The 55015-nt window shown below is 42.0% G+C and overlaps 2 protein-coding genes across 3 annotated transcripts; one reads left to right on the top strand and one right to left on the bottom strand.

The window, feature by feature from the left end:
* Positions 1-338: 338 nt before the first annotated feature.
* Positions 339-54429, bottom strand: RTF2 (replication termination factor 2). Its single transcript, XM_090064343.1, has 9 exons — positions 54299-54429; positions 52610-52704; positions 52417-52507; positions 50235-50374; positions 46594-46672; positions 10756-10869; positions 6107-6161; positions 5923-6015; positions 339-3532 (listed from the first exon to the last, which is right to left on the bottom strand). The coding sequence occupies exons 1-9, from the start codon at positions 54365-54367 to the stop codon at positions 3348-3350; spliced, it is 921 nt and encodes a 306-aa protein (XP_089920469.1). The 5' UTR covers positions 54368-54429; the 3' UTR covers positions 339-3347.
* Positions 24364-39394, top strand: LOC149856720 (putative beta-1,3-galactosyl-O-glycosyl-glycoprotein beta-1,6-N-acetylglucosaminyltransferase 7). 2 transcript variants are annotated; one of them, XM_090020413.1, is made up of 5 exons: positions 24364-24719; positions 27642-27765; positions 29219-30234; positions 31998-32093; positions 33440-39394. In XM_090020413.1, exons 3-5 carry the CDS (start codon positions 29268-29270, stop codon positions 33664-33666), a joined length of 1290 nt encoding a protein of 429 aa, XP_089876539.1. In that variant the 5' UTR covers positions 24364-24719; positions 27642-27765; positions 29219-29267; the 3' UTR covers positions 33667-39394. The 2 variants fall into 2 exon arrangements, with proteins under 2 accessions (XP_089876539.1, XP_089876538.1); XM_090020412.1 differs by lacking the exon at positions 27642-27765.
* Positions 54430-55015: the final 586 nt, after the last annotated feature.

Genomic DNA, 55015 nt, shown 5'->3' with positions numbered 1-55015 from the left:
ACCAAACAAAATCCTCTGAGAAAGAATATTAAAATAAACTGCCACGTTCTAAAAACAAACATAACTTGCAAGAAGAGCACAACATAAATTGCCTAGTATATAATGAAAATCAGAATGTACTCAAAATTATTCTGGAAGTCATGAGCATATTGTGAAATACATGATCCAGGAGAAAAAACCCAAAAAGGAGATCACTAAAATGCCTCAAATGAGCAGGGAATGACATAGCAGGCTGGATCCTATTTAAAAACCTTAGGTTTAAACCCATGCAAGAAAGCCAGGGTATTAATGCTAACATCCAGAAACAACGGTCAAGGAAAGAAAACAATTTTGCTCACTCCAAGTTCTAAAATATTTATTCTCATATCCTTATACATGGTAGCAAAGCAATATGTAATAACCAAATAAAATAACTAAACTTTAATCCCTATAATCTAATCTGCTATATTAAAAAAAAAAGAAAAAAAGCAATGCAGCCCAATAAAATAAAGAGTAGGAGTTAAATGCATGCTCTTAAAATAGAATTAGACTGCAAAAGAAGAGAAGTGATTGTCATTGTGTATCTTTTCCTGCACTGAGCTTATTGTTTGCCCTTACCAAATAATAAAGGAAATGATGAAGAGAAAAAAAAATAGGAAAAATAAAGCTCATGCTAGCACATATAAAAATGTAGCAAAGTGATTCATTGAAGCTCAACTAAAATGCAAACTGTTTTGATGTGAAAAAATATGAGACTGTATCCTATATTTGGAAAACAAAAATGCTTACCATGTAAATTCCATGACAAACCAACTGTGGAAACAATTGCTTAATTATGCTTATCAAAATAATAAGAAAGTATCAGCAGTTGCATTCAACACACATGAATCAGAAAGACTACCTGTGCAAACATAAACAAATCATCTGAATTTCCAATTAACTATTACAGATTACAAATGGGGACACTTTTCAAAATAAATTACAAGACTAATTAATCATTTTAACACACAAAAGTAACTATGTTACATTGGGCAGTAGCTTTAAATATCTTCCTACTTATTGTAATTCTATCCTGGTTAGTTTGAACAAAGGCTAGTGAAAATGTGTAGGGAAGAGAGAGGGAGGGGGAAAAGGGGAAGTTTCCAGACTTTACTTTGATCACTTTATGTAGATAATTACTGTCTACATTTAGAATCATAACATAACAGAATTATTGACTAAGGAAAGCTCACAATAAACTACAAATTGTTCGATTCAAACATCATAAGCATTGAGATAGTATCCTCCAGGCATGCTAACACGAATATCTGTGGTCATATGACACGATCAACCACTTTTCTTCAAACAAAATTACACAGAGAAACTTGATGAAAATAAGAGCAAGACACTATTTCTTGCTCTGCATAGTAGCAGTCTCATCTCCAAGGGTGTTTCAGAAAGTAATGACAAAATGGTTGCCCACACTGTATGGAATGGCAAAGTGGGAAAAGGCTACACAACAGGGGGAAACACAGGTGGCGGCACTGTTGAATGCGCCAATTGTTTGCAACTACGTAGAGAAGTAATGTGCTCCAGTAAACCATCACTGCACACAAAACGGGTTTTATTTCAAAATTACTGTTACTTTCTGAAACACCCTTATATATAAGTTTTGAGACTTACCTCAATTTAAACCCCCCCAAAATGTTCATTGTGTTTTAATAGCCTGAGGTTAGGAATCTAGCATCATGGGTTATGGAGCTGTTTTGAAGGCAGCACATTTCGCTTACTACGAACCAGTGTGCATAAGGAAAGAGAATCATTCCATGGACAGAAATATGGGGCCCAAGTTTAAAATGATCTTTATCAAAGCACACTAGAGTATGTGGGCACAACTGTCTGTGCACACAAAAGCCTGCCTATGAATAGCATTTGCACATATAACACTACAATACAAAGGAAATATCTGCCTTCACAAATATAAGGTTTTTGGAAACTCTCCAAAAATTTAGCCCACAGCTTTTTATCCCCCTCCCCACCCTTCCATGGATAAGTTCTGAGATTCTTCCTATGATAGAAAAATCCTCCAACCACTCCTGCATGCACTTCCAAGGAAGGACCAGAATATGCATTGAAACGCATAGCCTGCTCTTCCACAGTTTAACTACCCTCAATTAAACTGCACTGAAAGAATGAAATTACCACTGTCAGAAAAACAGCTGGGAAGAGACCTTGTAGTTTTCAGAGCCAATTATTCTGGCTGCAATTCAGCACAGAAAACATTTAAAATACATAAAAGCAAACTCATTAATTTTGCTTAAGTCTTAGATTTTGATACGGAAATCGTAGCAAATGGGCCAAACTGCAGAATCTACTTTTCACACAAATAAATTTTCAAAAACTGATTGTGTTAGCAATTGGCCCAAGGAGTGCTCTGCGATTGTCTGCACTTCCATCTAAACCCTTGTGCCAGAATCACTGTTCTTTCAACGTGTGTATGGATCCATGATCTGCATTTTCATGTGCTAGAATCATAAATGGGCTTTAACCAGATGGTGCTAGCCACGATACCCATCTTTTACAGATTTTTCCATCAGTAGATGCTAAAGCATTTTTAGAAAAGGAGGTCTTAATCCCATTTTACAAATACACAGACATAGTGATTTGCCCCACCTGCTTTGGTGGGTCAGGACTTCCAAACTATGACCAGTTCTGTGTCTGCTAATCCATGCATCTGCAGGCATTTTGCTAAGATCTTTATATTTTTCAGATAAATGGAATACATAATTCTTGTGGAAAAAAAAAAAAAATCTCCCTTTACTTCTAAGACTGCCGTATGACTCCAGGACAGACACTGAAAGTGCTCTACAGAACCTATGAAAAGGGAAAAACATGCTGGTTATGAGGAGGGTTAAATTAGCTAATGTATGAAAAGCAGTCTCATTGTTCTTTTATTGGTTGTAAGCAATGTTAGGTAGTTACAAAAAAAGTTCAGCCTTCTTACTGAATCCAAACAAAAGTGCAATGACAGTTTCAGCTAAAATTGATAGCACAGAAAAGTGTATTTTTAACTGTGCCCTTCACTTGCACTGGAACCAAGAGTAAGACACTAGTCATTGTGACTGAGGATGACAGAATGAGCCCGAATAATTTTGAATTTAGAAAGACTTCCTGATTTTATTAGGACATGGATGACTTCTGTCTTCTCATCTAACAGTATCTATAGGTAAGCAAAGTGTATTGGCTATTCAGAAAGTTATAAACAACTTGCAAATTGAGTAATTCCAAATAACATCAGATTATAAATGAATACACTGTATCAGTTTTCCAGAAAAAAAGCCTAAGGAAGGCAAGCAGAACTGCCTGTTACAATCATGCAGAGTATTGTTTCAGAAATAGTACGCTGTGTGAGTAATCCAATTGGAAGATTCTTCCTTGGAGCGTTTTGCTGAGCTGTGTGATGTAAAAATAGATTTGTATGCCTCCGATTTATCCTCCCTCTCCGTGATGCATCTCTTGGTGGTACTAGATGAAGCAGCTTTTCCTGGCACAGTTGATGGACTTCCAATAGCCTCTATTGGGGAGGGAGGGAAAAAAGGAAGGAACAGAAACACAAGACATTTTAGTTTTTTTGCAACTGCATATTAGTTTTGTTTTGTTTTTTAAATTCATTTCTACAGCTCCAAAAGACTGACCTGCCAGGAACATCTCTGGCAGACTAGGGAAAAAGTATGTTTAAATCAAGTAATTCATATTCCTTTCCAAACTCATTAAAATGTCTGTTCAATGTACAGCTTGGGAAGTAGATTTCTCTCCTATGAATGCACATACCCTAACATAGTACTAGAAGCATCGGTTGCAGCAAGCCAAAGAGAAAGCTCTAAGCTCCAGTCTTCACACATAAAGGTGGGAGGATTTCTCCCATTGTTTGAAAAATAGCTGTCAAATGCCAAAGGCAACACTTGTGACATTTATCACCTGGGAATCTATCTACTCCCTTTATCCTTTATGAAGTCCCTTATAGACAACAACAATGGCCTGAAAGTCATTTAATCATTTCTCATTGAAGCCAGGAAAAATGCCTGCCCCATTATTTGTGACACCATTTCCATGCACTTCACCTGCTGCTACCACCATGTTCTCAAAGGACACAGGAGTATTTCTGAAAAGCTGCAGTTGTGGCTCACAAGTAAAGAGAAAAAACAGCACAAAAGTCTTCCCTAAACTGCCTACAATGAGTACATTTTAGGCACAAAAACAGTTAGTTAGAAGCCTGTCTGCATGTTCACTAATTGATCTATACAGGCAATTATGAACCCTACATGCACAGTGTTAAGTAATGCAGTACTGTAGCCTTCTCATTTTGGAAAATGTCACCATTAACATCACTCATTCAACAGGAAAAGATAAGCAAAGGTTTGACCTAGACAGAGCTGCTTTCTCTTCTCTCAGCTCCACTGTCATCCCCCAAACTTAACACTGGGAAGAAAACAGCACCAACACATGTGAAAAAAATGCAAAAATGCATCTTGTAATAAATGCATGCAAACCTCAAGGGACAGCATCTAGCAAAGTTCATGTCTTTCCTGCCCACAGCCTACCTCATGTTTCCTCCTTAGCTTTATTTTTCATTTTTTTCCCCTAGTTCATTAAAGCAACTAGGTCTCCAGATAGAAACCAATGACCTGTCATTTCAAAAGGGGCTCAGTGATTTTTTTCCCTTTGCGTTATGTTCTGTGAGAAATTAATTTCAAGTGTTATTCAAGACAGCACAGACACCCATTAGCAATTAGAAGAAACTGGGATGAAACAGTTTAAACACGATCCATTATAGACTGAAGAAATCTGCAGTTCTGTATGGAGGAGAAGATAGGACATTTATAATGTTAATACTCTAGGCTCACCACAGAGAAACACTAAAGCTCATTATTTAATATCAGATTCTGCAGATTATTTTCCCTTCAGAAAATGACTCATTTCTAAACAATAATTGATTTTAAAACATATGAGGGTTGTTTTTCCCCACCAATCTCTGGAAAAAAAAAATTTGTAAGAATTAAAGCAACTGAGCAAATGAACTGTGCAATATATATACACATGTGACCTAAACTGGTGCTGCCTCCTTGGGATTAAAAGACAGCCAAATTCAATCTCAGTTTCACGCTGAATGTCCTTAATGATGGATAGCAGAGAAGTAGCTAACTGGAGGACTAGCAAGTTATTAAAATATGCGAAGAGGATTTGTTTCCTTTGAAAGAAACGCCCACAAAATCATGCTTCTTGAATCTTAAAAAGCAAGAATCGGTAAGATTTAGGGTTTGGATGTGAAGATATAGAGAGGGCTGAGTGAAAGATGATGCCTATGCTGTGGGAATGAACAACAGGCAGACTGGTGATGCTGTCCACATTATTTGGAGAAAGGGTGACCGGTGAGAGTGGAGGGGATTAAGAGATCAGTTAGCAATGCAGAGTAAGAGCAAATGACTAGATGGCCAGTCATCCACAAAGGGATGTCAGAGATGCACACAAGATTTTAGTTTGCACAGAAGACGACAGGTCTGGAATAGAGGGGTAGATCTGAGAGCTGTCGACTAAGAAATGTTGAATTTGTATCTGCGGATGAGATTATGCAGAATAATGTGTAGAGTGGGGAGAGAAAGGGTCTAAGGCAGAACTTTGTAGGACCCCCTGCAGCCTTTTGGAATATATACAAACAAATTTAAGTATTACCTCTTAATGGGCTTTATATAGCCAGGTTTTGACATCTTATGAACAGTTTAAAAATTAATACATGTATATGCAAAGTGTTTGCAAGGTCACTGCACAAATGTACGGGGAGGCTGTATAGAAATTCAACTGCAAATGTGGCATGAAGTAATTCAAAATAGTTCCTTTAAAATTATTTTAACAGCGTGGAGCAATTTACAAAATTGTTCAGTTACACTAGGACACATGCACACTAACCTGTGCCTTTGGTGAATATAATCTGTTTCTTTTCTCCAGAACTAGAGTTCAGGTCATCATTTACATTCTTTACTTTGGACGGTCCAGGAGAACCTACAAAAGAAAGAAACCCCCCCGCAACTGAATCGTTAACTTGTTTCATAACTCCAATGGTAAAGCCAACCTGAAGTTGTAAGAACATTACCTTCAGGGGCGTCCTGTTGAGAAACTGATTCTGCTGCCTTGCATTTCTTTGATTTCTGGAACAATATAAGCAGAAAGTTGAGAACCTACTTTAAAAAGCTGTATGTGTTACTTAATGTCAATTTTGTGTTTTAGAGACTTAATTCTATTTGTTACGCTTGTACATTTTATAAAACAACTTTGTGCTTTCCATACAGTTGCTTTAAGTGTTACATACACTTTCAATCTGGAAAAAATAATGTTGACCTCACAGACGCCTTGGCAAAACAATGTACAGGCTGAAACTAAGCTGCCTAAAACCAATTTTTGGCTTGCTTGGTTTCTTCTTTAAATGAACCAAGTTAACAAAAAGCACACAACATGCAAAAAGTTAAAAGTCTACTTGTGTGTGTACCTCCTGCCCCCAGACCAATCCTATATTAAACCCCGCCCTGCAAACTATAGCAGTATTTGTTGTATAAATGTTATACAAAACACTGACTTAGTAACGTCTCAGAAGAATTTTACAATTCTGACTAACCAAATCCAAAGGAGGAAACACTGAACATACATTTAGAATACACTGTGCAGTCTACAAGATAGGAGACAATGTTAGGGGAAGCAAGTAACACAGTAGATGCTGCTCTAGATCTCATCCAGAAGGTGGTGGTAAAAGGCCACCATAATAAAACCAGGCAGATTTCTAGTGATCGTTTGCTGTGTACATCCCTGTACGTTTCTATGGTTTGTCTCCTTTCAAAACAGAGAGGATATGCAAGGAAGCACGCAAAACACATTCATTCTGATGCTCTGTGCACCAGATCTGACAACTGGTCACTTAACAGCAACCAAGACTTTACAACTTTTTTTTTTTTTTTTAAGGAGCTAACGTGACCAGAAACTTCTTGTTCCTGAAACTAGGTAAGGAAACAATTTTGTATGGATGCCAGATTTATACAAGAGTTCTGATCATTCGAGTTGGGAGGGGAGGGGAGATATAATCCAGTTGCTATAGGGCAATTATCAATTCCTAGCTTTTTGGACTGAGAACAGCTTTCAGCATAGTATACTTTATTTATATCAGGCACTTCTAGCATAAAATGCTACAATAACTCTGGCTACAATAATTTTGGCTGACAATAACAAGGACAACATAAACTTTACCCTCAGAAAATAAATACAGTAAACACAGGTTGTAACAAATTGCTACTCACGAGGAGGTAAAAACAGGTTAAATCTAACGGCCCATCAAAATGGGTAAAATAGTAAAATATTAGTTACTGAAAGGTTAATAAATTATTATTTTTGCTAGAACATGAAGCTTGGTTCATTTAGTCAGGGGAAGGGGGAAACACCATTAAGTCTTCCAGTACATAGAGGTTGTTATACAAAGGATGGTGACCAACTGTTCATAGTGCCTGGGGAGAGAACAAGGGGAACCGAACAAAACACCAAGGCTGCATACATGTTCAAATAATCTAGGTTTGTTCTCGTGATAGAAAAGCTTTACCCAGAACCAGGTGCTTCGGGGCAGGCAATTATTTTGGGTGGAGGACGGCTTAAAGAGGTTTGGTGAGCGATCAAGGGCTGCATGGGTGGCCCCGCCCCTTGACAGATGCCCTGCACCCAGGTTGCCATTTTGGGACCAGAAATCCCATCTCTAACCCCTGACCTTTGCCAACAGAAGTCCTTCCTTTTGCCCCCCCGGAAATACTCCTTTTGGGAGGGGGAAGATGCCATCTCAGAACCAGAAAAAAAAGGAATAATACACTAAAAGTCAAAACACCTACTGTAACATATTTTAAGTTTATTACAAAAAATATTTTTGTCATGATTTGTATAGTTTATATAGAGGTGATTGCATAACAACTCAAAAATAAATTTTTAGTCTTTTATATAGCGTGTGTACATGAGGAGTTGCTGGAAGCTGGGGGAGCACAACAGCTGTCCCTGCTGCAGCGCTCTGGGCAGGAAGGGAGGGGAAGCTGCAGCGTTGATGGAGCGGGGTGGGCTCTGCCTGCAGCTCACTCTGGTCCTGCTCGTGTGGGGCAGGGGAGCATGTGTGGATGGAGTGGGAAGCAGGGGGGTGAAGGAGCTTGACTGCTCACAAAGTCCCGCAGGCATGGACAGATGGGGGGGGGGCAACAGCAGCAGAAGCTAGCATGGACTTGGTGCAACCCCACCATGCAGGCAGGTGATAGAGGAGCAACAGCAGCAGAAGGTATGGGACAGAGACTAAGAGAGCTGGTGATGCCAGGCTCAGCTGTCTGCTCCTCTCCCGTCTCACACGGGTTTCTGTTGCTGCCAGTGGCGGCAGCTGCTTTCCTGCCCTTTGCAGTGTGCTGCGAGCCAGGCAGGCAGCACCAAGTCCCTTCCCCTTCCCCCTGCCCACGGAGGGCTAGGCTCAGCCACATCGCAAAGAGCAGGCAGGGGGAAAGCCCCCACATGCGCACAGCCAACCCACCCACACCCCACACATGCACCCACACCCCAACGCCCCCAAACACCCTCCATACCCACACACGCAACACTGTCCGATGCACTCCAGCCACACACCCCACAAATACGCATCCCACATGTAAACCCACACCCCGACCCTCACTATACCCACCCCACATACATACACCCACACACCCCACCCCCCCACAATACTCCCATACCCTTCTCCGTACACCCCTCCTATGCCCCCACACTGTCTCTTCACCATACCCACCCCCCCCACACACCCCCAACCACACCCCCTGCACCCCTAGACACACAATATACAAGCAAACTGCCCTCCACCCCAAAAGGAGTACTTCCTGGGCAAGGGGAGAGACTCCCAAATGCAAAGCTCGGCGGTCAGGACTTCTGGTTACAAGATGGTGACAAGGGGGTGGGGCACCTGCCAAGGGGCGGGGCTACCCTTGTGGCCCTCAGCACCTCACCAAAACTTGTTAAGCGGTCCTCCACCCAAAATAATTAGTTGCCCCAGTGTAGAACCTTACTTGGCAATAGCCTGAATTAAATGTTTATTATAAAGGAACCCTAAAGCACAAACCCAGTACATTTCTCATTCATCTCTAAGTGGTCACTTAAGACAGGTTTCACACGTAAACAGCTGCAAGTGATTGGAAACCAGTTCAAACCTTTAAACACAACAGAAATTCAGTGCACATAAACCACTTTTAAAATGGTGCACATAAACCACTTTTAGAATTGGTTTAAGATAAACCTGGATGAAGGTAGTATCAGACTCAACTGATTTAGATTAATTGTTTTATTGAATTTCTGTCCCAGATCCCCTCGAGATTCAAGCTAACTCTCAGTCCCCCAGCAGCCCAGGATGCTTTCTACCTCCTTCACAAAACCCCTTTTGCAGGGTGGGCAGGCTAGCCTTGGCCCCAGCCATCTGCTCCAGCTGAGCAGGGAGGCATGCTCTAGCACCCGCCCTGGCTACTGGCCTGGGCCACTGCAGGCACGTGGCTGCATTTCTGGAAACAAAAATGAATGTCTGCTCACTTGCTTATTGGTTGAATCTTAGATTAACCTGCGAAGATTGAACCAATTCAGCTGTGGGCTTTTTGACTTCCTGTACTTAGCTCAGCAGAACAGCATTGGGGAAACATTTCTGTTACCTAGTTTTGGTGAATAAATTCCTTATTCAGACAGATGTACGATTTTAGTTTGGGTTTTGAACAGGAAACAAGGCTCAAAACAGAAATGAACAACAGGAAGCTTATTTTTAAGATGTTTATTATTTTTAAGTAAACAGCTTAAAAATAAATAATTGCCAGGGAATGCAGAAGTAGATATGAAAGGGAAACAAGAATTTAGACTTGTTATACACATTATAAAACTCAAAGTTCCTGTTTCATGGAACAGAATGAGGGAGTTGGATTTGGCAGGAGAACAGAGGTAATTTATGGGAGATGCTGGCAGTTCCATCGCTGAAAGATCTTCCTATTTTGGGACTTGTATTTTACCAAATGGAAGTCTCTTGAACTGTGCTGGATTTATATATACATTGAAGCCCAACAGGGCTAGTCACATTCTAACTAGAGAGTACCTATTATAATAGCATCTATTTCCAAATGCTGAACAGGCTAAGTACAGGATGGCTTATTACGGTTCCTTTCTATCACCTAGTGATCCAGGTAAGGAGACAATGACTTTTTCTTTCTTAAGTGTGCTGCCTCAGCTACTAATACTTTTATGAATACCAGTGTTAGGCTTCTCAAAGAAATGAAGAGGGGGCTTTATCAGTTCTCAAAGCCTGCTTTCAAAAAAAGTCAAGCATACATAAACCTAAATGAACTCTACCACCAAAAATGGAAAGGGTTTGCTATTTCCTATCACTTGCCACTCCCCCACCCAAACTTTTGACATTTTTGTAATTTGGACCCAAAAGTCCAAGTTCCATTTAGGTTTACAGTTGTATGAAGTAAAAACTAACACTTACAAATATCTTGTCATGGTTAAGACCAAAACATTTTTATCTATGTGTCCTAGACAAACTACACGGATTGGTCAACAAATACTAAATCAGAGTAGTTCAACACAGAGACTCTGAAGAATCCCATAATTAGGAGTTGAACTCATAGCCACAAAATAAATTCACAGAAGGTTTCATTACAGTTAACATCCTTTTATAATATTCTGGCATTTTTTAAGTGTACATAGAAACATTACCTTTCCCAATTTGTTTTTAAGTCTTCTATCCTCCATTCTCTTCTTCAGTTTTTCCATGTCATCTTTATTGCCATTAAGTAGAATCACATCATCTTCTTGAAAGGGAACACCACACTTTAATGACAAAGAGAAATGAACACGATATAACTCTGCAAGATCTTAATCACATTTTAGATACAGAAAAATCCCCCCGTTGTCATTTACCTTTTTCTATTGCCCTGTATAAAATTCTCTTTTCATTAGTCAGAAGCTGCAGCTTCTACAGCAGAAATGGAATTATACTGTGTTCATACATTGAAGTGTTTCAATTCCTGAGGATGACTAATATGTGAAAATATAGAAAGCACCTCAGGTAGACTGCTTGTGTTGGCTCTTAGTACTATTTTATTTCTACGGCTGCCAGTGCAAGTAGCCATATATCTGTCAGTTAGGTAAATCATGATGCTTCATTGCCATGACCATGAGGATTTCCTTGGCTAGGCTGAATTTCTAATGGAGGGATGAATCCGAAGTGTCAATTCCACTTTCTGTGTTATCACGAAATAAAAAAAAGGTGGGGGAGGGGGCTGAACGTTTTAAACAAATCACAGATCATCTTTTAACAAAAAAACAAAAAAAAGGAAGAATGAACATAGTTTTAGGAGATGAGCCATCATAGACTCCTAGTCCTTTATGTAAGCAAACCATACCATAAGGAAGAAAGCTAAAAACAAGTGAATATCCCAGTTCCATAAATGCACTACACACTGTCCATTTGAAACCATTTGTAAGCCTACAGAAGAGTCACTGAACTAATTTAACCGAACCATGATTTAATTTACATTGATCCAACCTCCTTGTGCAGATGCACTTAATTGTGCTTAAGCCTCTCTGTTCAGCATCACAAGCTTAAACTGTGCAATGGGCTGATGGCATATAAGGTGCACAAAACACATCTCAAAGTGAATTTTGTTTTGATGCTTTTGCTCAGTCAAAGCTTTGCTGCTGCATACACAGTTTAGTTAGCTAGTTTCTGACCACAAGAAAAATCAGACCTTTCCAAAACTAAAAGGCAATGCCATAACAGAAGAGCAGTTTATAAGAGGTGATACTCAACCTCTGGCCTGCAGAGCCATGTCATCCAGCCCCCGGGGCTCCCCACGGACCTGGTAATTTGCCAGAGAAGAACTGGCAACATTAACTGCCATTCCCCTGCTGCCAAATTGTGACCCTGTGCACTGGATCACTGGTCTGCAGCTAGATGCAGCACACAGGATCAGGCCAGCATATGGGCTCCAGCCCACCAGCCAGCCCTCTGCTTCTCATCCAACACCTGATGCTGGAAGGTTGAGCACCACTGACTTATAAAAAGGCAGGAATCACTTCCCGATTCCTTTTCTTAAAACCAGAGTGGAAATGTCAGAGACAGTTATGACGGATAATCTTCTTTTCAATTATGGCAAGAGGAAGATGTTTTTATTTTGAACTTAAACAACAAATTACCTGAATATTTGAAAACACCGAAAAGTAAAGAAAAAGTGTAATATGCCCAATATGTAAAATTAATCACCTTCCTATACAACATATTAGCAAATAAGTCCCTACAGTTTGCGTAGGAAGTAATCTTGTCCACAACCAACAGGCAAGCAAGTGGCAATGCTGGCAACTGCCTATGCGCTGATGCATGTTAAACTAAAGCTGAACTGGTTTTCAGCACTTTCATGGCTCAGTCAATGTCCCAATTGCACTTGCTTGCAGGGGTTACTTTGAATAGTCACATTTTCATTTAGCACAGAGATCCTCAAACAGGGTGCCATGGTTCAGCAATACTAGGTGTGCACCCACACAATTCACAAGATAAATCCAGAAATTTCAAGTAAGAATCCAGTGTCAAAGGCATTTCTGACCTTTTGTGCTTTTCTCGAGTTTGTTGCAACAGAAAAAATTGCCATTATTTTTCCATAAACAAAAAGTGCAAGTTAACAGCTGGCATTTTCCCAGGGCTGCCTTAAGCATATAAAGGTTGAGAACCACTGCTCTAGCAGCTTTCCAAAGAAGTCACCTACTGCTAGACAACATCTTATTTGCCACACACTGATTTAGGTGTTTAGATAAAGTTTACAGAGAATTTTTTAACCCAGGTTAGTAAAGTCTCCAGCCCAAAGAATGATAATGGAAACACTGACGACACAAGACCTAGAGTGGAAGAAATGTGCTCTAAGAGCAATAACAGTAATTTCTCTTAACAAGATAATGCCATTATTTTAATGAATGTTTTATGATCTCTAAGCTTCTATCACTTACCATAATCCTAATGTAACGGAAACTAAACCAGAAAGTAAAGTTGGCAGCATTCCTTTTTTCCATTACATACATCTGGGAAGTAATAGCTGACTTTCCCTCCTTTTTCAAGTGCCAATTAAGGGAAGAAAGTTGGTTTCAACGAAGAGGATAGAAAACGTTCCCTAAATGCAAAACAAAATGGCCACTGAACTGCAGCAATAAACGTTCTGTATTGCAAGCCTGTTCTTACTTTTGCTTTAAGTCATTTATTAAGCTAATCACTTCAAATTATTTATACTTGCATACTGTCACTGCCAAAGGATGAACTTAAGTGTTTTGCTCTATTGCAGAAACGGTTTCCCCCTATAGCATCTTCCCTCATCAAGAGAGAACAAGTATTTGTGATCTCAATAGTGAACCATGAACTCGAGAACTATATTTACAATAAAGCTCACATACGTGAACCAAGCTGCACTCATTTATCCCACTGAACATAAAGGTTTTGATCCTGTTCCACATAAAAAAAAAAAAGGGATGGAAACTGCATATTTATTTCACTACCACTCTTATCAATAGGGTTTGTACAACATGTTTCGAGGGGGGGGACCTCTCTAAGTTCGGTCCCAGAAGCTCTCTTGCCTTTTGCTTTAAAACAGCGTTGAGACCAAATACAACAGCCCTAACTGGAATTGATCTAGATTTCCACAATTAATGACTTTTTCTAAACAGGCCTAGATTACAATTTCCTTATAACAGGAAGCTAAAGAGAAACACAATCTCATTTTTTTATACAAATAATAATAATGTAAGTCTTGACAATCCCTCACAGTCCAGCGCGATTACCTTTCATGATCATCTTATCTGTGTTGAAAGATGGCTGATGATCCATGGACTCTGCTGCAGCTCGGACATGTATTTCCGTGTGGGGTGGGGGGCGCTGCATGCTGTTTCTGCCACTCCCGCTTTTCCATCTCCTGTTATCGTCGTGAAGTTTCAAAGCACTGAGTTCCCTGCAACAGATTCTTCCTCCATTGGGGGCAGTCCTGGGTGATAGTCTCCCATGAGATGACATCAATGTTGCATTTTTTTAAGTTGGCCTTGAGGACATCCCTGAAGTGCTTTCTCTGGCCTCCTCTTAAGTGCAAGCCTTGGCTGAGCTGGGAAAATAAAACTTGCTTTGGGAGTCTGGAGTCAGACATCTAGATGACACAGTCAGACCAACAAAGTTGGTGTCGGATGATCACAGTGCTTGCTTGTAGGAGGATGCTAATGTTGGTGAATTGGTCTTCTCACTGGATTCAGAGGATCTTGTGCAGGCAGCGTTGATAGTATTTCTCCAGCAACTTTAGATGTTTCCTGTATGTTGTCCATGTCTCAGGTCCATACAGCAGGGTAGGGATCATGACTGTTTGATTAACCATGACCCTGTTTTTGGATCCAATGTCATGATCTTTGATCACCCATTTCTGCAGGTGTCCAAAGGCTACACATGCACACTTGAAGCTATGCTGGATTTCTCTGACAATGTCAGCTTTCCACGAGACATGGTTTCTAGGGTATAGGAAATACTCAGTGTTCTCTAGCGTCTCACCATGGATCTGGATTACCGGAGCTGGGGACTGTTCATTAGGAGCCTATTGGTGGAGGATCTTAGTCTTCTGAACATTAAGCATCAATCACGTTTTCTTGTATGCCTCGGAAACGATACTGACGACTGCCGGAAGGTCTGTTTCCAAGTGACCACACGCTACAGCATCATCAGCATACTGGAGCTCAACGATTGCTCAGAAAGAAGTTGTTCCTTAAGGAGAAGAACATCCAAGCCCAAAGGGATCTATCCAGGAACGTTCCTAGCTAAAAAGGAGGCGTACACCCAGTCGCCTGGAAGGGAGGGGTCATCACCAGGGAGGACTATACCTCAGTTGCTCGGGGCTGCAGGGGGGCGGATAGGAAGGCCAAGGACTAGCTACCCAGATGAAGGACAACAAGAAGACCTTTTTTAAATACATAGGGGGCAAAAAGAAGGTACCAGGCAATGTGGGGTCTCTGCAGGACACGCTAGGAAATCTGGCTGTCACACCAGACAGGAAAGCTAACCTATTTAACAATTTCTTTGCCTTCATTTTTCTGAGCAGGGACTGGTTCATCCCCCCCCCCCCCCCCACTGGGAACCCCATAGGCCCCAGGGTCAGAGGGGAACTAGTCAGGGAACTTCTGGAGGGACTAGACGTATTTAAAACCAGCAGGTCCTGACGATCTCCACCCCAGAGTGCTGAAGGAATTAGCAGAAGTCATTGTGGGACCCCTGGCATGGCTTTACAAGCACTCATGGTGCTCTGGCATTGTGCCAGAGGACTGGAAAAGGGCCAATGTGGTTCCCATCTTCAAAAAAGGGAGGAAGGAGGACCCGGGAAACTATAGACTAGTTAGTCTTACCCCGGTCCTGGGTAAGCTTTGAGAGAATTATTTTAGCACATGTCCACGAGGGGCCAGCAGGCGAGATTATTCTTAGCGGCAACCAACATGGGTTCATTAGAGGCAGGTCCTGTCAGACCATCTGGTGGTCTTCTACGACCAGGTCACCAAATCCTTGGACGCAGGCGTTGCGGTGGACATAGTCTTCTGAACTTTAGGAAGGCCTTTGACACCGTCTCTCACCCCATTCTCATTAAAAAAACTAGGGGACTATGGCATTGCCACCTACACAGTCAGATGGGTCACTAATTGGCTGGAGGGCTGCACCCAGAGAGTGGTGGTAGATGGGTCATTTTTGACCAAGGGATGAGGGCAGTGGGGTCCCTTCAAGGTGCGGTCCTCAGGCCCACTCTGTTCAACATCTCCATCAGCGACTTGGATGAGGGGGTAAAAAGCACCCTGTTCAAATCTGCAGATGACACTAAGATGTGGGGAGAAGCTGTGATGTGAGCTCCTCTCCTCCATTTGAAGATTTTAGCGGGGATTCCATCTGCTTCAGATGCCTTGTTCAGCTGTTTGATGACTTTTCTCACTTTGTCAAGGGTTGCACAGATTCCAAGATCATCTCTGAGCAGGTGTTGTAGAACAGAGCTGAGAGCTGAGAACACTCTCATCAACAGCAGAGTCTTGACTGAGGTAGTCTTCAAAATGCTCCTTCCAATGGGCACTGATGGCTGCCCTTCCCGTGATCAGGTCTCCTCCATCCTTATGACTCAAGGGTATTGGGGTTCCTGAGTGCTCGGTCAGAGATGGCTTTGGTGGCACTGAAGAAAACATGAATACTGTGGATGTCAGCGAGATGTTGAATCTCCTTAGCCTCATCTTCCCACCATTTGCTCTTCATATTGCAGGTCCTCTTTTGGACCTCTTCCTTGACTGGTTGAAGATTCAATTTCTTATGCTTCAAGTTAATGTCATTTTGCAATTCATAAAAGGCCTTGCACTTGTTATCGATCAACTCTTGGATCTCCCGGTTGTTCTCAAACTAGTCTTGATGTTTCTTGGTAGCGAATCCAAGCGTCTCTTCACAGGCACTTGGCAATCAGGTGCCAATTCTTAGATCGTGGGTGTTGCCAAGATATCTTGTGCCCCTTTTTCTGGTGGAACAGGATGTTAGTGATGAGAAGTCCATGTTTCATGCATTTGGTCAAGAAGAGGATGCCACTGGAGTTGACCTTTGCTACTCCTTCCTTGCCGATGGTTCCATTCCAAAGGTTAGAGCCCCTTCTGACTCTGGCACTGAAATCACCAAGAAGAATAAGTCTGTCTTCCTCCAGAGCATCGGAAAGAACTTTGTCAAGGTTGGTGTAGACTTCTTCCTTCATTTCATCGGCAGTGTCAAGAGTCAGGGCATACATGCTGATGACAGTGGCATATTGGTTCTCTGCCAGTTTAAAATGGAGAGTCATAAGGTTCTCGTTAATTTTAATAGGGAACTCATTAGCAAGTTGGTTTATGAGATCATTCTTAATGGCAAAACCAACTCTGTGAAGTTGGTGTTCTCCTTCCTGTTTACCCTTCCAGAAGAAGGTATAGCTGCCTTCATGTTCTTGGAGCTGACAATCTCCTGCTTACCACATCTTGCTCAGTGCAACTACACTGATGCTGTGTCACCCAAGTTCTCCAGCCATGACAGCAGTGCAGCACTCTGGACATTCACTATTATGGTTGTCCATCAGGGTCCTGACGTTCCAGGTCCCAAAAATGATGGTGTGCCACTGATGATATTATCGACCACGGTAAAGGTAATCCCACTGGACATAGTTATCTAGTCAGGAAGAAATACAAAATACTACATTAGGCTATTTTTAGGGCACCTTTTCTAGCCCCTTCCACATATGGGATGAGTACAGCAGATCCTGAAGAGGGCTGCTCAGTCACAGTTCAGCTACCAAATCACACTCCTGTGTCATCCAAGTGCTAGACGACCTCCTTGTAATTGCCACCTTTGTGCCAGTTCATGACTAGGAGCTTCTGGACCTCACAATCCTACTCCTATTGCCATTAGCTGGCTGCCAAAGGGCTTGAGGAATGTGCTGGAAAAGGTGTTTTCATAAAAGACACCTGTGCATGACTTCTTTTACAATGGAGAAGCTGCTGCACATGAGCTTCCACATGGCTTCTGGAAGAACAAGACACTGATCCAGTGGCAAGGAGGCCAGGACAGCTGGTAATCTTGTTCCGCTGCAGCCTTCATCCAACTTTGCAGCCATCTTCTCGGTACCAGCTCCACCACTGAGGACTTGTAGACCTATGGCTGGGCAGGGTTATTTATAGAGGCGACCTGTTCTTGCCATGTCCCAGTACTGTCAAAGGATGTAAGTGGCTTTTCAGGAGGGAAACCATTGCCACCTGCTGTTTTCACCACAGCCTAGTGGTGCTGCCACTGCTTGGTCCATGACTGCTTATTTGTCAGAGTTCCCACTGCTTATTTGCTGCTAACCTTTCCTGAAGGTCATTCCACTATCTGCCACCTGTGGACGCTCTGGGTAGCAGTGCAGCTCTGTCCCACAAACCAGTTTAAGTAACAAAATAATAAACTAAGTGTCTTCCCAGTAATTGTGAATCTTTAAACTAGGATTGATCAACAACACCTTTTCTAGAATTTGTATTACAAATGGAACAACACTTGAAAGCAGCATCTCTTTTGTATAACTGGAAATCAAGTATAAAATTTTACTTGTCAGAGTTTTTTCCTGAACACAGTACTGTGAAACCATCTTTATAAGGATATAAAATGATAACAAAGGTGATATTAATCAATGGGCTTGCACAGGATAAAACAGCTCAGATGCCTATCCTCCAGTTTTGGTACTTTATCTGATACATTTAATGTAAGCATTTGATGGAACTTTTTAGTAAAGTGAATTTACTAATAAATGTAGATGATTTAGAGTTTTCTTCGCTGTAATTTCAAAGTCATATTTAAGTGAATCCTCAGAACAGATTTTTAACTGTGCATGTTGCCTATCATTTTGTACACGTTTTCTAAAAAATGAGAAATGATGAAAGCACCTTTAAAGCTAAATTAAGTAATCTTCCCTTTTGGTAGTACAGAGAATTTTACTCTTTAGCTAAAGCACTCTGCAAGGGTCATATCAGATAGCAACTAAGCAAACATCACTGCCCCACAGAAAATAGAAGCAATTTGTTGTTGATGCCTCTAAAGCAAAAATACAGTAATTTCCTGCCCAGAAATTACTACAACCCAGGCGTCAGGCACCACAACTCTGACCCTCGTCTTCCGTGACATCAAATTATTGAGAAGTATCTTTACAAACAGTCCTCCAATATCTTTTCTGAACCTTTTAATTACCACATGGGCTTTTAGCTTTGCAGTTACACATGCTGAATTGGCTGACTGGCACAATGAGAAAAATCTGATAGAGACAGAGCTCTGGTTATGTTTGAGTGACCAAACCCTTCCAAGGTATTGTAAAATGAGCATCGTTTGAGGGGCAGTACTTCAAATAGCACATCATGAAAAGAAAAAAAAATGCAAAGAAAAGACGTGGCACCATCAGCAGTTTGTTTCATAGTTTCATAGTTAGTAGGGTTGGAAGGGACTTGAACAGATCATCGAGTCCAACCCCCTGCCATGGCAGGAAAGTGTACTGGGATCAAACAACCCCAGCAAGGTGTTCATCCAGCCTCCTCTTAAAGACCCCCAAGGCAGGAGCCTGCACCACTTCGCTTGGAAGTTGGTTCTTTGCAGGAAGGCTGAACTACCATTTAGAAAAGTCGTCACCATCACTGAAACCATATCCTTAAGGCTTTTAGCTGATGAGTAAAAAAAAAAAAAAAAAAATTCATCTTAACAGCTGACGTAGTAAACTGGGAAAGGCCAAGATAAAAAACAGGAAGACTTCTGAACGATCAAGCTGCCACTTCCTCCAGCTTTCTTCCTGTTTCATGAGTGAGCAAGTCAACAGAGGGTTTGGCTTCCTGTAACTGCTCTATCAGGAACTGGAAGTCTGTACAAAATTGAATGCACTTGATGGCTGCTTTTGCTTCCTCCTCCTCTTTGTAACAGTGAAGACATCACTAATCCAAGAAAATTTGAAGTTCCCAAGGGACAAAAAGCAGCACAGCGACTCTGTTCACATGACTGCAGCTGTAACCAGAGAAAGGTATGGCACTGATAGCAAATGAAAGCAAGTCTTAGAATGAAGCACGTGTGTTGTTCCTGTGCAAATGCTCTGCCAATTTTTTATTGAATTCAGTATTTGTGAAGTTGTTCGTTTCAGATGTTTATATTAAAACAATTGTTTAAACTGTTTAAGCTCCAGAAGCCTTCATAATAATTCTACCTGATCTTTGCTTTTTTTTTCCACAAATAAGTAACTTACAAAAATATATCCTGAAGGCCTACCACCACCAGGGTTCAGATGATTGTTTTTAATGGTATAAAACATACGCTAGTCTATTTAAACAGAAATCCTGATGTCAGTAGGTACCAAAACTTAAATAAACAAGAGCAGCAGATTTGAGAAAAGTGAAAACTCTCTGAGATTTAAATTATATTAGTTTAACAGCAGCACAGATGGTTTTACCTGAAGAAATAGTGAGGCCCTTCCGGTGTCAATGCAACTTGAATCTAAAAAGCATTAATTCTCCTTATTCTAAAAATCTCCTCTTCCTGCTTCCTTTAAGTTCAGGCTTTGTAACAAAATCAGAATTTGTGCTAAAACTACTTTTACTGTTAGCTTTCTGTGACACTGTCTGCTCTTTCTTTATTTTCATTTTTTTTGTCCTGTGTTTATACAGCACTTAGCTTGATGTGTTTATGTCCATGATTGGGGCTCTATGGTACTACAGTATTACTACAGTAATACAAACTGACATTTACTATTTTATACCTTTGATGTCGATTAAGAGATTTAGCTTTATGTACCTACATTCTGGTGTGCTTTAATCAGTACTTTTTAAAGCTAACTTGAAAATCTAACCTCAAAGCCATAAAAACCATTATTTCACCCCTTCAAAGTATGAATATTTCTTTAAAATCATAAAGAGGACCAGAATTCTCTTCCAGGCAATCCACAGCAGACCTAGTATTGGTGCTCCCTTGCCAGCCCCTCTCTAAATAAAAGTAGTTAGAACTGACTACTGCCTTAGACTAGAGACCAAATACTGTTCCTGTGCCAGCCAATTACAAACTACTGTATTATCTGAACGTCTAGAAAGATGAATGATTACCATCTAAAAAGAAACATGAGGAACACCAAGTACAAATGATATTTCAAAGGTCACTTCATTAGGAACAACATAAGCCAGGAGCAGAGAAATTAATTTTCCAAATAGTGGGAGGGCAGAGAGCAAGGGTTAGGGTGAAAGGATGATGGTAATTAGGAAAGAGAAGAACTGCACTTTCAGCTATTAATTAGCAAATTTATACTTTCAGTCAAGAGTAATAGCATAGAGGACACTAACATAATTTAATTATGGGACAGATGCTGGAACCACGTCTGTATACAGAACTTTTAAGTCAAAAGGAAATTCGTGCTTGGAGCGCCTGCAGCAGTTCTTTATTAGGGGTGCACTGATAAAGATTTTTTGGGCTGATACCGATGGTCCACATCAGCCGATACTAGTTTCATAGTTTGTAGGGTCGGAAGGGACCTGAGCAGATCATCTAGTCTGACCCCCTAATCCGATTGCTGATATGCATTGGAGAGCAGTGTCTGGCTGATAAGTCCGTTGGGGGTTGGGGGGCAAATCGCCCCTATGGCAAGGAAGGGAGTGGGCTGGGACATAGTTTCATAGTTCGTAGGGTTGGAAGGGACCTGAGCAGATCATCAAGTCTGACCCCCTGTCATGGCAGGAAAGAGTACTGGGGTCAAATGACCCCAGCAAGATGTTCATCTAGCCTCCTCTTAAACACCCCCAGGGTAGGAGCCTGCACCACTTCGCTTGGAAGTTGGTTCCAGATCCTACCTGCCCTGACCGTGAAGTAGCGCCTCCTGATATCTAGCCTGAATCTACCCTCTGCCAGCTTGTGACCATTATTTCTAGTCACTCCTGTTAGTGCTCGGGGGAACAGGGACTCCCCCAGTGCCTGCTGATCCCCCCTGACTAGTTTGTAAATGGCCACTAGATCCCCCTCAGCCTTCTCTTGTGGGGAGGAACAGGTTCAGGTCCCGTAGCCTCCCCTCATAGGGTCTGCCCTGCTGTCCCCTGATCATGCGAGTGGCCCTCCTCTGCACCCTCTCCATGTTGTCAACATCCCTCTTGAAGTGCGGCGCCCAGAACTGGATGCAGTACTTCAGCTGCAGCCTGACTAATGCCGCATAGAGGGGGAGGATCACCGCCTTGGACCTGCCTGAGATGCATCTGTGGATGCACAACAAGGTGTGGTTGGCCTTCCTAACCGCATCCCCACACTGCCGGCCCATGTTCATCTTGGCATCAATGATGACTCCAAGATCCTTTTCTGCCTCTGTACTGATGAGAACAGAGTTCCCCAGCCTGTAGGTATGCCACTGGTTCTTCCTCCCCAGGTGCAGCACCTTGCACTTGTCAGTGTTGAAACCCATCCTGTTCTCATCCGCCCACCCCTGTAACCTGTCCAGGTCCGATTGCAGCCTATTCTTCCCTTCAAGTGTGCCTACTTCTCCCCACATCTTAGTGTCATCTGCAAATTTGAACAGGGTGCTTTTTACCCCCTTGTCCAAGTCGCTGCTGGAGATGTTGAACAGTGCGGGCCCGAGGACCGAGCCCTCGAGGACCCCACTGCCCACATCCCTCCAGGTTGAAAACAACCCATCCACCACCACCCTCTGGGTGCGGCCCTCCAGCCAGTTGGCAACCCATTTGACTGTGTGGGTGTCGACACCACAGCCCTCCAGTTTCTTAATGACAATGGGGTAAGAGACAGTGTCAAAGGCCTTCTGAAAATCCAAGAAGACTATGTCCACTGCTAGCCCTGCATCTAAGGATTTGGTGACCTGGTCGCAGAAGGCCACCAGGTTGGTCTAACAGGACCTGCCTCTAATGAACCTGTGTTGGTTGCCCCTAAGCATAATCTCCCCTGCTGGCCCCTTGTGGACATGTGCCAGAATAATTCTCACAAAAAGCTTACCCAGGATCAAGGTAAAACTAACTGGCCTATAGTTTCCCAGGTCCTCCTTCCTCCCCTTTTTGAAGATGGGAACCACACTGGCCCTCTTCCAGTCCTCTGACACCACATCAGAGCACCATGAGTGCTCGTACAGCCATGCCAGGGGTCCTCCAATGACCTCAGCCAATTCCCTCAGTACTCTAGGGTGGAGATAGTCTGGACCAGCTGGTTTAAATACATCCCGTCCCTCCACAAGTTCCCTAACTAGCTCTTCACTAACCCTTGGCCTAGGTGCACACGTAAGAGTGGGGAGTAGGCCTGTGCAAAGCGGCTAGTATTCGATTCGGATTCAGCCAATTTGGAGGACAGTGATTCAATTCGGTGATTCGAATCACTGTCCCGATTTGATTCAGCCGAATCTGATTCGAAGATGCGGGTGCTCCCCTGCCCGCTCTCCCAGCCCAGCAATGGCTGCCACAGGTCCCGGCTCTTTGGGGAAAAAAAACCCCCCAGATCACCAGGTGCTGCCAGGAGGGGGGTGATCCCCACTTCCCCACATTGCCCTGTACTACGAGTCCACACGAGAAGTGGTGAGTCCTGGGGCTTTTCTTGGTTTGTTTTTTTTTCCTAAAGGGCCGGAGCTGGCCCGGGGGGGCACTCGTGGGGGAGCTCATGCAGAGCCCCCCACATAGCATGGGGCAGTGGGTATTGCCCCCCACCTGGCAGCACCTTGTGAGTCACCAGCACTTTTTTTAAAAAACTGGGAGCTGGAGTGGGCGGGACAGCCATGGGGGGGGGGGCCTGGGGGGAGGGTTGAGGGGGGCTGGCAGGGGTCCGCCCATGGTACTTACCAGCTCGGACTGAGCCGCAGCCAAGAGCGCACAGCCTGCCCTCACCCAGAGCACAGATCCAGGGGGCAAGTGCCCCCTGTGCCTGCGCCAAGGGTGCACACAGTGGTGGGGTGCCACCTCCCTCCCCACCCTGCTGTGCCTCCTGCATGAACTGCCTATGGCTCCGCTCCTCCTGGGCAGTGCCTGCCCCAGCCCCACCCCCACTCTCTCCCTCACCATGGTGGCCTCTATCTGTCCCCCCACATCCCTTCCTCCCCACCCCACAACAGTCTTTCTGGCTGGATGCTGCTCTCCAAGCTCCCAGGCTGCATTCCTGGCAGCATACATGCTGTAGCTGAGCACATGCACACAGTATTTAAAAAAAATCAGCAAAATTACCAGTGACATCAGCCACAAAAATCTAATTGCCAAGAACATCAATTTTCCTTTTACTGGTGCCGATACGATATGGACCGATGCATCAGTGCAGTTCTACTTAATATACTTCCAGGCCTCCTCTGTACTTATTATTTCTGACCAACAGGCTTTAATTCAATCCAAGTGACAAAAAAAGTCAGCTATGAAACTACCATACATACTATTTTAGGCCACAGACACACAAATACATCAATTGTGACTCATGCAGGGTACTTTTCATACACCAAAGCTGCTCACGCCTACTAGGTTAATCTGTTTGCTTTTAGACATTAAAAAAAGGATAATCTTTTTGCTTATTTAAAAACTGTTTAAATACACATCAGACTGGAAGGAAGATGTGCCACCTCTTTCATTTATTTATTTAACTTCAAGCAGCTAAAAGGTAGCCAAAAAAATCCCTACATTATTTTTACTTGGTTGCATACTCTGGAAAGTTTCAGCAGCTAAGGAGTTAAGCAAGGGTTTTGTTTTTTTTCCCCTCCACATCATTCACTCTGCTCTGTTAGCAACTAGAGGTTACAGTCATAGCAATACTATCTTTAAGCAGCAGCAATGCAGTCTCTACAGATTTCAAAGACTAGTTTCACTGCCTTTAAAGGCTGTGTCAGAACAGTCAACAAAAATTTGGAGAAGATCAAGCTTTCTGTTGTCATTACATAAAAAGAGACTGCCTGTTCTGAGTGCTTGGGGGCCACTGCAGAATAAACTATTAAGCACTATGAAATGCTAAACTAAACCCTAACAAAAAAATTCTGTTAATATTTAACCTATTTAATCCAATGTGAGGTCTCCACATAAGCAACAGAAAGAAGAACTTAATCTGATTTTCACCTGAAGGGCAATGGGACTTCATACATTTATAAAATTCTGCTGCTAACATCTGGCTCCTCTTCTGCAAGGTGAGTTTAAATAAGCTGAATTTTAAGAATTTATTTTTATAGAAAATGCTTTTAAAAACATCTTTAAAAGCTCTAAAACAAATGCTTTGATTCTGACCAAGGCATTTCACTATTGAAAATTAGAGGCTTTTATTTTTAGATAACATTTAGACTAAAAACAACTTTGAATTAGATGCGTGTGTGAAGAAAGATTGTTAAAATGCTAAATGCTTTTTTTTTCTTATAATATAAAAAGCCTCATCTGTGTAAATGCAAGCTACAATTTGTTGTGAATCGCTTAATTTCTTTTAACTCTGTAACCCAGGGCTTTATATCTATTGCCAAAACACTACTGCCATAACATCTTCACTAAACTGCTACAAGTACAAGCATTTTGTGCAAGGAAGAAAATAACTAGAGAAAGCAGCTGAAATATTACCCCTCATAAACCCATTTGATGTTTCTAGTCAATATTAATCCCCTATTCATCTTTTGAAGTCAAAAGAACTTTATGGAAATATTAAATTTAAAGGCCCAATCTGGCAAAATTGTCATTTACTTACCTAATTGGCTATATATAAAGTTGTAACAGAAGCAGTTTCAAGGTAATTTAGGAATAATTATAAGAATATATATGAAATGGTATTTCCTTCTATTACTTTATTTTGAAGAACTTAAACTTTTACTTTTTACTTCAAAAGTGACTTATCCCCTATATAACATCACTACTCGATTTATAAAACAGCTCATCAGGCAGATAAGATATAAAAGAGTCCTGGAAGTGTCAGTGTTCCTTAACCCTTTCATGACACTAAAATTAGAGACATTCAATTTTCTAAAGCAATTCAACTCAAGAAATTACAGAAGTACAGCCAAATGTTTAATTAAACTTTAAAAGGATTAAACCCCTCCAAACAACACATGAAGTAGCTAATTTAGGTGTGCAGTGACATAGCCCAGAATTTGGAGGACCGAGAGGGACCCAAAAAAGTAAAAATTCATCACAAAAACTATTCAGTTTGCTTTAAAAAAAAATTAAATATACTGCATGCATGTATTTTATGCAACAGGATCTTGATGGACTGAAATTACTAGTATGTTGGCACGTGTCTATAAATATTCTACTATGGGCCCCACCTGTCTTTTAAGCTTACTTTCTCAAACTAAAATTGAAGAGTTTGTCTAATCCAGTAATTTTCCCCCTCTACCATTATTAAGGCTATCTCTACATGCTCATCCTGGAAATATAACATTCATCAACACTGTCACAATTGAGTGCCTGAAACTCAGGATTTAAATCTATACTTCAGTCCCTGAAAATTGGCTTGATCCTTTGAGAGTTCAGCTTAGTTTCAAGTGGAGGGAGAAAGAGACTTAAATGTTTTACATTTCAAAGAACTGGCCATGATATATGCCCGCTGATGATATGCCAACATTGATCCAAAGACCTACACTCCATGCAAGGAACACAGACCAAACTATGGCTGGTATTTCAGCTCTATGGTAAGAATATCATCTGTGAAGGGTCTGTTTTCACCCAATAGTCTTGGCATTGCATCACCTTCTTGTAGGTCCATGCCCAAACCCTGATCACTTAAGCATGAAGAAGAAAGAAGGGGATTTCTAATGTCATGCCCAACTTGCCAATTACATGCTCCAATTAAAGAGAATTTAAGACATCTTTATAAAAAGGTAATTAACTGGTACAAGAAAAAAAAAATCACATTAAGATGAAAACTATTAGTTTCAGCCCTAACATTTTAAAAATGCTGTCACTTCCTTCAAGTGAATGCTATCAATTAAAATCCATTTAACAGACTGTCAGCAGACACTTCTCTTATCTCCTGCCCCAATCCAGTTCGTCATAGTCATAGCATCCTGTCTTGTGAGATCTGAAATGGTTGATTAGGGAATGTTTTTACTTTGTATACTACTTAGCACATATCTTTGTACATCCGCCAGCTTATATACCGTAAGACAGGCTATATAAGCCTCAAACGAGCACTTCCCAAAAATGTACAAATAATTTAACCAGATAATTAACATTATGAAACAAGTGAAAGCCAGTTTTTTAGGATTTATGGGGTGGGAAGGGAAAGGGTTAACAATTGGTCTCTCTCTCTCTCTCTCTCCCCCCACCCCCCAGTTATTACATGTTCTCTTAAGAGGCTCAAAAAATCCCTAGAAATATTTTGACTTTGGGGAAGGAATCTTTTCTTCTCACCTATCACATATAAGTAACACATTATAAGCCAATTCCTTGGTAACTCCCATTTTTTAAATCTATCCTTAATGAGATACTGTACTTCCTATGTCAGAACTGACGCTAATACAATGTAACAGTTCACCAATGATTTACATGCTATTTAAATATTTCAGAAAACCCAATAACTGCATATTTCTTGTCCTTCAATATAATGCTTAGGCTTAGCGTGGTGAACCTCAAAATGTGCTCTAGAGATCCTCATCCTATTCACTAAATTAGAGTGACTTCCCTATTCTACCTTTAATTATTCATTCATTATAAGCAGGTTTTCTGGCTCTAAGACAAAGTCAGTGCTACACTACTGTAACAAACTCTCCTCCCACTAACCTCCACTACGGGTACATAAAGTCCATTATGCTAATCTTTTCTTGGCTCTGTTAGTCCGTCGGCAGCAGTGCTGGCGTATTTGATTATTCCTCTGAAAAACCTTGCATCTGCCTTGCAAAAGGCATTCTTCTCTAACTGTTTTCTCCACAACATCAAAAATTTGATGCTGATGGGAGTGCTGAATTTTTCAGCTTAAACAAACGAAGGGCTCACTTAGAACCAAGCTTGCACAAGTGTGTTTATGCAGTAAGCCATATCCCTTATGAGCCACTAAACAAATATATATATTCTTCTGGGACTGGATGTCCTAATGTTTTTTCTTTGGCCTATGCATTTGATGTGTACTGAAGAATATGTACAGATCAAGCACAACAGGGAAATGGATACAAAATTGAAGCAAAATCTTCCAAAGAATGGATTAATAAGCAGAAGAGGAAAAAGGCATTCTTCCAGTACGAAATCCTGCGCAAACCAGTAAGGACTAAGCTAAATACATTCTTTATTGAAAGTCTTCTCTCCTAAAATTTTAAGTTTTAATCATTATAAAAAAATCTAGCCTCGTCACAAATTCTCAGATTTCAGTACTTAAAGTCTTGTGTTCCTGTTTTACTTAAGTTCCATTATCGTCCTTTGTTTTAGAAGCTGGGGGAGGAGGGGTAGAAGGAGTGTCTTTTATTGAACGAAACTAAGTTAAACGAAAGCAAAGACTCGTAACACTTTAGCAACAAATCCAACTATCAAATGTACCAATTTAGCTTACGAGACGCTAAGATATACCCATATTAAGTGAGGTTAACAGACACAAAATATGATAAAGTTGCACTTGAAATATCAACATTTTTTTTCTACAAGCATTTAGCTTGAATAAAAGCAGGGAAAAGCAAAGAAACCAACCCCTCAAACACTCCTACAATCACAAAGCAAAACATTCAGGAGTCCTAATCATCATATTGTCAATTTGACTGATTTTTTTTTTTTTTTTAAATTCTTCAGGAAGGTTTATGTACTACTTCACCAAATACTTCAAAAACAAAGGCTTCAATTAGCAGCTGTAGCAGACAGGAGAGCCAAAATGAATTAGCTAGCTGCTTGCTCTACGAGCATTAAAATGTACTACTATAACACCAGTAATTTACTGTATTACAGGAAGGATTCAAAGATTCTCAAAACAAGAAAATGCAGTTATTTGGCTGTTAGGATTCGGTATTAGAAAACTGATCTATATAGATCGTGGAGTAAACAAACAAACCAGAACTCCGGGTCACTTAATGTTACGGAAAAAACTATATACATTTGTGGATCAGAATTTGGTCTTCTACTGCTATTTATTTTATCATCTTTGCTGTTGCTAAATAGCTGGTCAGAGAGCTGTGCAGCTTTACTGTTGCCAAAACATTACCAGCATGTACTGCCTGCTCCAATTAAAGGAGCAACACAGGAATTGAAGAGATGCCCAGATGTTAAATAGTTGTGAGCAGCTATTTGTCTCTTGACCAAAACCACATAATAAATTAAAATATAGAAATAACATAACTAATAACTGGAAAGCAAGAGTCCGAAATAGCTAGGGTTACCATCTCTCCGGGAAAACCAGGACCCTTTTGGGTCCTCCCCCTCCTCTGTGCAACAGGTATCCTCTTTTTTGGAACTGGAAACCTGGTAACCCTAGAAACAGCAGCTCTTCTCAATTCTTTGTCATTGGTAACTGCGAGTATACAGGGACCGAGGAATTACAGGTACCATTCTTCTTATGCAAACTTTATTGCCTCTCCGTTCCCTGTTTTGGGGAGAAATTGTAGTACTACTATTTGGCACTACAAAAAGGATCTCGGCATCTGCGCATGCATCACTTTCATTTAATCAGATTAAATCAATTAAAAAACCAAAAAAAAACAAACCCAACCCTGCTTTCTCTTCTCCCTTTCAGATAAGTGAACAGTAAACTATGATCAAAAGAAAGTGGCTGCAGAACAAAAATGAACCAGCTTGATGCAGCAAAATCAGGATTTTTAGTATGCCTTGGTGTGTCTATTTTTATCCTCACTTTCATCTATGTAAAGAACACATTTCCTAAAGAATCAGGTGAAAAGCCAGACGCGGAAGAATGTGGCATTTATCCAGATGAACTTTGTTCAGCTCTGTTTGAGGGGAAAAGCGCAGCACCTCAGATTGGGAATTTGTGTCAGAGTATTCATCGACCCGAAATGCTTTATTGTATACAGACTCCATGCAACTGCTCTGCTGTCCTGAAGAATTTGCATTTCATAACAAAACCACTGTCTGAAGAAGAAAAAAACTTCCCTTTGGCATACATCATCACAATTCACAAGGAGTTAGAAATGTTTGTAAAACTACTACGAGCCATTTATGTGCCTCAAAATGTTTACTGCATTCACATTGATGAAAAAACATCCAAGGATTACAAAGCTGCTGTGCAAACCATAGTCAACTGCTTTGAAAACATATTTCTCTCATCAAAAAGAGAAAGTGTTGTTTATGCAGGATTTTCAAGGCTACAAGCAGACATCAATTGTATGAAGGACCTGATTAAACTCAACAGTCAGTGGAATTATGTTATTAATCTATGTGGCCAGGATTATCCTATCAAAACAAACAAAGAAATTATACAATATATCAAAAGCAAATGGAACGGTAAAAATATAACTCCTGGGGTGATCCAACCACCTCATATAAAATACAGGACGCATGTTAGTTACAAAGAATACGTCCATTCTGGAACATCCTATGTGTATCCAACTAAGAATGTGAAAAATAACCCCCCTCATAATTTAACCATATATTTTGGGAGTGCTTACTACATACTTACTCGAGAGTTTGTAGAGTTTACACTGACTGATGTACGAGCAAAAGATTTGCTTGAATGGTCAAGGGACACATACAGTCCAGACGAACACTACTGGGTCACACTGAATCGTTTAACTGGTAAGATGACCATTATTTATACTATGAATAACCTCTGGTTTGACGCTGTTAAACTAGCTACAGAAGTTATTTTCCTAAACTTGCATTACTCATATGATGCTATGACCTACATGTTGTTTGGAGACAGAAACCAGAAATGTATCGTCTACTTCCAAAGGGTAGGGTAGACCACTAGCCACTGGTTTCAAAACATACTGCTATTAAGAATGTTTTCTCCCTATACCCAACAGTTTCATAGTGCTTAGGGTCAGAAGGGACCTAAACAGATCATTAGGTTCGATCCCCTGCCCTGGGCAGGAACGAGTGCTGGGGTCATAACACCCCAGCCAAGTATCTGTCCAGCCTCCTCTTGAAGACCCCCAAGGTAGGAGAGAGCACCACTTCCCTTGGGAGCCCATTCCAGAGCTTGGCAGCCCTAACTGTAAAGTAATGTCTCCTAATGTTCAGCTTGAACTTTCTCTCTAACCATTTGTGGCCGTTATTCCTAGTAACCCCTGGTGGTGCCCGGGGGAACAGAGCCTCACCCAACTCCCACTGGTCCCTCTTGGTGAGTTTGTAAACCACCACCAGATCCCTTCTCAGCCTTCTCTTGTGGAGCCTGAATAGGTTCAGACCCTTTAGCCTCTCTTTGTAGGGTCTGCCCTGCTGCCCCTTGACCATGAGAGTGGCCCTCCTCTGGACCCTCTCAATGCTAGCTACATCCCTCTTGAAGTGCAGCACCCAGAACTGGATGCAGTACTCCAACTGCAGCCTAACCAACGCTGCATAGAGAGGAAGGATCACCTCCCTGGACCTGCCTGTGATGCATCTGTAGATGCACGATAAGGTGCGGTTAGCCTTACTGACCATTTTCTTGCATTGGTAGCGCGTGTTCATCTTGGAGTCAACAATTTCTGCCACTGTTTTGACAAGACGGGTGTTCCCCAGCCTATAGGTGTGTTGCTGGTTCCTGCTCCCCACATGCAGTACTCGTCTGTGTTGAATTCCATCCCATTCTCATCCTCCCACCTCTGTAACCTGTCTAGATCTAGCTGTATTCTGCCCTCCCCTCCAGCGAGCCCACCTCACCCCACATCTTGGTGTCGTCAGCGAATTTGGACAGCGCGCTTTCCACACCAACATCCAGATCGCTGATAAAGATGTTGAATAGCACAGGCCCCAGGACCGAGCCCTGGGGGATTCCACTGCCCACGTCCCTCCAGGTCAAAAACGACCCATCCACCACCACTCTTTGGGTGCAACCATCTAGCCCAGAGGTGTCCAACCTTTTTGAATGTGGGGCCGGATCATAAACTTATCACCCAGTGGGCTGGCAAGCCATATTCAAAGACCTCACAGGAAGCGGTATCACATCACTCCCCCTCCCCCAAAATGAAAGTACAGTGTTTACTTTTGTTTCCTGTTGCAGCACCTCGGGCCTAAGAAAATGACTATGAGGGCTGCATGGCAGCCTGCGGGCTGTATGTTGGACGAGCCCGATCTAGCCAATTTGTCACGTATCTGACTGTGTAGGCATCAATGCCGTAGTCACCTAGTTTACACCTCTTTTGGTGTAACGTATACATTTCTTCTTCTAACAAAGTAATAAATCAAGAAAAATCAAGAGATATTAATTTCAAGCTGCCAGTTATCAAACTGCATGTAAATAAACAATTAACAAGACAATACTTTATAAGGGTATCTTCAGAGATATGAAAAGTCATTCCCAAGGGGTATACAGAATAAAAGCCCTCTTCAGCCGCGATTATTTTTCCTCCCCCCAGATTCTCCAGGTGCCACACCAAATGCAGCCTGGGAAGGAAATATACGAGCTATTAAATGGAAAGATCAAGAAGGAGTTAATCATAATGGCTGCAAAGGTAATGCAATTATTCCAGGAGGACCTAGTTTTACATTCAGACTGATGTACTTGCTGTAACTTTTCTTGTAGAATACAACATACATTTCATAATTATCCATGAAATGCGCCTCAGGAGTTATGCATATTTTATTGTGAATGTAACAAATAAAATAGATAAGCTCTCCTACTACATTACTCTCCTATATCAAATCCAAATATCTTTCAACTTGGCAGAATGCTGCAGAAACTATTTGAGTGTACGTGTGTGCATGTGTAATATCAGTGTGTATAAATATGTGCATATATGTATACATACTAATATACACACACAAGCAAGCATTTTTTTTATTCATCAGTGAGGATGATCTTTTATAAATTAGCCAGTTTTATAAATTAATGACAGATTTCCTAACATTTTACATTCCAAGCTTTCAAGTTTGGAAACTCTAGCTTGATGTTTACCAGGTTTTGCCTACTTGCATCCATTCCCATTTCCCATTTATTAAATGGACTTTATCCAGAACACTAACCATAGCAGATCCAGCCTTCAAATAAAAAGAACAGGGTTTGCTCAACATCTTTTTGACAAATGCATATGTGAAGCAAGAGAACACATATATGCTCCTGAAGTTAACACATCTGGCCCATTATTATAAGCAAAAATATAGCAACACTGTGCTGTCTAAATGGCAGTTTGACCTTGGTTGAGCATGTAAGCACTGACTTTCATTAGATCTGTAATTGCCATAAATGAAGCATGAAGAACTTGGGCACAGACTAAAACAAGAAAAATGAATGGTCACACTGCAGACAGGAGATCAGATCACTAACAGGCCATGTGCACAACATGAGGCAGCATGCCCCAGTGAGGTCCGTGCACATTTCTCCCCCTAAAATCTGTTCTCAGAGTGCAGCGCTCACGTTTACAAAAAAAAGCAGTGTTAGTCTTTATCTCTGTTTCAAGTACTTGCGCACAGATGGATCTGTCACGTTTGTCAGTACTGCCCTGTCTACACTGTACAGGACAGCACTAGAAAACGTTGCCATAGGAACAGACCCACTAATTTGTTCACACTGTGAACACTGTACATAGCCGCTTCCTGGCACATGCCCAGAGCCACTCCCATTCTCTCACACTTGGCTATGCTCATGAAAGGCATTAGGTGCGCCTAGCATCATTCTAGCAGTGGTCAATGATATTTTTTCACCATGAAGCAGTCACCAAGAGAGAGCAGGCAGGGTGAATTTTCATGAGGGTGCTCCCTAGCCTTGTCCAACAGTGCAGACAAGCCCACTAAGTACCTGAAAACAAATAGCTCCAATCCATTATTCCCTCTTCTCAATATGCATTATTCATTTTTGCAGGACATTACATCAGAAATATTTGTATTTATGGACTGGGGGATTTACAATGGATCATTGAATCACCTCATTTATTTGCCAACAAGTTTGAGCCTGGAAAGTACCCCCTTGTTATGGACTGCCTGGAGAGGCGATACAGGCTTAAAGTACTGCAGCAAGCTGAAGTCCCAATAGAAGCACACTGGCGTTTTCAGGAAACAAATTATTTTAACATGAAGCTGAACAACTGAATCCATCCAGTATCTGAATTGAGGGACAAAGAATGGCAAAAAACTACTGAGATATTTTTAAAACACAGACTTCATCATGTACATCAGAGTTAGAGAACATACAGACCCATTCTGTTGTTCGCTTACTACAACCTCTGGCAATAAAACTGCAAGAAGCTTCCTAATTAAATTGAAAAACCCTTGATTATTGAATAGAAAACAATCAGCATCATTTAAAAAAAAAAAAAAAAGACTGCATCTAAGAAAGAAGGTTATCAAATACGTTAACAGATGCTTTGGAAGGGATGGAAGAGTGACACGTGCAAAAAGAAAAAACAGACTGAAGAAAAAGACAGAATATTAATTATTCAAAGTTTAATTAAAAGTGGTGTCTACTGTCTAAGTCTAGTAAACCAAGTTATTTTGAATAAAGGGAGCAGTTTACACTACATTGTAAAAGTGGCAATGCAAGTTGACAAAAATTACTGAGATATTTTTAAGCTTACTAGACTTGCATGTAACACCTAAATTATTAACAATGAAATAATAGCAGAATATTAGTTTTCCAGCTTACTTTTTAAATTTTTATTTACCAGCACTTTGTATGTAGATAATGTCACTGTTTTGTTGACGACCACTTGCACTGCCTATCACCATGCAGTGCATGAGACAACACTCATGCACTCTTCTGGTGAAAACTTAGACATGCACTTTTCACTAAAGGATACTTGTCAGAAGCGGTAACAAGGATGCCCACTATTTGTATTTGGAGTGAAAAGGGCACCCTTTCTTAGGGACACGGAAATGTAGGTAAGAACAGGAGGTATGGTAAACACCTGGGGAAGTGGCCCCAATTTTTCATCTTGCAGAGCAGATGCATGAATGTATATGCTGGTAGTTGGCTTCCCTTGGACATCTCTGCATAAAACTACAAACATTATAGAAGATCTAGCAGCATCCAGCAAATGGACACCACCTTTAAACCTCTCTGGGGACCAAAAGAAACAATGCCTGTGGTTGGAAAAATGACACCCCACTCCCCCCGGCACAAACCGGAGCACAGAGGCAGACCAGATTCAACGCAGTTGTGGACATGAGTTGGTCTCCACTCCCCATGTTCTGAACAGTGGACTTTTTCTCTTAGCCTTTCCTACGAGGCCTTACTTCAATGGCGTGCTGCTGAATGGAGTGGAGGAGTGTGGGGCAGAAATGTATTTGGTATTGTTCTCAGGCCTACCCCACTCTTCCTGGATTGAGAGGCTCTTATAAACCAACACCAGGAAGAGATAGGAAAGACCCTCCGCTCCACTCTTTTTACTTTGATTATTGTTTTGTAAAATTCTGTTTAGACTATGTTGTTGATGAGAAAACCTCCAAGCTTTAAAAATAAATGTTTTTGTCCATCTTTCTACGAAAACCCCCAAGCTTACTCCCTTCCTTCATATACATATAAACATTAAAAAAAACCCCCAACCACAATTTGGAGGCTCATTTTGTTCTCTCTCTCTGTCTCTCACAAAGCTTGGAGGTTCTCTCATCAACAGACACACATGCACACAAATTCAGGCTAAGCTGCTGACGATTGAATGCTAGGATAAACTTGTATTTTTAATGGGTTGTTTTTTTTTTTAAATCAAGTTGTTAGCCTCCCTGTAAGCAGTGTTTCTTTTTTAAAAAATTGCTTTGGAACCTTGTTCTAGTGAATCAAAATACATTTGCAAATTTGTTTTCAGTGAACTCCTAAGGGACCTAATGAAATACACATTGCTATATTTGGTTCACTCCTACAGACATTTTTATTCAAAAGTTTCAGAGCAATTTACAAATGAAGCCTCAATATTCTTGTAAAGTATTATTATTCTGCCCCCCTCCCCTCCTTTTTATTTCTTTGGGGGCAAAGGGAAGACAGAAGCTAAGTAACTTTCAGAGACACTGGTGGAGCTGGAAAAAGCTCACATCTGAATTTTAACCACAAGTTTATCAAAACCTAATCAATTAACATTTTGTACACTGGTGTACAGTTTCTAGATGGCACAGTTTAGTTGAAACGAGTTCTAACCTAAGCACTGAACATCTGTTTCACTATTTAATGAAAAAAGTAGAAGTTCAACCCATGTCCCCCCATAACTCCACGGTATCAAAAAACAGGAGGCAACTTTCTAACCATACCACAGCCTGAGTTTTCTTTATTGCTGACAGGTTTGAGCTGCATGATAAACAAGCAAATGCTTTTATTTATTTATTTATTTGTTTATTGTTTTAAATAAGGGGGAAAAATGTGAAAAGGGTTTCTCTCTGTACTCATAAGAGATCATCTGAAAGCTACTATTGAAACCAGGGATTATTTTATGTGTATTAGTCATAGCAAAATTAGCCATGGACCTTCTTCCTTAATGCCACCTAATTGTTTATAAAAACATTGGCGTGTTTACCTGCTCTACATGATTTCTATAAAAAAAACCCCTCACTTTTAGTTGTTATTTGACCGACTCTCAGGGTCTCATGATGCCTTAGTTAAAAGTGAATACCATGATTCTGACATCTTTATTCATAAGATGCTATTTAATGCAAGAATGGGACACAGAATGTGGCCCAGATTAAAACAGAAGAATATTTTATTACAATCTCTTGCTTTCCTGTATACATTAAATATCTCATGTTAAAAAAAATAATATCAAGGTTTAAGTTAAAATCTGACAAACCTAAAAACCCATAGTTGAAGGTGATCCTACTTTTAAAGAGTTTTAGTACAAAATGTTATATGGAAAAAAAAACCCAGCAAGAAGAGGCATAACGGTCCCAATTAATATGCAGAGGCAACAGGATAGTTTAAGAAAAAGGTTTCAGTCCTTACTCTGAATTACCACAACTCTGTTAAAGTAAAACAAACAGTATTTTAACTGTTTTTTCTCCCCAACAATAATTTAAAACAAGCCATTTATTATTATGAGAGCTTAGAAGAGCGTTAACAGAATATATGTGTACGTATATGTTATATATATTTACAGAATATCAGTAAACATGTTATTTTAACCAGCAGATCATCCAAGACAGTTAGACCAGTTGTATCAGTCCGTGTTTACTGACTTCTGAAACTGTTCACTAAATAGAGTTCAGAGTCTGCAATGTCAATGTGCCCTTGTATAAGGAAACGCTATGCTGTGTAATGTACTGTAGATGCACTTACTCTAGGGATGAATGCTGCTTGTCGGGTTGCTGTGGAAACAAAAGTTGTTGCACATATACAATAGCTGCTTTTCCAAGTTAAACACGGCACAAGTCCAGTAGTGAAGGTACTATGCCAACTGTGTATTAAAGTCTGCAAAAACTGACTTTTTCAAATAAAATTTTAAAGAAATACAAAAGATGGCATACATGACCCTACTTTTTAATTTTTTTATCATACTTCAATTTCTCTCTGCTTAGGAGGTGCTTAAGATAAATTTTGGGAGCCTGTTGTACCTTGCAAGGATAAAACCGGAACCTAGAATAGGGTTTTGGGGAAAAACCAATAATGAAAAAAACCCCACAAACCTGAAGGTTCCAAATCATTATGGATCATATACATCACCCAATATTGATTCTTACATGCTTTCCAATGAATATATGATAACTCTTGGTGGTATGTCTCGGCCCAGAATATTATCCGTATACAGGCATCTCACAGCCTGTGGCCTCTCCAGGCTGTTTTTTCTCCTGAAGAAACGCTTGAACAATGCAGCCTCAACTGTATCACGGCTGCTTTCCTGGCCTCCACCCAGGGAGGCTAAAGTCCTGCCTGGTGATTGGAGATAATCTTTTTGAGTCAACAAATCCTTCTCTGCTCCCCCTTCCCCAAGTTGCTTTTTTGTAAGGCCTATGGAAACCCCGTTTTTCAATTCAGTAGTTAGACTCTTAATCATCTGATAGCATTGCTAATGACACTGTAAATGAACTCTTGCTTCAAGGCTGGCTTACCACAACTAACTCACGGCAATCTTCCTCATCTACAGCCTATTCAGGATCATAGAGAATGTTGTACCATAATTGTTCAGGGACTCAAGTTACCATATTCATATTATACTTTCCCGTTCGTTCTTTGTAGTGGCTGTCTATAAAGGAAATAAAAGTCAGCACTATCATTGTTAAAGTCAAAAAAGTTAATGGTTTGGAGTCCAATTAATACAGGAGTCCATTCCTATAACAAAGACGCAACAAAAACAAAAACAAAAAAACACCCCCCCTAAAGACTCAGTTGCAAAACTTTGTTTAGACGGAACAATGCCGACTCGGCATTACGTTACCGTCTCACCAACATCCTCTCACACTTTCAGCTTCTTTCATTCCTGGGAGTCTGAGAACAGCAGAGACTTCCTATGCCTAAAGAAGGGTGACTACAACTGGAAGCTTGCAAAACCCACCCCCCCTTTTTTTTTTTCACCTGTTCAGTTGGTCTAATAAGAGAAATCACATCTACCCAAAGAATCTTGCCTAACTTGGTATTAATCATTTTCCAAAAACAGATTAAAATAGCTTCAAGCCTTAAAACAGATATTTTACTAGTGATTATCATCCTCTAGGTATGGCAAGATAAGAGAGGTGTGGAGAGATAAGCTCAGGCTTGTCCCTACCTGGCCAATCCTCCATCACTGCCTCCATTGCCCAGCTCCAATGCAAGGAGCCAAGCACTGCAATATGTAAATTAGTTTTTGAAATTGCACGCCATTCAACTCACAAAAGTTAGGGAGAGGAGCTATGCATCCAAAAATTGAGAACCACTGGTTTATACTTTCAGAGCCATTTCCTCCTCTAAGATTTGTTGCTCATTTTTCTCGCTACCCTCAGAAAGAGTAATCCACCTTATTATATAGGAGCAGTGAAAAGTACAGCTGCTGCAAAACCGCACAGCTTCATGAAAGCTTGTAAAGATTCAGCTGGTGTAAATTCACTTTGTTTTTGGTCAAAAATCCTGGCAAAAGAATAAAGAAAAATAGTAAAAAAAGTTCTTATCTATGCTGGACAGAGGATTTACTTAAGCACTGACTAACAAGATGACGTTCTGATTGGTTCACTGGATACTACCAAAGTAAATAGAACGTGTTGACAGAAATGGAGGCGTTACATTGTGATTTACATTGCCATCTAATCTTCAAGAGAATTTAGATATTGTGCTGTATGATCAAGACTGAATGCGTGTTTAAAAAATGACTTGGGGGCCAATTTAAAAAACAAAAAATGGCCATGCAGTGACTACGGTTCTGTAAAAAAGACCTTCCTAAAGCCTTAATCCATCAAAATCTCCTTCCCAAATCCCCTAAAAATAAGTTCTTAACTATTTTCTAAAATATTCTTCCCAGATAGTCATATTTCGGCCAAACAATTAAAAAGGTTTTAGGTTAGATGACAATAAACAATGTTTTAAACATTACAGACTTATGTTTGACTTCTTGCATCACATGTATTCATCTATCCCTCTCACAGGTTTCACTTTTCTAAGAGAACATACAATTTGACTGCTAAGTAAGAGTAAGATGGAGATCTGAAGAGTCAAAGAGCAGTTTTAAAAGCAACTACTGTCTGAAGTCTAAACCACTTCCAAAAACCTCTCTTATGCTAGGAAGCAGCATAGTTTCTTCACTGAAAGAAACCAGCGACGATAGTTTCTGCCCATCTTAGTAGCAAAATAAAACTGTTACAATTGGTTCCAAAATTCTCAAATCATGTAATGGACCACCTTCTTGAGAGGCGTGCACACGCCATGATTCTTGACTTTAATAGAAATCCTGGGGTTTCAAAACAATGGGGACTTTTGCCTTCTTCACAGGAGGGGGCAGGGGGACAGGATTACAGAAACACTGTGCATCTTTCCTGTATCAGGTTTTTTTCTACCACAAAAGTTCCTTTTCTTCTTTACCCTGGCTCCTACTGCAATTTACCCAAGAATCACAGCAACTGGGAAAGGGTACTTTGGTGCCAGTGTCTAGCATTAGTATTTAAGAGCAATGGCACGTTTCACTGTTTTTTTCCTTTATCTTTGGATTGGCACAGTATTTTTCAGGAGTATATTTGGGATTTTGGCAGGATACAGCAATTCTGGGGTTGGATCACAGTTTCTTCATTTTGTAACAGGTGGTTGCTTTTACTTGGAGAAGGCTGAGGAATGAAAAGACAGAATGAAAAGCCAGGTGGGTGAGTGGGGGTTACCTCTTCCTTTTAAGCACATCTGAGGATCTAGCAAGACCTGATCAGCTCTGTGAATGTTCCTAGGGGTTATGTGAAACGTAACATAACAAACATGGATAGCAGGTTTGGAGCTACTGATTAATCATATTCTCCATGTGACTGGTTTTCATCCTGTGGCCTGCAGCCCTCTGGGGGTCTGCAAACTATGTCTAAAGAATCTGCAAAAGATGACTATGATCAATTCAAATGATTGATCATAATCAATCACTTATTCAAATGGGTTAACACCTCCATTCAATATTTAAGGGTCCACAAATGAAAAAAAGATTGAACACCACTGCTCTATGTGGATGCTTTCTCTTTATAATGGATGTTATGAATTTTATCACTAGAGACATTGTTGGGAAGCCCTTGATGTTTATAAGTTAGCAACATCTACAGGTTGGTCCCTAGGCTCACACTTAAAGAGGCACACAACAATTTAACCTGAATGAACAATCGTGGATTTCAGATTATTAGGGAACAGAATGGCTACACAACTTCAAGATGTGCACTCTGTGGATCAATATACCTACACTGCTCAGAGTATACCCAAGAGTAAAGTCAGCTAGCAGCTCCCAGATTACACCAAGGTACTTGCAACTTTGTGCAGGTCAGCACTCAACTGCATTAAAATAGCACATGGGAAATTCTGGCCTAGAAATGGACTGACTATTCCTCAGATCTTAGGCTACAAGCAGGTGAATGAAACTATCAAGTACTCAGCACAACAGAGTACATGAGGTCTGGCTACAGTTTAAGATCTATTACTATAATCCCCATTTAAAACAAGTCTTACCTACCATGTTGCCTCCTGACTAAATAAGGAAGAGAGACAAGATGCACAAAATAGGAAAACTAACAAATGCACGTTCTATGGGCTATGCTTTACTACCCTTGCATTTCTTCTGGGCATACACCCCCCTCCAACACTGCAACAGGTGTAATCAGAGGACCCATGTTCAAGCTGGTAACACTAGCATTACAAGTCCCTCCTCAAAAACATCCATGCAAATGCTTAGGTTTAAGACAACAGAATATGTTTTAACATATTTAGCATAGCAGCTAGCAGAACAAACCGTTAGTACTATATCATATGTGGGCTCACCAAAGTGCTTGTGACAATCTGCAAAAAACAGAGTGAAATACTGTGGAAAGTTTTGTGTTCTAACAGCCAGCCTGTTCAGAAAGGAATACTATTAATTATTAGCTACTTATCATAGAATATACTCCATCAAGAAAACAGACTTTTTTGCTTCATAAGCTTGCATGCATTTCAGTTTCTCACTACTGCATGAAGAAATACTGCACTGGGGGAATAGAGTTAATTACTGCTTGCAATATAAACAAATTGTTAACTACCGGAAGGCATAGAAACCAGTTCCCTCATGACTATTTAGAAAACCTCTGTTCCCTTCCTGTAGTTAATAAAATTCATGAGAACTTTACTGAAATATTTCTAAACAGCCAAATTAAAGCTGAAAATGCTGCACGATGTATCTAATTATCAGATCAATGTACAGAGCAGGGTTTACAGTTAATTTTTTTTTTCCAATAAAGCAATGTTGCCAGTGTACGAATTAACCCACGTACACCTTCTTGCAAATCAAAATACTAGGCAATGTTTTTTCAAGATCCTGAAAGTTCAGAGCCAAGAATGATTTATGAAATGTAGTGTACAAAGTCATAACTAAACTTCAGGTAATTCAATCCTTAGTAAAAACACAATAAATACTAACTAGACTCTGAAGCCCTAATCTTTGCTTCCTCAGCTTTATTATATAATTTTCTTTGGAGTTCTTGCACTGTCCCTCTCCATAAAATTAAGGCAACTGCACCAATGTTCAGTTAGGGCAATTAAATGTAAATCACACACTTTGATAATTTTGATACAAGCACAAACATCAAAAGAATCTCACGAAACAAGGGGTACTGGTTCATATCACTATTTTTTGTTTTGTTAAAAAAATTACTGTCTTGATAATGAACATTTATTTTAATTAAAACATGGCGATTATACAAAGATGACAAAAAGTACAGGATAGGGGGGTCAGGTTTTTGATCAGTTTTTTTCAGATCCATTTTAAACTAGCAGTGAATCTGTTCAAGCTGAACCAAGAGAGAAGTTGTTAAGAATTCCTATACGCCACTGCAGTCATAACAACACTGAACATAGCAGTAAAGTGCAGGCAGCAGCTTTTTTTTGTGTAGGTTCTTATACAGAGTTCATCACTGGAATATCTGAGTGCCTCCCAGTACCGCAGATGATTAACAATGTCACATGTCAGAGTTATGCGATTACAAAAGGTCATCTGCGCAGAGTACAGTGCCTTGTTTCAGGAGGTTTTCCTTAGCGGAAGCCAGCATGTGGGTTTTTTAATATACATTAAAAACACCATATAAGCACCTAACTCATGCCCTTAAGCAAGGGCAGGGTGAAAGAATTTAAGTTTCCAGCAGGTCCAAAAAGGTGCAAAGTCTGTGCTGTTTTCTAGGTCCTGAAAGTTTATTGTGAAGTCTAGGGCAGTACTGAGAAAGTTCTGGTCTCTCCTGCTAAGAAATTCTAGCTCTATTGCACCAGAGGACAGCTGTGGTCTTCATTACCATTCTTTGGATGCGTAATTACAATTCAAAATCTTTAAAAATTCCTTAGGAATGTAATTACAGAACAGGAGAAGATAATCATGGAAGGAGGGAGGGAAGGAAGTGTGGGGAGAAAGAGCACAGAGAAGAGGATGAAACTGGGAATCAAGCAGGACACAGCATTACCAATGAAGAGACAATGGAAGGGTTACACTGGGGGCAGTACAGAAGAGTCTGCCTCCGTCTGCATGCATGGTCCCAGCAGGATACTGTCTTACACAGTCCAGTGCTGACAAGTATTTGGATGTCTCTGAGGATTTCTTAGTGTTCAAGTGTGCTCCTCCTCAGGTGGCAGCATGCATGTAGCAACATGCCTGTGGGAGCTTTAAAAGCCACACAAAAACCCTCCTGCTTCCCTGGCTGGCCCCAGACAGGCTCCTGGACTGAGCCTATGTCAGGGGCTGAGCCTCCTATTTGCCCTCTTCCTCCTCACCCTTCCCCCAGTGCTTCAGGTTCTCAGGGATTCCCACTGTTTCCTCTTCCAACAGCTTGGGTTTTTTTCAGCGAGTCCACCAAAAGTTTTTCAGGGCCTGCCACCCTCCCCCCGCCATCAGTTTCCCACAAAAAACAGCACAATGGAGATTTCAATAGGTCCCTACCTATCAGTGGACCACCCTAAAAGAAAATAAATGTCTCAACACACATAAGAACAAATCAGTGGGGAGGGAGGAGAGGAGTTAGCAAACTTGTTTCCCTGTTTCTAGAATACTCTTACAAAAAGCTGCTCTCTGGAGCTTGAATTTGGTTGCGAATTTACATGGATGTTTAACTATGTTTGGACACAAACACAAGATAGCCATCTCTTCCTTTAAAACATTAAAACAGTACACACAATAGCATGCAATAAGCATAGTGTTTCCTTTCATCCTCAGACTCATGTACTAGACAATGTAGCTTTGAGACAGAAAGGCTGCCTTATTTCTCTAAGATGAGATGATCATTCAAGACCATCTGTCCTTTAAAAAAAATAAGAAAACTTATTTGATGCGAAGTGACTTAACAAAAAGGCTCATAAATTACTTCTGAGACTTAATACAGCTGCATATCTTATGGTGAAAAAGCGGAAATGTATGTTTTAATAATCCAGGTTCTACACAGACCATGCCTCAATACAGTGACTGGTTTACTACTTTCTTCCCACCCTCAACCCAAAAATTAGGAGTTCTTAACATGCACTTGACATGAGCAAAAGTCAAAACAACAGGTGTTTAAATGTTTTTACTGCCATTAGCAACCAAAACAAGAAAACCAGAAAACTTGCCAAGTCTGTAGACCACAGCTTGAAATTCATTGTGGTAACACAAGTCTAGGATTTCTTATTGCAACGTTCTATATCAGCTGTGAAAAACGCACTTAGATCACAGCTTGCTTATTTAAGGATTACAAAAAGGAATCAAAGCTGCACACACCCAAGCGCTCGTAGAACTGCTTCATATAAAACATGAACATAATCCCAACCCCAAAAACGGAACTCGGGAGGAGTGATACATACAATAAAATAAAGAAAAGAGGAAAACATATAGAAGGCAGCATTGAATGAAGTAAAAAAAAATAGGGTTTCTTAGAGTTAAAATGTCCTGAAATGAACCGTGGTAAGGGAGCAGAAGAAAAGGAGCATTAAAGAGTGGAAAGATACACAAGATGTCACTGGAAAGAAAGATGTGGGGTAAAAAACAAAACAAAACACCTTAAACTTGAGAGAAGGGAAAAATTAACAGGATCTTGGATTCAGAAACCATGTAGCATTAATGAAGGAAGAAAGAGACATAGGTGCAGGGTGGGAGGGCAGAGACCTAGACAGCAGGGCTGTGTGATGCTTTGGTCATCAATTCAAGTTGGTGGCTGAATCTGAATCAAATCAGGAGACCCTTTAAGTCTCTCCGAACCGAATCGGAACCGTCCAAATCAATTCAGAGAGATTTGGAGGGATTCGATGATTCTGACAGACACAGCTTTAAATGTTTTCTTTGTACATACCTCAAGGTACCAGGCAGCTCATCAAGGCTGAGATGGTGGGGCACATGGAGCGTCCCCAGTGGACTTGGCAGCAGACCCAGAACTGGACCAGAAGCACTTCTGGTCCACTTCTGGGTCCGCTGTGACCGCCCAGGGGACCCTCCCCCTGCACTCCAGCTCGGTGACTGGTGCCTCCTGGGTCGGGGGGGCACTCAGGGTCCCCACAGCTGACTGCCGAGCTGGGAGGGTGTGGGGAATCCCCCACATACTCGGCAGGGGACCCGGAAGTGGACTGGAAGTAGTTCTGGTCCATTTCTGAGTCCGCTGCCGAGCACATGGTGGGGGCCTCCAAGCTCCTGTGGGACAGACACTCCATCTGCCCCAGCACCACAGTGTTCACAAGCCGCACTGGTACCTTGAGGCACGTAGAAAAAACATTTAAAGCTGTGTCTAGGGCCAAGTCGCCGATTCTCCGAATCAGCATCGAATCTTCAGATTCAGCCAAATCGAATCAGGACAGTGATCCAAATCAACAAATTGAATCACTGTCCCCGATTCGGGCTGAATCCGAATCAAATACGGCCCATTTCACACACCCTACTAGACAGTTGTTTTTTAAATAAGTAAAACATTTTTTCCAGTTATGGGGAAGGGAAATCTACCTTTTAAGCCCATTTCCATCCGAGCAGGAAAGGGCAGGTCAGACAGAGGTCCTGCTGCCACAACTATTAGATACCTCATAAGCTTTAAAAAAAAAAGAATCCAGCTTTCCTCCCACACTATTGCCTTTAGTCATTTTTATTATCATAAAACTTTAACTGAAAGAAAGAGGCAACAAAGCTAATAGGAATGTAATGACCAGACACTTCAACAGCTTATTAGGCACAATACACTGTATCAAATATCTACCAGTATCATTGGTTAACCACCTATGGAGTTTACAATTACAGTGATCAAATATTGAGTAGATTTTTAATGATGCTAAGACATGGACAGACGAACCATTTGAATCACTGATCTCAGCTAAATGAACAGGAGTGAATCTCATTACACAATAAACTATTCCAGACAATTTCACAGCAAGTTTCCTTAGGTGCCAGTCAGCTCTATTAAATAAACCCAAGTCAGTATATTCAGCAATAAATCTAGCATTGCTTTAAAAAAAAAAGTAACACTGTCCCAAAATAGGGCCACACTAGCACAACTATTTAAAAATCTGTACATTTTAATCAGTTTTATCATGTGCACCAGAGAATGGCAAAGGATAGTTGATAATGGACAATTTTTCCATAACCTGTTGGTGTGGGATGTCTCTCTTTAACCTTAGAGACGCATGCATTTGTGTGTTTTAAATTCCATAACTAACTCTTGACATTCTCATTAACTAGACAAATAGCTAAGCCTTAAAAACCAAAAACCAAATAAATGAAATAACCGCAAAGCAAAATCTTAAAATGTACAAAACTTAAAAAACAAAGTGTCTCCAGCTCCTAAAATTCCTGACCTTGACATTGTGACCCTCACTTGCTCAGTGTGTTTTGTGCTTTTACCCTTTTCAAACATACATTTAAAATAAAATAAGTAAGCCACTTCCTTCCTCATCAGTCCTCTGCTGTAAGTGGAACTAGTTCAGGCATTAAAACTGTCACATCACCAGTTGCTCAGACCGTGTCATTAAACATCAGGCCTATGCACCCTCAAAGGCTAATCCACAAGGTGCACAACACCACTATTTCCTCTTATGTTATACTTCGGAAGAGGTCTGATTTTGCTTATCCATTGGAAGATAGCTCAATGTAAAAGGTGAGTCTTCAGCAAAGCAAAACTTTTCAATTTCAGTTTAAGGGGAAAAAAAAAAGACCGAAGCACCCAGAACAAATAAAACAAATAAAGTATTTTACTGTAGAAAATAGCTACTGCCAACCAAAACAGCCTTAGAATAAGAACATTTCCCAGGAAAACCCCAAAGGAAGTGATACGGGGTTATTAAACTGGCATTCAGTTATTTTTGGCCAGCAGAGAAGTGGCATGAATGGGTTTCCAGGGGCAAGTACCATTTGGTGCTGAAGAAAGCACATACAGTTATAGTCAAGCACTGCATTACAGCGACATTCCCCCACCTCTTATTTTTAAAACAACAAAACTTACCTTGTGGCAAACATCTGCTTTAACTTCTTTAAGAGCACGTTCAGAGAACACGCACCCACAATTCCGCAAGAAACAAAACCTTTCAAAAAGATAAAAATTAAAGTAACTGACACTGCCATTCTAAGAAACTCAGCTGACAAGTAAGATAAGTTATCTGTCTGAACACAAGCAACTGAAACTAAGCATCCCAGAGATGCTTAATGGGATCTTCAGAAAGGGGTGTCCAACCTTTTTGAATGTGGGGCCGGATCATGAACTTTTTATCACCCAGTGGGCCAGCAAGCCATATTCAAAGACCTTGTTCAAATTTGCTGATGACACTAAGGTGTGGGGGGATGTGGGCACGCTAGAAGGAAGCATCAGGCTACAATCAGACCTAGACAGGTTACAAGGGTGGGCGGACGAGAATAGGATGGGTTTCAACACAGACAAGTGCAAGGTGATGCACCTGGGGAGGAACAACCGGCACCATACCTACAGGTCGGGGAACTCCCCTCTGGTCAGCACAGAGGTGGAAAAGGATCTTGGAGTCATAATTGACTCCAAGATGAACATGGGCCGGCAGTGTGGGGAGGCAGTCAGGAAGGTCAACCACACCTTGTCGTGCATCCACAGATGCATCTCGAGCAGGTCCAAAGAGGTGATCCTCCCACTCTATGCGGCACTGGTCAGGCCGCAGCTGGAGTACTGCATCCAATTCTGGGCACCGCACTTCAAAAGGGATGTGGGCAGCATGGAGAGGGTCCAGAGGAGGCCACTTGCATGATCAGGGGACAGCAGGGCAGGACCTATGAGGAGGGGCTACAGGACCTGAACCTGTTCAGCCTCCAAAAGAGAAGGCTGAGGGGGGATCTAGTGGCCTGTTATAAACTAGTCAGGGGGGACCAGCAGGCATTGGGGGAGTCACTATTCCCCCGTGCACTGCCAGGATTGACCAGGAATAATGGTCACAAGCTGGCAGAGGGTAGATTTAGGCTAGATATCAGGAAGCGCTACTTCACGGTCAGGGCGGCTAGGATCTGGAACCAACTTCCAAGCGAAGTGGTGCAGGCTCCTACCCTGGGGGTGTTTAAGAGGAGGCTAGATGAACATCTTGCTGGGGTCATTTGACCCCAGTACTCTTTCCTGCCATGGCAGGGGGTCGGACTAGATGATCTACTCAGGTCCCTTCCGACCCTAGAAACTATGAAACTATGAAACATCACAGGAACACTGCAGTGGTAAAGAGCACTGTACTGTTAACTGCTTGCAAGCCCACTTGTGGCTAATCAGGAGAAGTACAAGGTGGACTTTGCTAACTGGTATAAATGATGCTGAAAGCCTTTGCAACAGCTGAGCAAGAAGCAAAAATGATGCAGGCTGAGTTGCACTGCAAATTTAATTTTTTTCATTTTTTTTGACTGGTGTGCGATAGTTTATTTTTATACTATTCCACTGGGTTTTAGCAGGTTTATTACAATCTCCCAGAATGCACTGAACTATTGTGGGACTCCAGGTTGCTATGTATCCTCTGAAATTTCAGTGTACCTAGGGAAATTGGAAATTATGAAGTACTGATCCCAGTATGAAAGCTTGAGTTCTCATTCTATTGATCAGCCTCCCTTTCAGGATTCTTCTTACAGTAACTATTCACTGCAATGCACAAACTTTAATTTTGACGCTTACTTGAAGATTAAAAAGAAAAGTCAAATGGAAAGTCTTGTGGGAGATTTGCTAAATGTACACTTCCTACACTAATTTAATCTTCTATATATTTTATACAGAAACACTATTATGTTAAGCTAGTTAACAAGTGTTACTTTTTATATAATCCACAATAATGTTATCAATATTGAAGTACATAAGCGCAAATACTGTTAACTAGTACATGAGTAATACCATCATTAAAAGCTCTCTGTCTGTAAAATACATGAGATTATACTTCCTTCACTTTTGAACAGTGTACTGTTTCACAAATTCATTAATAATATTTTCCAGGATAATATCTGTCAGCATAAGGACTCCCTGGGCCTCTGTACGTACAGTCAGAGTTAAGCCTTGTGACAGGGGCAGTTCTGAGACGGATCACTACATTGGTCCACCCACCTGTTTTGCCCACCGCACCTCTGATACAATTAATAAGTTGCTTTTAAGTGGGAGGTTTCCCTTTCTTTGCCCTAATACCAAGGGCATCCCAAGTGTCACAGATATACTACTATCTGTCATTCTCTGCCCCTCTGGCGCTAGGGCTCTCTGCACCCTTGTAGCTGCACCCCTCTGGCACTAGGGCTCTCTTGAGGCCTCCACCTCCCCTATAGCCTCATCTGCAAAACCACTGGCGCAAACACCACCATAGGCATAAGCCCCTGGGCTATAACTTAAACACCTAAAATGACAACAGCACTCTGCCCCTTAAGGGGGGCAAACTTCCACCCTTGAGACAGCATGCCCGGAGTTTTACTGCACTTGAGTGGTCAAACAGGTGGCACCAGGTCTCAGGCAGCTCCCTCATGCAGGAGCTCCTTCCCCTGGCAGTTGTCACAAAGAGGGCCCTGCTAGCTCCTGCCCTGGGCTTATATGCCCCACGGCCCTGCCTCCTTCTGGGCATCCGACTGCCTGCAGGTGCTAGCCAATTACCTCATTAGGCTGTTGCTCAGGCAACCTGCAGCTGTGGAGCTCTGCCCAGTTTGCAGCACTCCCTGGCCCAGCTGCTTCAGCCCTTAAAGTAGCAGGCACTTTTTAGTGCCTGGGTACAAGCCTTTTGCAGCGAACTCTGACTGCAGCCCTATATTGCAGCTATGATTTACAGATGAGGATCTTCTCTCCCAAAACTTTACTGCTTTGGGCACGAAGAGGGACTCACAAGACATACAGGCCTGATTTAATTATCTGGCTATAAACTGTACAATGCAAGTCAAGTTTCCTTGATTTTTCCAGCCTTTTCAAGAAGGGTTTCAGCCTCCTCTTTTCAACTGGATTCCAGACCTCCCACCATACAAGGTTTAGAAGGGAACTGTGAGGACACAGAGTTGTCTCCATACTCATCTTGATTGCCAACTTTGTTAGGGGCCTTTTCTGAAGTCCATGTGTATCTGTGAATCAAACGTTCTAGGAAGCGAGTACCCGCCTTGGATACTCAATATCTGCTAAAATGTGATTATCTGAACCTGACACTGCCACCTACCCACTTAGCCACCACTGGAAAAGCTAAAAATCCACCCAGGTTCAGCATCTAACAGCAAGGGAAACATTCCTTCACAGTCACAAAGAAAACATGGGAATGAGTGCAGTGCTGAAACATCTTAGAACCCAGACCCGCTCTGATCCTAAAGCGAAAAGAAATGGATGTTCCTTTTAAAATACAAAACAGTGTTAAGGGGCAGGACAGGAATATTTAACACTGCTCTTCCCCACCCCCACAAGCTAAAGGACATATCCCTAAGATGCTACCAGTCAACTTCTGTGTTCCAGGCCTCAACCTGAAGAGCAGAAGAACCATAAAAGAAGAGGTACCCCTTCTTTCAGCAGCAACAAAAATCTTTGCCAAAAGGGCTGTGGGAGCACCTTGGTTTCTGTAATATTCATTTTTAAAGCTCTACATTTGCTACTATTCAATTTAGCAAACTCTGCGGGGGTCTTATTTTTAAAAGGTAAATACTAACCTGTGCTTGCCATTCATTTCCAAGCCCACCACAGGGCAAATAAAGCATGCACACTGGATGTCATTATACTTATCCCCTTTTGTATTCCCTTTATCACCATTCCAGGCAGGATTATCAGTAAGATTCAGCTCTGTGACATTCTGAAACATAAAAAAAAAATAAGTTTTAAGATTTTTTTAATACACACTAAGGCAAACTGAAAAGCTAATGTTTCTGAAGAGATTCTTGCTGTATGCCTTATTATACTAAAGCTTTCCACAGCTTTGAAAGTTATGCAAATAATTTCATAGACATTAGGGCTGGAAGGGACCTCAGAAGATCATCGAGTCCGGCCCCCTGCCCCAGGGGCAGGAAGTCAGCTAGGGTCAAAGGATCCCAGCAAGATGAACATCCAAATGTCTCTTGAAGGCATTCAAAGCAGGTGCTTGAACCACCTCCGGTGGCAGTCTATTCCAAACCTTGGGGGCTCGAACAGTAAAGAAGTTCTTCCTTATGTCCAGCCTGAAACGGTCATGAAGGAGTTTGTGACCAATTGACCTTGTCATCCCTTGGGGCGCTCTGGTGAACAAATGTTCCCCCAAATCCTGGTGAGCACCCCTTATAAACTTACAGGCGGCCACCAGATCACCCCTGAGACTGTGCTTTTCCAGGCTGAAAAGCCCCACGGCTCTCAGCCTTTCATCATAAGGTCTGTTTTTCTGACCTCTGATCATGTGCATGGCTCTCCTCTGGACTCTCTCAAGCTTCTCCACATCCTTTTTGAATTGTGGAGCCCAAAACTGGATGCGGTACTCCAGCTGCAGCCTCACCAAGGCCGAATACAGCGGGAGAATAATATCCTGGGATTTGCTTGAGAAGCATCTCTGGATGCAAGCCAGTGTTTTGGTCACTTTACTAGCCGCAGCATCACATTGCAGGCTTGTGTTCATCTCGCTGCAGGTTTTTCTTCCCAAGGTGGAGAACCTTGCAGTTTACCATGTTAAACATGATCAGGTTCTCATCTGCCCATTTCCTGAGCCTGTCAAGGTCAGCCTGGATCACCTTCCTGTCCTCAGGTATGGATGCTTTACCCTACAGTTTAGTGTCATCGGCAAACTTGATACCAGTCCACTTTTGATACCAATGTCCACATCATTAATAAAGATGTTGAATAGCGATGGCCCAAGGACAGAGCCTTGAGGGACCCCAGCTCCCCACTTGCCAAGCATAACTAACTCATTTGAAAAATAAGAGAAATATTCCATTCTCCCAGAATGGAACTGGAAGTAGTTCTCTCAAGTTAATCTATAGAGTATTAGATTTTCACACAGAGAAGCAATATCTAAAGGCAGATATTTCAGTTCTATGGTGTAATACGGGCAGCGCTCATTTTTAATACAGGACCTCAGCTTCAGGAGGCATATTATCCCAGCACGCACTGCTCCACATCAGAAAGGTCAAATGCTTAAGCAGATCATGGCAGAGCAGGCAATGCTTAACATATCAGTCCACAGAGGCTACATCTTCCAGAGCAGCATTTCCCAACTGCTGTGCCATCAGGCATGTCCAGGTCTGAAACAGCATTTGGGGCTGGAATCACGCCCCTTGCCTGCTGCTCCTGCAGACACAGACAGACAGGGAGCATGGTTCCAGCCAGGCAGGGAGCATGGCTCTGGCCCAAAATGCCATCCGGCTGACAGGTCGCCACCCCTCCTCCCCAGTCAGTGTCCAGCTGGCTGTACGCCCACCCCCACATCCGGTGTGTCATGGTGCTTTTTTATTTAGGTAAGTTTGCTGTGGGGCGAAAAAGGTTGGGAAACACTGTTCCAGAGCAAAGAGAAAAGAGACTAGCTGCTACACATTATCTATGCTCGATACAAATTTTAGCTACTCAAAAAGTTAAAAATATTGTCCTCAGCTAACAAAAGAATGGACACTGCTATCACAAAATATACTGTCCTTAGTTATCACAGCTATATCTCCAATATTATAACTTAATACATCACAGCACCACATCAGCCTGATAATGAAATTTTGGATTTATCTGAGGATCTATACAGATTTACAAATATCTGTGTTAAATAGTTTGCAGTTTGAAGAAGAAAAGGTATGAGAAGATAACAGAATTAAGATATGTTACTATCTTGCCTTGTGCATAACACTTAACTTTGGCATTTATTTATATTAGGTACACTGGCTTTACCTTAATGCTCCTGATGTGTGATGCAGCTTCCACGACTTTATCAGATGACTTATCAAGTAAAAACTCAATGACGGCCTCTTTGTTATATAGCCTACAACATACAATTTATCATCAGTATTCTGCGACTTTTGTAACCCACATTTATTCAGAATTTACTTTTAAGATCAAGAAATCTAAAGAAAAAAACCCATACCTGCCAAGTTCACAGGCTACAATTGGTCTGCTTAATTTTTCTTGACTCAGAGCGCAGTAGTACCACCGAGCCACTAATTCTGCATTTTTGTCAACCTGAAGAGAGGGAAAAAAGAGAGAGAAAAATGGGGAGGGAGATGTCATTTCTTTCAGAGAAAGCTTTTCCAACTGGGAAAATTAACACTTAAAACTTTCCTTTGAATACTCTGGCCAAATCCTACCAAATTACAAATGACCACTCCTTCTCCTTTCAAGCTCATCCCACAAAAGACTTCTGCAAACCCACCCCATGAAGTTCAGGCACAACTTCAAAATGATACGTGGACTGCCTATATTTGATTTTGAGCCCAATCCTGCTAACCCTTCTTTATACTGATAGTACAGATTTCAGACAGGAGCAGATTGTTAGATTATCAACCTGTGGAGGAAACTAACCATTCCTAGTGATTCCCATCCTATTTCTTGGGGCACCTTGCTGGAACAGACCCTTTCATTTCTCTCCACTTTCATTTGTTTTCCCTTCCTTTTACTCTCCCTTGCTCTTTTCCACATTTATCTCCCACTGTCGGTAAGTTGTTCCCTACTTGGGGTGGGGCTCTGGCCATCCAAAACCAAGGGGAAGTGTGACAGCAGCCCTGGAGCAAGGTTGGAGCACCAGGCTGTTCCTTTATCCTAACCAGTGAAGACAGCCCGCCCTGTGCCACAAAAGAAAGAAACTGCCAATGGCTTTTAATAGAGGTGCACTGATACATTGGTCTGATATCGGATCAGCACCGATATAAAGAAAATTGACAGTACTGGAAACTGGCTTTTTTTTGTCGGATGTGGCCGGTAAATGCCACGTGCAGCTGCAGTGTGTCAGAAGTGAGGAGCACAGCTCAGCAGCTTGGGAAGCTGTGACCACCTGGTAAGTCTGTTGTGGGGGAGGGCAGATCGAAGCCACTGCGGTGAGGGAGGTAGTGGGGCAGCAGCTAGGGCTGTCAAGCCAGGGTGGCACAGGGCGCAGGACAGAGGTGCAGTGGCTTATCTGGGGGTTCAGGGGGGTGGAGGCGGCTCCTGCTGCTGCGTGCATGCCAGGAGAGCACAGGAGGTGGGCACCCTCGGATTTGCCTGGGCCAGGGCAGGCAGCCGCTGCGGGCTGAGCCAGGCTGTACTCGGGGCAGGAAGCAACACTAGGAGGAGGGATTATGCAGGGGCTACAATTAATTTTTGGGTAGCTACAGCCCCCACCCCCATCATAGCCCCCTCTCAGCACCACTGCCACCCACCCCAGCCCCCAGCGGGAAGAGCCCAGAGCAGTCCCAGCCCCAGCCCGCCCCGCGCAGATCCAGGGGACACACACTGCCCGTGCCCTCCTGCGATGTGCACAGTGGTGGGAGTCATCCCCCTTCCCCGGACGAGCCGCAGCTTCGCCCCATGCCCGCCCCCCCTCCCCTCCGCAGGGGCCTCGCTCTGCCCCCCTCAACGGACTGACCAACTGACGCTGCATCAGAGACCGGATCGGAGCCGGCCAACGCACGTCCGGTATCAGCACCAACAATCGCTACCGGTGCACGCCAAGCGTCCAAGGGGCCGCTTGATAGTTCACGCGAGGCAACAAACGCCAAGCGCCCGCGTAACCGCAGTGACACGCCCACGATGACCCCGGGGTAGCTCAGCCTCTGGCCCGGCACATTTGCTCCCTGCCTACCTTCTCCACCTTGCGCGGCCCCTTCACCAGCTCGTGCCGCTTGGGGATGGTGCCCCCGTCGCAACCCATGGCCCCCCACTCCGCGTTTCCGGGCCAAACAACTCCGCTTCCGGCTCGAGGGACGGCGCTTCCGGCGCACGGAGATGACGCAAGCAGCGCGTGCCTAGCGGCCGTTGCGTAGCAACCCTCCAGTGGGCGGGGCGCGGTAGCTGCGGCGGGAGGATGCTGGTATTTCCAGATTCAGCCCTGGTCGGACCCAGAGCAGTAGCGGTGCTCCGGAGGTGCCATCCTGGAGGCAGGGAGCTGAGGCAGCACATGCAAAACCCCAGGTCTTTCTTGCGGAGGCCTGACCTGCCGTTGGGGTTTGCAGAGAACGAAAGGCGTCAGCTGCCACCTCCCGGTTCTCACTCGCTCACTTACCACGAGCGAGACAAGCTCCAGAAGAAGACGTATTTGCATGTTGTTTCAGCGGACGGTAGTTTTCCACAAAGATGGCAATTCTGAGCTCCCAGTACGACTTCGGTACGGAAGACCTGGCATTGCTGAGCACGAGGCATCGGAGTGCCCCTACGCCGTGAAGCTCTCCATCTCCCATCCTTCCCAAGGCTTCCCAGAGCTGCCACCAGCCTGGGCAGTGAGAGGAAACCGCAGCCCTGGGGGGCTCCTGGGACGCCACAGCCCCATCGCTATTCGTGAGAGCTGCTAAGAGCCCGGCAG

This window comes from Crocodylus siamensis, chromosome 10, assembly GCF_052110815.1.
Source record: "Crocodylus siamensis isolate JL-2025a chromosome 10, ASM5211081v1, whole genome shotgun sequence".
Classification (NCBI taxonomy): domain Eukaryota; kingdom Metazoa; phylum Chordata; order Crocodylia; family Crocodylidae; genus Crocodylus; species Crocodylus siamensis.
Note: the sequence above shows the minus strand (reverse complement) of the source record. Positions and strands in the feature narration are given on the sequence as shown.

What these genes read in the sequence shown, in the direction of transcription:
- LOC149856720 (XM_090020412.1), top strand. Translation starts at nt 29,268, where the DNA reads ATGAACCAGCTTGATGCAGCAAAATCAGGATTTTTAGTATGCCTTGGT. An exon ending in CACACTGAATCGTTTAACTG is followed by an intron (nt 30,235 to 31,997) that starts GTAAGATGACCA and finishes TCCTCCCCCCAG; the next exon opens with ATTCTCCAGGTGCCACACCA. An exon ending in TAATCATAATGGCTGCAAAG is followed by an intron (nt 32,094 to 33,439) that starts GTAATGCAATTA and finishes TCATTTTTGCAG; the next exon opens with GACATTACATCAGAAATATT.
- RTF2 (XM_090064343.1), bottom strand. Translation starts at nt 54,367, where the DNA reads ATGGGTTGCGACGGGGGCACCATCCCCAAGCGGCACGAGCTGGTGAAG. An exon ending in GGCCGCGCAAGGTGGAGAAG is followed by an intron (nt 52,705 to 54,298) that starts GTAGGCAGGGAG and finishes CCCTCTCTTCAG; the next exon opens with GTTGACAAAAATGCAGAATT. An exon ending in GAAATGAATGGCAAGCACAG is followed by an intron (nt 46,673 to 50,234) that starts GTTAGTATTTAC and finishes TCTTTTTGAAAG; the next exon opens with GTTTTGTTTCTTGCGGAATT.